Source organism: Periplaneta americana, chromosome 4, assembly GCF_040183065.1.
Source record: "Periplaneta americana isolate PAMFEO1 chromosome 4, P.americana_PAMFEO1_priV1, whole genome shotgun sequence".
NCBI classification, from domain to species: domain Eukaryota; kingdom Metazoa; phylum Arthropoda; class Insecta; order Blattodea; family Blattidae; genus Periplaneta; species Periplaneta americana.
The window spans coordinates 73,651,400-73,723,488 of record NC_091120.1 but is presented as its reverse complement, the minus strand read 5'-3'; the positions used below and the strand labels follow the sequence as shown (position 1 = coordinate 73,723,488).

General features: G+C 35.5%; 1 long non-coding RNA gene across 1 annotated transcript; it reads right to left on the bottom strand.

Annotated features, from left to right (window-relative positions):
- Positions 1 to 53,301: 53,301 nt before the first annotated feature.
- Positions 53,302 to 68,231, bottom strand: LOC138697938 (uncharacterized). The gene is made up of 3 exons (XR_011331631.1): positions 67,900 to 68,231; positions 63,097 to 63,274; positions 53,302 to 58,205 (listed from the first exon to the last, which is right to left on the bottom strand). It is a non-coding gene; the product is annotated as an uncharacterized lncRNA (long non-coding RNA).
- Between the last annotated feature and the right edge of the window lie 3,858 nt (positions 68,232 to 72,089).

Below are 72,089 nucleotides of genomic sequence, written 5' to 3'. Positions count from 1 at the left end.
TGCCGTTTATGTGAGTGAGTAGTAATAAGCCTAATTGTTTTGTTCTTGATGTAAATCCGCTTATATAATCTGTAAGGAAGGGACGAATCCTTTATCCACCCAAAGACTAGACTATTTTTCAGAAGTGGTGTAGAGCAATTTCACGAAGACAGAAAACTGTATGCTCGTTTTTATATCTGTGATATCCATTTTTCTGCGGTTTTGATTGTAAGAGCAGATAAATTTATTATTGCTGGTAAAGAGGTAGAACTTTCACGCAAGAACTGGCAACCAAAACCATATGCCATAACACATATTTTCCCAAACTTGTCTCAATATCTTAAAAAAAGAAAAGCAGAGAAGAGAAAATATCCAACCAAGAGGACATCAATTCTTTCTCATAACAATGTACCCTTACCAAATACCATCTGGCTATGACCAATTCCATTGACGCTAAATAATCCAGTAGTTGATACAACATCGTTAAATATCAGAGTAAAAAAGTAATTGGATGTGACACCCGAAAATCAGAAGAACATTTTAGCTAATCTTGCGCTTGTGTGCATTTATGTGCCATTACTCCATACCTGAATGCCCAAAATTATGTCTAGGTACATTGACCGTAATTCCTTCCAGCAAATGACCCCAGACCAGCATTTCAGCTGTTTAGTGTGAGTTTTTCAAAATCGATACTTTTTTAGAGTCAAAACTGTGATGGTTTCGAGGGAAGTGAAAATACAAAAGAATTCAGAAGGTGAATGAACGACCTTGCAGTTACGCTGAACTCAAAGACTCCCCCTTCTGCCCTGTACAAAGGTTCCTAGCATTATACGATTTTAGAAAATATATTACATGTAATTGTCAATACAAAGAACACGTTTGCCTAAGAAAGAACCCTTGAATTATTTAGAGTGACAATTTAGAGCACTCACGAAATATATTAATTCTTGTGGGATTGCAGATTTATATATATTCTGACAGAAAAAATTTAACAAGGATTCTCTAGAGCGACATTTTGGAATTAGAAAATGATTATCTCGTGATGTTTACCATAGACTTTCTACATCTGAACATTTTTCAATCTATGTGCCGGTTAAAAAAAGGGTTGTATTCAAGTGCTAATTATGAATGCCTAATTGAATTCAAGCACCTAGCTTCTACTTCATTAAATATTCATGTTTAATTATTAATTATTTTATTTTTAATAATAGCACATCAGTCGTAATTAGCGTAAAAGTTATTTTGGTAACAAAAGTACAGTATAATTCTACTTTGCATCTAGGCTAAATAATAATAATAATAATAATAATAATAATAATAATAATGGTTTATTTTAACTGGCAGGGTTAAGGCCATTCAGCCTTCTCTTCCACTCAACCAGTATGATACAAAATTACTACACTGCTATGAACAGAACATAATCTGGTTTACAATTTTATTACATTTGTTTATTACGTTTCCATATCATAAGAGGTTTCTAATTGAGCATATGAGAAAGTAACAGATCTCATGGAAAAGTCATTAATTTAATATTCTCCAATAAATAGCATACAACTAGTTAATATAGTGCTACTAAATTGTTTTAATTTTACAAAACACAAAATAACCTACGTATTTCAAAAGATCAAAGCTTACATTAGTATAGATATAAAATCGAAGCTTAATTTATGAGTTTAAATTGCACGTAATATTTCTTGTTTCTCTGAATTATGTATAAACCAGATACAACTGCAACTAATGACTAAATAGTAGATAAAAACTATTGGTTAAAATAAAGTGTCTCCTTCATTTTATTACATTCTTTCTTATGTATAAAAAACAATAATTTCACGTGAATGGATACTTTATAATGCCATAAAAATGTTCAGTTTTGCGAAGCTGTACTTTTTTGCGTATTTCTGGCTGAAGCCAGCACAATATTCCATTTTTCGGTTAATTATTATATTTACTATTCAGGGTTGTGTTGTATAACTCACAATTTATTAATGTAGTAATATTACATTTTTAAACAAGTAAAATATTGTAACAAAGTACTCTACAATACATTCTTACCTAATGGGTTATTTTTAAAAACCTTTTGCATTCGCTCAAATAGCAATCCTGAAACTGGTAATGGAAAACAGAGCTAGCGCCACTCGGCAACCAACCACTGAACTAGAGGAAGTAACGTCACTTTCTCTTCTACCCGTCTGCTATAATGTATAGACACGAAAAATGTTTTTCATGTGATTACTCTAAAACCCTGGGTGATGGAAAAGGTCTGTAAAAAGATTTGAAATCAGCATAAAAAATCACTTAGAATCACCCATTGTTTTAACAGACAAAAGTTTAAATTTTGTTGACTAGTGATTAGTTTTATCTGAAATTAAATTTGTCCAGCCTGACCTAAAAATCCCATAACCACCTTTTTCTCTGTTTTACTTATTCCCAGTTGGCAATTTTTTTTTGTGAAGTTTATTTATACACACTTTAACATCTGTGGTCATATCACGTGTGTAGAATCTTTGGCTATATCAGTAGGTCGTGTACTTTTGTTCTGACTCTGTTTTTATTGTTGTGTGTTATAGATGGCTTATGTTCATGTAACTGATTTAGATTTTGTTTTAATGTTTATGATATTGGTGATTAAGGAGATCATGAATCATGGTATGTAAATTTCCAATCCAGCATGTGCCTTCGTGACTGAGAGAAACCAGAAAAAACCTCAATCAGATTGGCTGACCAAGGGGTTTGAACCCAGGACCTTCCAAATACGAAGGCTCAAACACTACCATTTGTGCCAAGTCGCTCGGTTTTTTTATTGCTTATCCAATTTTTGTAATTTTATTGTTTGTTAGTTGCAATTATAACAATACAAGTTACACTACAGTAGACTACTAAGACATGCTATGTTGCACGTGTTGTTCAGTTGTGCAATTAAAAGTTCTCCAGAGAAAATTTTGTCACTAACTCTTTCACCCAGTATTCACACAATGTAAACAATGCGAAAATTTCCGGACACTGTACTGGAATGTGACGCTTTATAGATTGTAATAATGGTAAGGGCATGCCTTGCTCCAAAACATGACGGCTTTTCTTCCTAGAATTAGTAAACCTCATAAACTCCCATTTTCTCCTCAACTCTTATGCACGTGGCAGAAATAAAATATGACAATGACTTCAAGAATTGGCAACTGAGCTAAGTGTTTATTCTTTGCTCGTTCCTACAGTTAAGAGGTGAAGAATGTGAGGGAAGGCTGTCATGTTTTGGAGCAAATTTATAAGTGTAAAGGTGTCGTCTTTACATGCAATGAAGGCGTTTTGAGACCAACAAGGTAGAACTCCATGCCCGAGTTACCTCCCATACGCAGTGAGAAGAAAGTAACTAAAAGGGGATTGTAAATAGACATAATAATAAATAACACTATTTCATGATATGAATACTTCACTTGAGGTTGTTCCATGTTAATTTATCTACATAGGTCTATTTCTAAATAAAGTCAGTCCCTCTTTCTTTTTTGCATTGCATAATGACCTGTATTGTATAAAATTCCTAATAAGAAGTGTGTATTATGATAACTTGAAATTAAAATATTAAAGCTTTCGCTTATGGACATGCTTGTTCAGCTTCGTAGTCAACGTTGAAATCTCTGGTCATATCGCAACTCCAGTAATCGCATCTGCAGATCCATGATATATCCAGTGGTGTCATTCTAATTTTTTAACAATCGGTTCTCTCCGTTAATGACCGCAAATTTAAAAATATTAAATGACATAATAATAAACAGCTACAAATAAAGGAAAACTGCAATTCAACATGTTCTTGCATAATTTAAAAAGCTGACTCACGTCACAAAGAATGGGAGTAGATTTTTGACACTTCATCTGTGCGCTCAGTATAGGTCGCGCCAGGGATTTTGGCAGATGGATTTTCTTATTGTGAACTGGAGAGCGAGTTCCTCACTGCTGCAAGATCGGCTGTTATCTCTGTCGCAGTGGAATGGGTAGGACATAAGAGTAAACATGCACGCCCGAGTATTTGTGCACTCTGGACAGTCACCTCCAAAAACTAAACAAATATTACAGTAGTCTATATGCGTCTTTGCTATTCCCAAGAAACTTGTTCAATTAATTAAAATTTGTCTCAATGAAACTTACAGCAGAGTCTGTATAGGTCAGTTTCTATCTGATGCTTTTTCAATTCACTGCGGGCTAAAGCAAGGAGATGCACTATCACCTTTACTTTTTAACTTTGCTCTAGAATATGCCATTAGGAAAGTCCAGGATAACAGAGAGGGTTTGGAATTGAACGGGTTACATCAGCTTTTTGTCTATGCGGATGACGTGAATATGTTAGGAGAATATCCATAAACGACTAGGGAAAACACGGGAATTTTACTGGAAGCAAGTAAAGAGATAGGTTTTGAAGTAAATCCCGAAAAGACAAAGTATATGATTATGTCTCGTAACCAGAATATTGTACGAAATGGAAATATAATCTGCTATATATATGGAAATATATATATGTATATGCAAATATGTTAATCCTTAGTCAATAGATAAGACTGAGTTTTACGAAATACGAACATTAAGGGATGGAAAATGGGAGGCAGTAATGATCAAAGTAATTATACCGATTTATTTTTTTTTAACCAGCAGAAGTGCAGCCTTTAAATTTAAAACAAAGATCCACTCATAAAATTGGGTTAGACTATTCATTTCATCTCTCAGAATTGTTTCTAAAATGTATAAGGAAAGTAAAAAAATTCAATTTCATGTAGGCTACTCCCTCGAAATAACTTCAGTTTTTTTTCTTCCCCCCCCCCCCCGAGCAGAGAGGAGAGAGAAAGACGTCGACGATTTTAAAAATTCACTAAACTATATTTAACTAGAGATGTAAAATTTAAAATGAAGGTTACTCTCTACAATATTGGTTAAACATCCTTAGATTTTTTAAATACCATATCCTAAGGTACTGATGAAAAGGCAGAAGGGAGTGAGAAATCTCATGTCATCCGATCTCGATGAAAGTCGATATCTGGGGGTCTTTGCAATCACAGAATACGAATAAGGTATTATTTAGTCCGACTTTGTCCCTAAAGTGGTGGAGTGGGACAAAAATGGGTGAAAATTTAAATTAGATATCTTAGGGGTTTTCGAGACGAAAATTAGGAATAATACAATTTGTGCGAATTCAATATGGCAGTTTCAGTACTATGAATTATATTTAAAAAAATTAAACATCGGCTATCGCACAGGTAACACATGTACAGTATTTAAGGGGGTATGTAACACCTTTTGATAGTAGGCCTATACATTTAGTAAAATTCAAAGTGTAATTTCTACATATTCTGAATGAATGTTGTGCTGGAATTTAGTATAGTCATCAGCCAATACCTCTAGATTAATAAACAACATTTTAGAATCCATAAAATACAGTATTTATTGTGAATGGTAATTATATTTTTCAATTGGTGCAATTTGTGCAGGGAAAATTGGTTTGTCCGATATTTTGTACGATTTTGAATATTTTAAAATGCTTTCTTCTCTGTTCTATTCACAATGTGCGTGTGAAGAAATTATTGCCCTTGTAATATCCATTACAATCCTATTTATTATACTGTTATATAAATCTAACTTCTGCAGTATGCAATTTTACCCAATTAACCAAATTATATTTTGATTATTAAGAAGAATCGTAATTTTATTAACTTGAATTGTCGCACCACCAGTAGACGATCCCTAGATTATTACTGGACAAATCTTGTATATTGATCTGGTAAGGGTAGAATTATATATTATATATGCGCAATGGAATTCTTTTTCCTTTTAATTAAGAATTAATTTAATTTAGAAAATGTAGGAGACGTATTGTAAAATTATTGCGAACGGAAGTCATTTACATTTATTAAAGGTATTCTTTGAGTAGGAGTGTACTGTGGTGTGTTTCATAATAAGGATAATTGATATGAGCTGCTGTTATGAAAATATGAACAACTCAGAATGTTATCGCATGTCATTCTCGCAGCTTACACAAACAATATTGGCTCGCCTACTGGAAATGTCATCGAGATCATCTGCCAAAATCGGTGCCTCCGACTATAGCAGAGGGTTGCCTCACTACAGACACATCATATCACATACATTGTCCTACCTACTATACTATTATATGCACAAATACAGTATAATATACAGCATTATACTATATACACAAATTAAATAAAAACAATAGAAGCAGGAAATACATGCGTTTAGGTGTTCCTTATTCAGAAACGACTGATGTTTCCTGGAAATGCAGCAGCGTGGGTCAAGTGCTGTTCTATGCATGCACAGAATCTTTTTTACTTTCTCCCAACGTTCTTATCTCCAACACAATAACGGTAGATGAAGTGTAAGAAGTCCACACAACAACACCAACTAACTAGCTTTCAATAGCTGCTCACATTGACATATTGTTTGAATTAACCCAAGATACCCCAGCCAGAAATAGGAAGAAGTAGTGCTTGTTTGTTGTAGCCCTGTGCTCCACATAAGGACTTAAAGGAAATACTATACTATCCGAAGATGCATCTGCATACACACTTACACCACATACTGTTACATCAAGTTAATTTAACATGTTCAGCATATCACTGCCACTTCTAGCAACGCCATATTGAATCTTTGGTCCAGGGAAAATACAATATGTCATTGCAGAAAGTGACAGGATTGAGTCTTTCCATAAATGACGAGTACTTTTCGTGGACCAAAAATATAGTATGGCTTTCCTAAGAAGTAGGGGTGATGTACTAAGCATTTACCACTTTCGAAACATCAGTCAATGGAACCAATTTTACTTTTCTCACATATACCTCTACACCACTAATACAGGCTTGGTTTTAAGAATCGATGCATGTAAAGTGCAAGCTGGCACTTTGTACCATCTTCGCAATGATGTGCAAGCCTTGTGGTTTCTCACACTGAGGATTTAGTGGATCAGTTGCTGAACGCATGTTGTGTCCAATGAATCTCTTTGCCTGTTTGCCACTTTTGGGAAAAGAAGTTAAGGATGAAGAGGAAATTATCCTGCACACTTTGGTGGAGAAGAGAGTGATATCTTCATTAGACTGTCAATACTCCAAGTATCTAATTGTTTTATTTTCCTATCTTATTATTCATTTTTATCACAGATTTGTTCTTTGGACCCACATAATTATGAACTTACATCACTATTGATATAAAACTTTAAAAAATCCTCCCATATAATTAATTTTTGGCAGCCTAAGACAAAAATAGGTACAGTGATTCTAAAACAAGTTACAAATGAGTTTTTTACACTATTTTCTACACATTTACGGTTCCCTGTCCAACAATATGAAAGAAGAAAATAAGCATGGACTGGGGTGGTCCATGATACTATGCCAAAATTGAAGTTGTTCTGATCTTAGCTCTACATGCTTTGTTTTTGTCTCTTGACAGTCAAACTGCTGTTTTAAATTTTAAGTTAATGAAGTTATATCTAGAGATCGTTCCACTCTAATAATTTATGTCAATTTTATCAGGTATGAGTAAATGACTGGGTGTTTGAGAATAAGGTTCTTAGGAAAATATTTGGGGCTAAGAGGGATGAAGTTACAGAATGGAGAAAGTTACACAACGCAGAGCTGCACGCATTGTATTCTTCACCTAACATAATTAGGAACATTAAATCCAGACGCTTGAGATGGGCAGGGCATGTAGCACATATGGGCGAATCCAGAAATACATATAGAGTGTTAGTTGGGAGGCCGGCGGGAAAAAGACCTTTGGGGAGGCCGAGACATAGATGGGAAGATAATATTAAAATGGATTTGAGGGAGGTGGGATATGATGGTAGAGACTGGATTAATCTTGCTCAGGATAGGGATCAATGGCGGGCTTATGTGAGGGCAGCAATGAACCTCCGGGTTTCTTAAATGCCAATAAGTAAGTAAGTATGAGTAAATGACTATGTCTAATAGTTTGAGATCTTCCCCTATAAACTGGTTCCTTGGGAAGCCAATCTCTAAATTGTCGACAGCAAGATTACCACGTGGATTAGATATGCTCCAATGTGTACAGTTTCATCTCTTGGACAAAGACAAGCCCCTCCTATATAGTTACAGATTGGCCTAAGGGAGCATTCAAGGATTCCAGCCCTGAGAATAGATTTGTATGTTAAGAAACTTCCCAAACTATATGATAAATACCTGGATCTAAAAAAAAAAAAAAAAAGAGCTGGACAGCGAGGAAGTGATATAATAAAACAAAAAACATTAAAGAGATCTGGGCTAGTTGTTTGATACTGCTATGACACATGCAATGAAAGAGATTAGAAATGAGGAGGATCAGATATTTCTTGAAATGCAAAGAGAAGACGTATTTTGAAGTAGCATGGAAGGTGCTGATCTAAAAACAGTTGCAAAAGAAACCAAGAATGAATGAAGAGACCTCGGTATGAAGAAGTGAATTGTGTGTATACCTATCCACTTCACTTGCGTGATTCGGGTTCTGCATACTGCAGATAGATGGCAGGACTGTGACCCATTTTCAAGTTGCACACCACTTCAGCAGGCCGCGTTATGCATGATGTGTATCTGTGAAGCGTTATGTCGTGTATTAGAGTGAGTGTATGTGTAAGTGTTTAGAGTGAGTATATGTGTAAGTGTTCGTGTAAGTGTAGTGTAGGAAATGATGAGGACGATGATGAAGGTGAGGAAGAAAGAAGGGGGGAACCTGGTGCCAGCACGGAGCCTCCTCCTGTTGAATAGCACCAAGGGGACTGCCAGGCTTAACGTCCCCATCCGACAGACAAATCACTATCAACAGTGACATATACTTTCTTTTCATATGCACTGTGGAGAGATTTGGGATTTAACCCAGGTATATTGTAGGGCCGCGATAAGTAGCGAGCTGAGCTCCCTAGTCTGAGAATGACCCCTGATCACATATGCATGACATAATCGCGATAACAGAGACTCCTTGACAGCGTTCTACAATAGTACTACCATACAAAAAAACATTTGCTCTACAGATTAAGTGAATTTCCGCAAAAGATAACAAGACAACTCTCTATGGCTATAGTGGCAAACTTTTATTTATACTCATAAGCTCATTACTGAAACTAGTGTGTACTGCACAAATTCCTTATGACGTTATTAAACATTAAGCAATAAGTAAGTAAAATACAAATATATACATAGACTGGCCACCTTGAATATTTTAAAATGGCACTTTCTTACTGAAAGTACAAGAATGGAAAAGGAATGCGAAAGATAGAAACAAATGTTGGAGCACTGTAGGGGCAGTCAAGGTCTGCAATAGGCTGTGGTACCAATGTTGTTGTTGATATAATTATGGTTTATTTAACGACGCTCGCAACTGTAGAGGTTATATCAGCATCGCCGGTGCATCAGAATTTTGTCCAGCAAGAGTTCTTTTACATGCCAGTAAACCACTGACATGAGCCTGTCGCATTTAAACACACTTAAATGCCATCGACTCATTCGGAATCGAACCCGCAACCTCGAGCATAGAAGGCCAGCGCTATACCAATTGCGCTACCGAGGGCGACGTTGTTGTTGATGATGATGATGATGATGATGATGATGATGATGATGATGATGATGATGATGATGATAACTTAGTTCATTATTTATTCGAAGTCTTCAAATATAAATCTGCAGTTGGATGGTTCACTTTTGCAGATAATTTGACAGGTGTTATTTGTTTTTAAAACCATCTACAGTGTTCAGTATATAGCTAATTTACCAAATTATTTCAATGAAAAATTGCTTGTAAATCAACTCTGAAATTTCTGAAGTACGAGTAATTAGGTGTACTATCATTGTAAAATTTCCTTACAGGAAAAAATAAATAATCGACTTACAATTTATTTTTAAATAATGCGAATTATTGATGAAACAGCAATGAGCTGTAATGACAGTAGAAATAAAGTCTTAACTCTTTTTAATAGGAGTTGTTTCAATGTCATCTTGTCGCTCGCTAGCCATTTTCCGGATTCTTATGACATTTGCATTACTAACGCCGGTGTATTTAACAGCTCTGGACGTAGCCTGCCTTAGGGGAGTGATTAGCCTCTTGTTTCGAGCCTCTTCATCACAACATTCTATTATATTCTTTATAATCGTCCTCTCTCTACTGTGTATTACTTGGCCATGCCGTCGAGTTGATCTTAGTTGCTCCATTGCTAAATACAAACTGTGAGGAGGTAATGTTTTCGTACTGTTAATACTCAGTGTTATCTGAGGTCCGCAGAATGCACACAGAGGTGACGAGGTTGTCATCTCTTTTCCCCACTTCCCCGCTCTCAGAAGTCGCTACTTATCGCAGCCCTACAATACTGGTGCACAATTTAGTGATTATAAGTTGTGCACCACCATCTCTCCTAGTCCCGAGGTAGAAATTTTACATGAAAATTTCTGACCCTGTCGGGAATCGAACCCGGGCCAGCTAGTCCGGAGGCACTACCACAGAGCTAACTCGGTGGACATGAAGAAGTGCATTTATATCCAAGAAAGGTACAGCAACCGACCTTCCTTCTACCTCTTCATCATGTTAATCACCTAGTGAATCTGATAGCGAGAATGAATATCGACTGTCTGAATCATTATCTTCATTTTCAACATTATTACCTGCTTCAGTTGTTCCCTCCTCACCATTTAGTGTCCCTAAAAACATATTCGAGTCACCTAAAGTAGTCAGTGCCTTGGATAGAGTCAATCTTCCAGATTGTGCACCAGTATTTGTAGCTGGAGCCATTGCTGAGACACTAGATAACATTAGAGAGTGGAACAAGGCATCTATTGGTATTCAAAGTCCATATAATGATATCAAGCTTCTTACTCTCCATAAGAATTATCCCAACCAAACTGTAGATAAGAAAGCACAATTATAGGCTATTATGGCATTTTGCCAACATCTTTGGTTTCTCTCTGAGCATCTGGTTGCTTTTTTGATGACCAAGTGACCACAGAGAAAAATAAAAATCATCACAATCATCATCATCATCATCATCATCATCATCATCATCATCATCATCATCATCATCATCATCATCATCATTTCCTAAACAGGCTTTAGATAATGTGGTCTGTTGCGGACTCAATTCATTTAACCAGCAAAAAAGGAAAATATAGTAACAAACTTGCAGCCTCCACAGAAACCTGATACTCCTCAATGACTACAGACCATGGCTAAATTGGAAAACCTGAAATTGGAGAATCCTGTAACATTAAGAACCAGTTATTTATTTGAAGATTGAAATAGGAAGAGTCAAATCTCAATCTTTCCTGCACAGACTTCCTACAGAGTTGTTTTCAAGGAACTTCGTGATTGCTCCTCTTAGACGAAAGTAGTAAGTGACACGCCAGAACCAACTATCAACCTGTTCCAAAAGGACAATGAGACATTGACGAAGATGAATAGAAACAGTTTCTTCTATAACTTTTATCCAAACACCAATAAGAGTTTTCTACTCCTTCAAAAGCTGCTCTGACTTTTTTTCTTTTACTATGTTACACATTATAAACTTTTCAGCTCTGGAGCGACTTGTAAATGGTAATATTTTAATGAAATTTTTTGTGCTTGTTTTACACATTAATGCATGATATTAGCTTTGTGGGAATTTGAATTTTTGAAAGTTCGGTTTTTTGGACCACACTACCATGTCAAGGCACTGGAGGAATTTTTGTTAGCTACTAGCAAACACATGTCATTTTTAAGTGAAGAGTTCTCTTTTAGATCTCTTATGTCAGATTCTAGAATATGTTGTTGTTTTCTAATGCCAGGCATTTGACAATAAAGTCATTTGACCTCTTGCACTCCCATATTTTTCAAAGATATCATGACCAGCCACTGAAGCACAGAAGATTGACTGAGGGTATCGAATGTATTTTGCATGTTTAATCTTACTGTTTCTAGTTGGACTGTAAGAGATTCGGTATCAGGTACGTATCTCTGGCAGACTTAGTGTTCTCTCAGAAGATAAAATTTTCTTGGTAGGCGATCTATTGCAGACTGCATCCTGTTGTTCTCTCACCAGTGATAGCTTGGTTGATATATGATGTGAACTGACATGAACTTTTGTACTGTCACCCCTTGACAATCTTTCTGATGATAAACATTTCTTGCATGGAAAGATGAAGGACCCACCTCATGTAAAAGCCTCATACTCAGGATTGCCGAATTTGAGACAATCAAGGTGGAATCCACTTCTGACCGCGCACCTCTTAGCTTTACAAACCACTCACTATTGCTCGTGTAGTGTGGTCTCTCACCTCGCATGCATCGGATCTTAAAAAACAAGCCTTTTGAAGACTTGATTGCTGTGTGGATTTAGATTCAAACATGAGCACAGCTTAAATGATATTGACTACTAACGACCCAGCAACCATAAAGCATTCTGAATCGTTAGAGGCTGGAATTTTTTGTTGACTTCAAAGTGCAAAATGTGGGATTTTCAAATGGGAAAATCGGTGCTTCCAATTGAATTTTTCAGTATTTTCACATTGTTCGTTTTCGAGCTTGGAAATTGGTATGTTCGTTTTTATAAAGTCTTTACATTTTTTCCCAGATATTCGGAAGTTTTTTTTTTTTTTGCACACTGCAAAAACAAGTAGCAATAGAAGTCAGCACAAGAGATTGTTCATCTTCCTTGCGAAAATTAATTGCTGATGCATGTTTTACCGACTTCAAATCTTTCTCAACAGTATCTCTTCTTTCCCACGAGACCTCACAATTACAAAATTTACATATGACTGTACTTTTGTCTGTGCAATAAAACCCATGCCTTTTATACTGGAAAGCTCTGACCCTTGGAGCTATTTTATTATTAAGCATTCTTGTAGCCTCACTTGCACGGGGACACAATAATGTTATTTCGCCTATGTGTGATACTATAATAGTACATTATGCAACGAGCCTATAATGAAGGTAATTAAGAAGTGAGTATGGATATTTATGAAATGAGCGCAAGGAAGTTTCATAATTTTCATACGAGCTTCTTAATTACCATTATAGGCGAGTTTCATACGACTTTTTATGCTCGACCATATTTCTAACTTGATATTATCAATTTCCTTTGTATCTGACCTTGGCCAATGTCCCGTATGTTGTGAGATGTGCGCAGACGCGAAAGTATTGATTTTTTCCGAGGAACAGATGTTCACATTGACCTTTCTAGGCCATAAGAACCTACAGAGATAACATTAAAATTAAATTAGACATTGAAAAACGAGATGACAAATTGAATTTATTTGAATATTATTTACACTTAACGCTAATTATTATAGTAACAGAACATAACCTTCTGCGACAGTATTGGATTTCCAGCCTCCGTGACTTTTCGCTAATTCTCTTTCGATTGCATATCCGAGAATAATCGATACTTGCGGTTTTATAACAGTAGAAAGCTGACCTGTCATTGGCTGAACAGTTGTAACCTGAGTCGTCATTGGCTGAAAGACCTGACCTTTAATGAGTAGGTGTACTTTAATGACATACATTAAAGGTCTGCTACCAGGTGTATAATTACTACATTTCGGCATGGTCGAGCATAAACAAATAAAACAAACACACTCAACACGCTCCAAAATAATATGAACTAAGGATGCATTCAGCAGGCTCACAACGCTTACCATGCTTACAATACGATTCTCGCACATCGCTACATGTATCAGATATGATGTCAGGAGTGTGTTTAGACCAGGTATTTGAATTAAAACCTTCGTTGACCGTTGACTAAAACAGATTCAGTATCGAATGTGCAATACTAGCGACCATAAATATCGACCTTATCTGTGCAACAGCTATTGATTATCGATTGTAGTAAAAAAAAATTAAGAATTGAAAATTCGCGCACATAATTCGCTAATTGCTTAAAAAATCGCATTCCCGACTTGATACGTATTTCGCGATGTTTCACGAGTTCAAATCAGGCATAAATGAATTGAAGAATGTATATTTACTGTAATTAGATGTTGAGAAATATTTTTTTCCAAAATTCGAGAAATATTCCATTCCCTATGAATTGTCAATACTTTAAAAGAAGGAAATAATATATTTCATTCAAATGGAATAACATATTGTAGGAGAGAGGAAAACGAAGTAGGGTAAATCTTGTTAATGTTGTGATAAGAGTAATATCGTGATACTGTGTTTGATAGCTTATCATGGTTTTACAGAGCGAGAGAAGGACTGATTTTATGCAGCAACTTGTCCATGAACTTGTCCTTAATACATTGTCACAAAAAACAGATTTTTGTCTCGATAAGTAAAATTGTAATAAATTCTCATACCAACTATCACGATATTACTCATATCACGATATTACCAACCTTTACCCTATCTTATTAATGTGCCTAATAATGTATTTTGTAGTTGAAAATCTATTTATTTATTTAAATTATGTTTTTGAATAATGAATTATGGTTCATAATTGTGTATGCGATATTAGCACTCAAAGAGAAAGGGATATTGGTAGACGAGTGCCAAAGTAATTGCAGATCAGTTTCAAGCCTGCAAACATAGTAATATCGACAGGCCAGTTCTAAAGAGAAACAACTCAAAATTTAAAGTTTTTGAGAAAAATGAAGTTTAAAGCTTCAACCATACATAAAACATGATTAATTGAATTTGGATTAAGTTAAACGATCTTTTGATTCTTCACTGCAACATAAAGCTTCAAAATGCAGGTTTCTTTAAACTTTAAATTTTGAGTTGTTTCCCTTTCAAGCTGGGCCGTCAATTTTGTATTTCTGTTTTGACTGCCTGCACACTTGGATAAGAAACAATAATTTAATAATATGATATGATTATATTTAATGTCAAATTAAAAAACTAGATAATTTCGTGTTAAAATGTTAAATTAATATTCTTCCTTTTATGTCAAGAACCTAATTTGTTTTAACTACAAACATTTAAGAACAGGCTCTATGAACTAAGGCAAATTGAACAAGTGAATTCACTGGATAAATGCCCTATTCCCTACCAGTAAGAATCCAAGTCTCCTGAACTTGTTCACAGAGTATGTGGATATCCAGAATACCCAATCATTTGCGCTGGAAATGCCGACAAATCAGCCATTTTTATTACAGCACTTGCTATTTGCCGTACACATTTGTAAAGGGAATGAATGTAGCCTAAATCAGAATCAAATATTTTTAATTTTAAGGGCCATGGCCTAAATTGAGTTTTACTTTAAATGTTCCTATCCCAAGCATGTTGAAATGGAATAACAATAGTGGCCGACTAGTTGATTGCACTACTCTAGGATTCTGCTCTTGCATAGCTGAAAGAGCATCTACTTCAGGATGTAAACAGTTACTGTACCTGAGCACACAGAGAATTTGTAAAGACGAAACGTCACTCTCTGCACATGCACCAGCTCCTCCCCCTCGACTTTCACCTCCCACTCGGCGTACCTTCTGCTGGATTCCTTGAAGTGGTCGCTGCTCGAGGTCTGGGTGGCAGCATCTGACATCAACGGCTTTGCCGGCTTGCCAGTTGTATCATGTCGAGCTAAAAGGCAGTGTAATTCTGAACTGAAATCTTCGTAACACACTGATTGCTAACTATGAAGAGAATAAATAGGTACTGTCCAGCCGAATGGTTATGTCTCTTCCCTGTTTGTCTCACTCGTTTCTCTTGTCCTCTCTGTAAGGGCTAGTGGCTGAGCTGTTAGGTTCTTCTCTGCAAATATTTGCTGTACGGAATTGGAAGTTTATGTAAAATTATACAACTATTTAAAATAATTTAAAGAAAAGGTCCCCGTTAAGTAAGTAACTGTCATGTGATTTCCTCTGTTTTGACGACCGTGTGACATAACCACTTGGATGGACAGTAGCATAACAACATGTACGTCACCAAATTAAACTATTAACAATAAGTGAATCATAGAAATAAAATCTGAAAAGGAATCAAAAGATGAAGCACGTAGTAACGGCTACTCCTAATATAGGCATAACCTCTAAGAAAAATAAAGTCAGAGAACTGAAATAAAGAAGTTTAGACTTCTATTAAAAAATGAAATTAATTCATCCATATTATTTTATTTACAGATGGCTCCTAAATGTTATGTTTCTGTGTGTACCAACAATTACTAGAGTGCTTTAAGTGAGTGTGTTACATTACAGTTCTCAAATTTCCAACTAAAAAGATAAGTTATATGGCTGGAAGCTACTCGTATACTATGAAATATTTTCACGGCAACAAAGCATTAAACACTTTGAAGTAAACGATTTGTATCTAGTACATGTTTCTAGAGACAGAGAATGAAATGTGCAAGAATAGTCCTAAAACAGATGTCTCTTATAATTATTTCCAGGTTTACGGGAACAATTAGATAATCTTATTCCTCAACAAGAATGGACCCTGCTAACAAGTGGCAGAAGTACATTCAGAGGTTTGAGCAGCAACGAAAAATGCAAATGGACAAAATTAATTCGTTTGATGAACTGTGTTACACAGATACTTTAAAAAAGATAGCAGGTGGATCATTAATCTCAATGCAGTGTTTCTGTATTTTTTGTTGGTTAATTTTAATGGTGTGTCACAAATATATTGCTGTATTAAACTATATGAAAATTTATCAGTGAAATTGTGTGTAAATAATCAAAATGATATTCATTGCATCACAGAGTTGGTAAGTACACACATAAAATTAGAACTGTGGTCCCAATTATTGGAGAGCATTCTTCTGAAGTATGTAAATTATTTCATAATAATTATTACGGTATAATGATGTTTAGTGCTAACACTGACAGCATGTTGGCCACGTTTGTATGTTTACTTAAGTATAATGCTTTATTGGAGGAAGTATTCGAAAGACGCTTGTTATGTTTTTTGGAACAAATTTTAAACACATTAAATATAATGACAAAATATTTATGTGATGTATTATAAGTGCATCTTTGTTGTACAAACAGTCATCTTCCTCCTATAATGTTATTAGAAACTGTCCATTTTATACGCTAATAGAATACTGAAATCTTTTAACAAATGCAGTAAATCAATAATAATGAAGTAATTTTTTACTTTTTTGAACCCGTGTGCTAATAATCTTTTCTCATGCATTAATTTACTACTCTTTATCAAATGCTATTATTATTTGGCATCTGAATAAAATAAATAAGTGCAAGAACAAGCGCGATAAAGACACATTTGCTCTATATGGGTTAGGGAAAACTGCTGAGAAAACCTCAACATTGACATCCCTTAATTTGAGGATCAGCCAGCAAGCCTTGAGAAACTGCTATAGAAGCAGCACTTTCTCTATCAATACTGTCTTTACTTGTACAATACAATATGCTAACTGCGAGCACTGCAGCTGCAGTATTTGTTCTGTTGGATTGAATGGGGGACAATCACATCACACACGTGATCAGAAGTTAAGGTTGTTGCAACCATAAGGCAAATTTCTGCATGACGCAATCTGCAGTAGGTTCTGAAATGTAAACTATGATTACACCGTAAAAAAGGTCCGTTCAAAAGAATAGGGCAATAATGCAACAAAAAGTAGAACATTTCCTAAAAACAGTAAAAGACCAAATAATGCAAATAAATGTAAAATAAAAGTAGATTGTATTTGTCCACATTGAAGTGTAAGAAGTTTATATTGTATCCTGCATTATCTCTGATGTATAAGAAAAAATATGATATTTCATCAACTTCCGAGCCCTATTCATCACTCATCAACTCATCACTTTTTCCCACCTCACTTCTGACATTCCCATCACATCCACTCAGTTTCTTCTCATTGCTTCCTTCATGTTTTCTAACTTACTTGGTAACTGTGGAGTCTTCACATCCCGCGTTGTACTCTTCAATCTTCTTTTCTTCTCTTCACTGTATTGCCGCATGATTTGTCCTTCCCCAGTATCCCCCACCCGGACATCCGATTGGGGGGATAGTTTACGTCCGGAGTTTTTTACCAGGGAAAGACTCATCATGCCATTTTTTATCATATTCTTCTTGGGATGTAGATAAATGCGGTAGCTTCCCATTGCTATCCGCACACCACTCTCTCTTTCGCATCTTGAAAGATCCCAGGGGGCCCCAGCGTGGAGGTGAGGAGAGTGGATTTGACTAATTAGGCCCTCCAGACTTCACCGAAATTTACCACAAGGGTGAAATATCAGTTCCATTAGGGTTTTTGACCCAATCAGAGACTGGGAAATCCCAATTAGTCTTTGCCCCCCATTATTGAGTCTAAAGCATTACAAAGGTTATCAATGTGAAAAGATAACTAAGATACTTATCGAACATGACACCAAGAAAGTTGGTCTTCCAGCATGATTTAAAATTAAAGTTATGTCATTGAAATATAGATATGTAAAATTAACATTATTACTAAGAAATAAACATGAAGTTCTGTCTACATTAATAATAAGATTATTAGAACGACATTTTTAAATTCGCAAATACTAATCATTAATTTTTAGTTTGTGCAATACCTAGATGCAAAACAGGAACAAGATGAAGTTAAACTTCTATGAAAATTAAACAAACTAACACTTCAATATTATTAATTTATGCAGTGATAAGAGAAGTTGTAAAACAAATACAAAGGAAAAATCGTGAACTAAATAAAATTTTAAAAGTAATAATTATATGATTGATAGAATTCTGAAAAAAAAAAAAATGTTTTAACTTCAATCTTTATATTTTTGTGGAGTGGAGGGCACACAGGTATGCATGAGGTAATTTTCATTGTGATACTAAAGCCCCTTGAGTCTTGATGTCTCTGAGTGAAAATATGTCTACCAGAGTTCACATTTGACTTGAACGAAAAATTGCGGTGTGAAGATGTTATGCGCTATGCACTTATCTTTGGATTGATACTAAAGACAGGTAGGCCTACATATTGCAAGTCTGCATGATGGTCAGCACAGCACACAACTACTGCTCAAACAACACTTTCCACAGGCTATGGTTTGCAGAATTGCCCAGTGTTAGTATTCATTATTATTAATATTGTAAATTTGTGTATCTTACACTATTTAACAGAATGTTGGAAAAATATTACTCTCGCCTTTTTGTATTTGTTGTACACACAAGAAAAAGCGTAGTTAAAGTTACAGCAGTTTTCATTTCCAGGACTGATCCATTAAAGTTACACGAAAATGCACTACAAAGAGCAAACAGCTCATATCAACAAAATCGTAATAAAAAAGAAATGCTGTGCATTCTCATATGCACCGAGTACTTACTCTTATCGAAATTCTTTCATGGAGCGAGTCTTGATGGGAATCTATCTGTATGTAGGCAACAATAATTTCGCACGACTGTCTACAAGTAGCATATATACAGGGGCTCTTGTTTACTGCACATGCGCAATGTGTTGCAAGCAAAACATACAATAAGGGAGCTCCAAATTTTTTTCCGTATCTGTACATACTCGTAGATCTGTAGTTGATACTTTTGTACGTGGTTTGTAACAGCTGGTGTTATCTAAACCTCAAAAGACACAAAACTCTATATGGAAGAACATACTATTTTGTCATCATTAAAAGCTACATATTTCCACACATTCAAACATGCAAGCTATCAAAAAATCTCTACAACTAATTTCAAGAATTAAGGAGAATTGCCGATTCAAGATATTATGAAAATGCAATAATTTAACCATGAATATTTCTCAAAGCAAAAGCCTTATATTTCTAAAGGTAAATAATCTTAATCCCTTAGTTTCCTGCTACTGCAATACAGACCTGGAATATTGCTGGAGTATTAGTCCATGCTAATTCAATAATTATTTGACCTAATAAAGAAGATGAAAGCTGCAATGTCTTACCTTGTTGGCGAAACGTTTAGTCCACCATCATTAATTCTATTGGTTATCCACTTCATTATCTGGTATCCTGATGTAGCCAGATGTTTGACTGGGTTAGTTACAGGGTCCCACTCCATGGGCTGCATGTCATTCTCAGCATTGATGCCTTCCCACTGCATGGGCTCCTTTATTTTTAGAAAAAATTCAGAAATGTTGAATAATAAATGTTAAAATTTTAATCGACAATGGTGAAGTTTTAAGGTCTACAATGCCGTAAATTGGCTCACTTTAGAACAAAAATAAAGTGGGCGTCCCATGATGTAGATCAACACAATTAAATTAGTGTTATTCCTGAATGAGTGGATTCTATGAAACATTTAGAATTAACTTTTTTTTTAAATTTTCTGTCGCAGGTAGATTTCTCTGTAAACCTACAATACTGCAAGAAACTTCGATAATCGAATCAGTGAATTACATGCAGATTCCTGGAATTGTTTTGAAAGTTCTGAAAGACTTGTAAAAACCGCCTAGAGATAATTTGTAGAAACAAAAGTAGCCCTAAATAAGGGTTCGAAAGATCGGCCTACTAATCAATTCATAAAGAATAATAAGTAAACAAGACAATTTTGTGACACTTGGAAAGAAAAAGAAAAAACATTAAGATAAGAAAACGTAGGAAATCATTTACAATAAAAATTTTGTTGGGTACAAATGATTACTAATTATAGCTAAGGATGATTTAACACGTGAGATCCTATGGCATCAATTGTTACATCAGAAATTTTATATTGTTTAAGTTGATTTAAAGTTTCACGTGGGATCGTGCCACGGGCACCGAACATGAGCCCAAAAACTATGTGTAATGTGGTATTGTGCTCCAAGATGCTGACAACAAGGCTCATATATGACTTGTTTTTCACGACACACCTCTTGTGGCTGTTGCTCATGCATCTCAAAACGGATTATGGGATCAAGAATGACACCCTTATCCTTCTGCCGATCAATTATGATGATATCAGCCCGTCTAGTAGAGCCATCAGAAGAGACGCAACCAACCTCCTCATAAACCTCATAGGAAGCATTCTGACGGATTGAAGCTGCAATGAGAGAACGAACCGTATTATGTCTGTTGATTTAGAGCAATTCTCCATGATGGCAGAAACCCAAGACATGAGGAAGTGTTTCTTGCTCGTTGCATCTTCTGCAACGGGTTGAGTCAAGAGTTCTACCAGGGACAGTACGTACAGGTATTGTATTACAGTTCATCTTAATGGCTTGCGTCCACTGACTGCTCGAAAGCCCCTTTTTGGTTGAGATCCACGAATTACCTTTCTTCCAGTGAGAATAGAAAACAACTCCCAAACCTTTACTTTTCAATTTGCTCCAGTGATGAAAAGAATCTTCACGCAATGCTTTTCTTAGTTTTTGTGAAGAAATACGTTCAGAGCAATCGAAGGTAATTGGTAATTGAAATGTTCAATTTCGTTTGGAAGATTTCGAGTGGCTGCTACATGAGGGTTGTCAACGTGTAAAAGTCTTTGACAAATATTTAAGTGCTGAAGGTAAGCTTCCCACTGGGCTTTAAATACTCCTAAACCTCACAATCTTCTTGGTGCACACAACATAGCATCCGGGGTGTCAGTAGGAATGTTAATTATTTCCTTAACAGCGCTGCGAATTAATTTGTCAATATCAGATAGAAATTTCACTTTAAGATCTTTTAAAGGAGTACATTGGAAGGGGTAAACCAACTGAGGCCAGATATATTGATTTAATATATTTATCTTTTGGTCAGGCATGAGTAAGGGTGAAGTGACCAGCTGATTAAGATTTTTTGTCAGTTTTTCAATTAGTTGCGCCGCATTAAATTTTATTTCATCATTAAAAGTAATGCCAAGATATCTTATAACTTCATCCAATTTAATGCAAGATATTTCTTGTCCATCGATCAAGGTGAGGGAATCAGAGCAGAGATATCCTTTACGTAGGTGTATAACATTACTTTTATGCGGGTTTACTTCAAGACCAATTCTAGCTAAGGAATTCATAGTCAGCGATGTTGAATATTGAGCGGCAGATTTATTTTTACACAATAATACTAGATCATCCGCAAATGCAAGAATGAAAAGATTATTTAATTGAGGCGATATATTGTATCCATATTCTCCAGAGATATTACTTTCGCTTAATTCCTTCATCACGAAGTCAATGGCAACATTGAATAGAATTGGTGAGAGTGGAGCCCCCTGTGCAACTCCTTGCTTGATCATTATAGGGGCTGTCTTTGTAGTTTTATTAATAGTGATAGTAGTAGAATTTCCTATTAAAAGCGATGTTATAAGCGTCTTGAGTTTTGGAGGTATAGGCATAGCATTGAGGGTTTGTTCAATGTGTTGATGAGAGACATGATCAAACGCCTTAGAGATGTCCAGAAAAACTACACAACAATCCTTTTTATTAATTTTTGAATCCTTAAGGCATCCATTAACAATAGAGGAATTTAGGAAAACACCTGGACCAGACATAAAACCTCGTTGGTTAAGATTTAAATCAAGATAAGATCGTAACTTGATCTTAACACAGCTAGTGATAAGTAGGGAGCACATTTTTATCTGCTAAACATTTTTAATATATTTATTTTTATGTGCAAAAAATACGAAAATATTTGCTAAAAAAATATATTTCTTTTAATATGACAAAAATATCTTACTTAGCTTGAAAAAATTGTTACTAGGTACTCACCAATCACACTTGAGTATCAGTTGATAGTAGCTGGCCGAGAATTGCAGTGGACAACAAAGGTCATCTCCAAATTCTCCATCACAAATGCATGCCGATTATCTCTGAACAATGACTTATACTGTGAAAACGATCTTTCCACAACACAGGATGTCAGGCATGAATATTTAAAAGGAGGAATGTCACTATCACATACAGTATACCATCAATTTCACCTACAGGCACACCCTCCAATACTTGAGTAATTTCACACATTTTTTTATATCCACTGTTTTTTCCCAAACACATTCTGGAATTTGTCACTTAGTAGGCTTACTTGTACTTCTGAACCTGGTAGCGAGTCTAGTTTAATCCATGGATGTTTCAAATTTTTTATGGTATCACACAAAAAGCTTAAATTTGCTGATAGGAAAACCAAATAGTTTTTTAAACAACCATTTTTCAGTAAACCTTGAAGGATATCAATTGACGAAGCATCGTTTTTGTCCAGTTCATTCACAACAGACGCAAAACTTTCAAAATTGTTTGCATAATATACAACGGCACTTAGCCATGTACCCCAGCATGTGACACAGGCAAAGGAGGAAGTGTAAGATCTGGATACTTCTGTTTGAACACATCAATTTTTGAGGGTGATTTAACAAATACCTTTTTTTTCCATATGACACTAATTTATCTACTTTGGGGTACAGAGACACATAGTTTCATACAGTGTAGAGCATGGACCACACATGTTACATTTATCATTTTTGGAAAGCTCACTATAAAGCCTTCAGCTGCTTTTTTCATATACACTGCACCATCTGTAAGTAGGAGTAACACATTGTCATACACTTCACCCCATTTGGCCATAGTAAATGCATAGCTTCGTTAAATAATCTAGCCACTGTGACATGGTTTGCTGTAGGCATTTCTTTACACGCTAACAAAAACGAATGTTCACAAGCAGTTTTGTCATTCTTTAACACAACAACAACAACAACAACAACGTTTCCTACTTTTCTACCACTTGAATTGGTTGTTTCGTCAATGCTCACCCACAGTTTTTCACTTTCACACACTGACCGAATTTTCTGTGAAGTTTTCTTGTAACATTTTGGGAGGTAATGTTTCCTTAATGTCAATTCCTCAGAAGGTTCGATGTTGATGTATTTAGTCAGGATATTTTTAAGTTCCACATTATTTAATTTATGGAGTGGAATATCGGCTGCAACAAATGCTCTGCATAAACCTAAATAATATTGGGAACACTTTGACGGTCCTACGTTGGAAGAAGCTGGTCCACCTATTAGCACTTGTCTTGAATGCACACATGAAGCAGCGGCAATGTACTTGTTTCCAGACAAATGTTGAATTACCAGAGAGCGCTGATCTGCATTTGCTGATTTATCATATGGTTGGTAAAATAACACTTTTCTGTCGGTAGTAAAAATGTTTTTAAATTCATTTACGTATTGCTGAAGACACGATCTTAAACTCGATTTGATTTTAGGCATCTCAAGGGACTAATAGACACATGTCTTAACATAAACGTTTCTAGCTACTGACTGACAATGTCGGAGAAAAGCTTCCTATAGTGAAGCCACTACACCTACACTACGCAGCTTATGCTTATGGTCCAATAACAGGGAATCACAACAAGATGTATTGCCTCACTTGATAGCCATGGGTGACAGGCGAGAGATTTGTTTAAATAAAATAATGTTTATACCCGAGCTCTTATCTGTTGTGTTTGTGTTTCACAAAGCCAGCTCTTATCTGTTGTGTTTGTGTTTCACAAACAAAGCGGGGAATGAAGTCATCTTCAGCAACAATAAACATTCCTAATTATATGTTGCAAGATCTCTCCTTCTTGTCCATGTTAATTTATTCTCTAATAATAATATTGATATGCTGCCTAGCAATTCTAAAACTTGAGGTGATACTATTACAAAAATGAATCAAGGATATGCCACACAGAGCATAGAAACACGAAGCAAGAATTCTTAAAAAGATAACATACTTTTGAGTGATATAATTAATTTAGTTTTAAAATATTTGAAAGTTCTTGTAAAAAAATTATTTAAGTAAAAAAAACTCCAAGATTAATGTGTTTATAATAGATTTCCTGAAAATATGTATTTACATAATTTTTTTGTGAAAATATGTGTTTTTTTGTGAAATAAAATTCGGGTTTTAAACTTGAAACTTCACATTCGGGATTTTTAACTTTGTTAATTGTGTTTTATCACACGCAAAAAAATATAGAAGTTATATTTAATTAGGCTACATAGGAATCTGCTCCTTAGTGATAACCGGTATAGATGGGGTAGGGAAAGGGACTCGTGTGCTGGGAATGTGAGTTTGATTACACTCCAGTTGATACATTATATGTGCATGTATCTTTTCTCTCCATGCTCTTGGAGGCAATGTCGACAATGCAGTACACACAATGCAGCTTTCCACATTCGAATGTGGAAAGATAAAATGTATGCACTTTTTTTTCCTTTCTGGCAACTTGTAAGTCTGTTATTTAATGAGATCACTCAGTGTCAAATGAAATGGTGAAATGGAGATGATATTAAGGCAAAATTAATCGATGATGAGCTACAGGACCCAAACAAGTGATCAGATCAAGTCAGATACAAGCAATTATGGGATTCAATATATTTCAATTTCTGTCAACACTGAGAGCGCTTCGATAATAGGAGCAGCAAAAAAGAAAGATGAATTCATGTCAAGCAATTTTTCATTCGTACAATATATTCCTGTTAAATTACAGATATATTAAGATTTTCGTAACAGTTACTTGAATCTGAATTAGATTTAAGGCACTCTGGCACGCCCTATTTACCTACCAATGTTGAAGTGTATGTTTTCTCAGGATTTGCTTGGAGTAGAACTATGAAATTTTGTGGATTTGTTCTTGGGACACTTGTGAGCAATTTAACATGGACTTTTCAAATTATGTCATATACAGTCTGATCCATTTGGATATGGATAATATTAATTTATCATTATAAAACTATTATGATGGTAGGAAAAATTTCTTCCTGGTTATATTATGATTAAAAGATGGGAGTTTCCATATATGACAATCAACAATGCATAATCTGAAAGGACAAATGAAAATCGTAGATGATTAAAATGGCTACTAAGAATCAACAGGAGGCACAATGTGTTCTTTGGTATGCTAAATTTGAGTGTGTTAAAAGAGGTCAAAGGGAATTTCGATTTGAGTATGGTGTGCATAATATACCTAAATATGATTCCATAATGTTGTTGTATCGAATATTTGTAAAAAGAGGTTCTGTGTTAAAAAAACATGCAAGAGATCGCAGGCGAAACCCAATAAGAGAACCAGCTATCTCTTGGCTTGGTCTCCAAATTCCACAGATCTAACCCCTCTTGACTTCTTCGTGTGGGGTTTTGTTAAAGACATTGTCTATTCACAGAAACCCAGGAACATTGATGATCTGAGAGTAAAAATTACTCAAGCTTTTCAACAAATCACCCCTCTTATGTTACAACGGACATGGGCTGAATTACATCACCGTTATGAGTTGTGCAGGGTGTGCAATGGGGGTCATGTTGAGCTCTGAGGAATCTCCCATCTTTCAGTGTTGTGTGCACAAAGTTTCAACAAATAAAGTTCAGTAGTAAATGTTTTACGGTTGTTTTATTTTAACCACACCCAAACGAATCACCTTGTAATATACTGATTAATTATTTTCTCTCTTCAGGCATCTTGTCAACAACATTTTTCATCATATTTTTTAGCTATAACTCATATAAAAAATTGAAAATCACAAAAAGCTCGTGTTAAATTACTGACGTAATCTCAAAATCTGAACTAATTTTTACCAGTACAACCTGAAAAAAAAGTACAATTTATAGAAAAAAACACAACTTACGGGAAATGGCCGCTGAAGTTTCTCAATACATTCCTGGTCCATATGATAGATTGTCAGCTTCCTCTTCCAGATCATCCACTAGTTTTCTTTATGCAGATCTTCTGTGCTGTCTAGTCTTCATTTCAATGTCCCTTGCATACTAATCACCAGCTCCAAGTCTTTCTTTGTCCATCTTGTACATGCCTTTCACTGCACAGAGTCCGATGGTTTTCAACAAGCTCTGTAATACTTTACATCTACACGTTGCCATCAATGAATGTAATCACAGTATCATACACTCGAAAGTGAAGTGCACTGATTGAAACAAACACTGTCTCTTTGGTAGTTGTGCCCATATGATAGTGTTGACACACTCATTTGGATTCTGTATCTGATCGTGGAGGCATTTTTCAAAAGCTCAGTATTTGTAAGATCTTTGAATATTGACTTGTATATGTATGTATATATTTGTCGGTGGGGCGGCACTTCACAGGATATTGACTTGATTTCTTCTACTATTGCACAAGGTAAACTGTTTTTGTGACTGAAAGGTTGGCCAGATTCTTTGGCTTTTGGTATTTACACCAAGAGTCACCACCTTTAGGACATAGTTCATGATTTGGACTTTTGTCACTCGAAGACATGTGAAATAAAATACACCACACTGCAGTTTTCATTGCCTCAACACTATGGATGTTCTGCCTTATAGCCAAAACCATAGTAATTTTGTATTTGAGACAAGAGGCACCAGTAAAGCATTCAAAGTGGGCGTACCCCTTGAAGAGAGACACACTATATTTGATCCTTCTGCATGATGAAACCATTTCGATTTCGGTAGAGCAGTGCGATTTCCAGAGCAGTGGATGGATAGAGAGGATGGCGTTTGGTTTCTGGAAGATGGCATCAGCAGTCATGAAACCGGAAGAAGAAGAAGAAGAAGAAGAAAGAAAGAAAGAAATAAAGAAAACGATCGGACAGACCCTCACAGAAACAACAGGAAAGGACTTCTGGACTATGCTCTTATGAAATGTGGAAGGGTTAAAAACATAGGCAGGTACTGAACTTAGCACTGGATAACCTGCTGGAGACACACGACATAAATCAGAGGTCTGCATCGAATGTTTTTGCTCGAGCGCCAAGAAGTTCATAGCATAATCCGATAGGTAGTGCACATGCATGATGGGTAAAATTGTCGCAAGCGATAAATCCTCGAACAGTATAAGCCGAGCATTATACATTCATTCTTATTACAGTGATGAACTGTGTAGTAACATCATAGATGTTTATCATTTCAAAACTTTGCAATGTTTAACTAACCTCTCCATAGTACAACTACAAAACTTGCTTTAAAATGTAATATAAATGTTGTAGGTAAACTTTTTTTTTTCTACACAGGAGTGATTTTGCTTTTGCCACATCTAATAGATGTTATTGGATGTAAATGTAATTATTATAAACGGATAATGCAAGAACCGTATCAAGTTTTCTAGTAATAATAATAATCTCTAATAATTAGTGTATCAATCTTTGCGTCTGTAACAGTTGTGCAGCATGAGTATTCGTTTTATTATATTTTCTGTGACGTTATCTCTGTACTAATAGTGTTATTAATCTACTGCTATATCAATAATATTTTTTAAAACGTTTCTACATTGTCGCAGTATATAGGTGGAACACTATGTATGGACCTATCATATTATATATATGTGGTAAATCATATAGTGAATAATTCTTAATTAGCAATAATAACTGTATATCAAAGTTTTTCATACTATTTTATTTATAACTTTGTGTTACTGTTTTGGTACGTTCCATTAGACCATTCCATTAAAAGTTTATCATAAACGCAGAACATAAAGACTTATTTTTACCGTGTGAGCAAAACATATGCATATCTTATCCGTCGCCTTCCATACAAGATAAGACATGTTGGTGAGATGACCTTGTACTGTGCTTCTATTTATTACGAGCATATCACGACCGATCTTATCTCACTCGAGGGTGCAACATTCGACCGAGTGAAAGTGAGTGATTTAACTCCAATGCAGCACTCTTGACGTAAACATACTCACAGAAACCTTCACCACAGGACCTGCCGAAATATCAGGTTACTATAGCATACATGCCTTGGCTACACAAGGAACAGGAAGACCCAAGGGCAGTGTATCATGTTATTATAAACCAAACATTGGTAGAATAGTAAATACACACACAAGAAAACCTGATCTTCCTAGAGACGAGTTTATATATAGCAGGAATGTATTGCAGGTCCCAAGAAGACCCAGCAAACATCATAGCAAAATTACTAACCGCAATATCACAAATGCGCCATGACAAGCCTGTGCTGATAGTGGGCGATTTAAACTGCAGACTTGACCAACTGAAACTCAAAACAAAAGAAGTCTTGAAATGCCTAGAAGAAGAAGGTTTCATACTTATAAACGAGGCAAAAACGAAAATCTACTTTGCACCAAATGGATGTAGCACAATCGACCTCGTTTTCTACCGAGGAAACATCAGTCATGGAAAGCAGACAGGGAAGTGGAAATCTGGAACAACCCCACTCAGGAAACACCTTCCCATTACCACGGAATTCCCCTTCAATGAAGACAGGGGATACAACAGGAAAGACGAGCAAAAGACCACCAACTCGAGAAAAATAGACCCGCAAAAGCTTTCTACCAAAAGGATGGAAACAGCCGAAACTCTAATACAAGATGGTAACATAAACGAGGCAGTAGAAATATTAATAAACGTCATCAAAGAAGTAATTGTGTCATCAAACATCAAACAGGGGAAGATGTGGTTCAACCACGATTGCTACCAGAAGTGCAAGAGAGTACTAGAACTTCTCCACGCCATGAAGACAAGTCAAACATCTGAACACATGAAAGAATATTCCAAGGTTCGAAAGGAATACAAGAATATGATCAAGCCGAGAAAAAATGAATACTTAAAAAAAGAGAGAGGAAGAAAAGAAGCCGAGGAGCCAAAGGTGGACCCCATTGAAACAAAAAGATACTGAATACGATACCAATGGAAAAATGGGAAGAGCACTTTGAAAGCATCCTCAACAGAACTGGACGAATTCCACCCCTAACAAGAGCCTTAAACAAGTCGAGTAAAGAGTATAATAGAATCTCAGAAGAGATAGTAACAAAAACGATAACAGCCTTAAAGAAACGCAAGGCTGCCGGCCTTGACAAATTATTCAATGAGCACATACAGGACACCAGCATGTTAATGACGAATCTATGGTCAAAAATCTTCAACAAATGCCTAGAAATGGGAAACATCTCCGACCAGTGGAAGATCTCGCAAATAAAGTTGTTGTACAAGGGAAAAGGACCCACCGATAGTGTTGACTCATATCGAGGCATTGCCCTAGAGAACACCATCTTCAAGTTCTTCACAAAGATTCTAACGGAAAGACTGACAGAACAAATCGGCCATCAAATTCCAGACCAGCAACTCGGCTTCCACAAAGGCAGGTCGACTTTACACGCAATCAGGAACCTTATAGACGACATAACAAGTGCCATAAGGAGACCAAAACGAAAACTATACGCTGTGTTCGTAGCTTACAAGAAGGCATTCAATTTTGTCGACAGAAAAATCCTTGTAAGGAAACTCGAAAAATTCACAGGAAATGACGAACCCAGTATGATCCTAATCAGAAATATTCTGACAGAAAACAAAGTTCATATAAGTGATTCTATAACAACATCAAGAGAAATAACTCAGATGAACGGTGTTCTACATGGGGACCCCCTCAGCCCTCTCCTGTTCAACATACTCACATCTGATATCGCCAAAGCACTGCAAGAAACGCCAGCCTCACTGTACATGTACCTATGCCGACAACATGATACTAGGATCAAGAGATAAAAACGAACTACAAGTGGCACTGGACACCCTGAGTGAATGGGCACACATCAACAGCCTGGAAGTCAACGAAACAAAGACCGTGCAGATGGTGTTCAGAAAAAGAGGGCAAATAGCAGGAAGTGAATCTATTATACTCAATGGGAAAAAATTGCAGATTGTGAACAGCTTCAAATACCTTGGGGAAACTTTCCAGACAAGCGGAACATGCTTCAACATACATGCAAAGGAAAGGGCAACAACAGCAACGAAAGCTATTTACGAGGTAAGACAGCTACAGAAACTGTCGCTGGATACTGCAATGACTTTTTTCAGAGCAAAAATATCCCCGATTCTCAATACAGCATAAATCTAATTTGACCATATTCATCCAAAAAAGCTCTGGAAAACTTGGAAGCAGTTAAAGCCAGATTTCTAAAGACAGCTCTGGAAATATCAATATATACACCATCACGACTAGCTTATGACCTTGCCCGGGAAACCTTCTTCATCGAGGATGTTCGAACACAACTACTCCTGCCATCTTCAGAACGAGCAGAAGAGCTCCTACTCGAACGAAGAAAGAAAAGAGAAGAGATCTCACAGGAGTTCTTCGCAAGGATGCCATGATATATAGAAATTGGACAGGACCAAACTGCGAGCTGCACAGTGCCCTGATAAGACTAACAGTCCACGGATTCCACCACAAGCTATGCACAATGCCAAGATTCCAAGAGCCAACAGAACAGTGTGTGTGCAATCTGTGCTAGAAACATAGTAGCCGCTACCATTTCACTGTATGTCCCAACAGTACAAGGTCTCTGAAAGACTACAGCAAAGAATAACCGCACAATAACTATACAATCTGCACATTTGTGCGCATTCCACGTTACTACTATAAAAATTCTAAAGAAATCCCTGCATAAGCGGGCTATTCAAATATGTAACAGTTCAAATCTGTGAAATGTCAAAAACCAGACAGGCATGCCCATATAACGTTTTGTTTAAACGATTATTAAAACTATTTAGAATGGGAAAACACACATATCATTCAAAAGAGGAGTTTCAAGAACATGAATCCATAAAATAAAAAAAAAAAATTGAAAATTTCACCATTTTCAGCTGTCTGGAGCAATGACGTTATATAATGGGCCGGAGTGCCTTAATAATAACTATAAACCTAATGTAATACATTATACTAGTGTTTCTCAAACTTTTTCCATTGCAATTCTACAAACTTGGAATTCTGAAGACTTAGTCCATTTTTATTTTGCTTTTTATTATTATTATTATTATTATTATTAAATTATGGTTTATTTAACGACGCTCGCAAATGCCGAGGTTATATCAGCATCGCTAGTGTGCTGGAATTTTGTCCCGCAGGAGTTCTTTTACATGCCAGTAAATCTGACATGAGCGTGTCGCATTTAAGCACACTTAAATGCCATCGACCTGGACCGGGATCGAACCCACAACCTCGAGCACAGAAGGCCAGCGCTATACTGACTGCGCTACCCAGGTCTACTTTATTATTATTATTATTATTATTATTATTATTATTATTATTATTATTATTATGCATAATTGGTTCAACACAAAAAATTATCTTAATAGGTTACACAATCCACGCTATTGAAATTGGTTTGGAGTGATTTATTAAGGATAGTATCCAAGTTTGATTTAGAAACATGTTAAAGGAATATGCTCCACTGACTAAAATTATCGTATTTTATTATTTAGATACAAGTTCAATTCAGAAACATGTTGAAGGATTTATTCTTGTAAAAGAACGGATGCTGCCTGGACCAAATAATTATATTTTTATGTAATTACTTCATAAAGTTTGTTCTAGCATGGTCAAAATATTGATTTGCAAAGAAAGGAACTTAGAACCTTTCTCTGTATCTCTAACATCAAGTTGATATTTAGGCCTATAGTACGGGACTGGTACACTCGTATTTAGCCTATTCATGAAAATAAGTTTCTTTGCTCTCCTGAAAACTAGCAAATTTTGACTTAGTTCCTTTCTAAAGTGTGCTATTCATTTGTAATATTAATACATTTCTCACTTTCATTTGATCATGAATTAACGCAACGCAAATCTGATAACAGTCTCATGTGTGGTATGAGAGGATTTTCAAGTTTCATTATTGTTAGAATTATTATTTTCTGTATTTTATGTAAATATTAAGATATACATGTACACTAAATGAAAATGCAAGTTTTTGACAATATATGTGCATTATTAACATAGTTTCAATTCTACAGTTAAACCCACTTCAATAAATGTGTAGCAGCAGCAGCAGCAGCAGCAGCAGCAGCAGTAGTAGTAGTAGTAATAATGTAATTTGTTTTCATAGACAAATAAACACAGAATCCAGATATGAAACTGATAAATGTTATATTTCTTTTTAGATCTTTAATAGTATTAATAAAAATGAAATATAATAATTAATATATATACTGTAATATTACGATTATATCATAATAATTATTATTGGTGATGTTTCATATTTTTATTGATTCGTATTTTCGTGACTTTTGTACATATTTTTCAGTATTCTCCAAATTTAAAATACCATTTAAATACAATTTATGATTCACAGAATTCCGAACTTTCAGAAGTGCTGCATTATACTATTTCTGTTGTATTTATTGGTAAGGAAGGATGGCCATAAAAAAAGTTTAATGTATCAAAACCACAAAACTTCATTGTCCACAGTAATTTTTTAATTGCTTCGCACGTTCGGTAGTGTTTTTAAATGTGCCTGTCCAATTGAGGCGTAATTATCAGCCCACAATATGCACATTTATCCCTAGAATCGCCATTGACGCTACAAAACGTAAATTTTTTTTATTCCCTACTTATTGTTGCAGTTTTCAAGCAAGAAACATAGAATAACTTAAAAAGCTCACCTCAGTGGGAAGAGGTTCATCCTGGTTGTCCCATGGGTATCGAACCGAGCTCCTCAATACATATACTCTCCATAAAACGCTATCTTTGCTTGCTTTAATTGAAATTAAAAATCATGATGGCGGTTCAATATGTCATCTGCATTGTTGAAGACTGCATTGTTATGTGTTGAGCAATGAAAGCGAATTCCATAGAGAATGAAAAAATGGATCAAGCATTAGTGAGTAGAAGCTGTAGTCACAGTCTAGTATATATATAGTCACGAAGCTATACTAGACTGTGCTGTAGTACAGTCGCTGTAGATAAGAAAATTGATAGTACTTTGGTTAAGAACTTTCGATCTTATTTTAAAATGTAGTCAACCAACTGCAAGGAAATTTAAATATTGTCGTTTTCATATTTCATATTTAAAACGTATTTTTAAGTTTTCTGACGAAATTGATATAACATACATTTTATGAAGCAGTTATGTATTACATTACTGTTAGGCTGCTTGATTTTTATCCACAGTAATCTCACTAGATAATGTCCGACTTTGTGTCAAGAAGAGATTAAAAAAATTCAATATTACTACTCAAGTTGGGCTCATAGAATAATAACACAATACCTATTTGGCACTGAGATACTTAAATTCAGAAATCTTGCAGTAATATTATACACACTATTCGAAAGAGACTTGAAATTCTCACAAAGACAACAGAAATCCATACAAAATATTAATATTTTTTATCACAGATCATGAACTATGTATTCCATTTTAAAAATAAATAGACCAAAGTATGCAAATAATTATATTTAGTCTCATAATTTGTCCACATCTGTAGTTATGTATAATTGTGAGGGCAGGCTAGAGCAAACAACTCCACTTTGAATTTTGTTTTTAGAAATACACGGAGGTACAAATTGAACAGTATTTAAAAATCTGAATCTGCTGTCAGTGGTACCATCAAATGTTTAACATTCACACATGTTTAATATTCATATATATATATATATATATATTGATATAATGTAACTTTAAATTTCCATAATAAATAGACGATAAAAATCAATTATGGTTATTACACAACTTCTAATCTAGTTTAAACCTATGAAGGTAAGCTTGTTTTCCCGTGCTCTGTAACAAGGCTGTGAACTCTGGTGATATGAAGATTTTGAGTTAATCGTTGTTCTATTGTTGGAAAGAATATTTTGCATGTGGCACCTTTTTGTGTGTTTTTCCATTGACTCTACCACTTTTCAAGACATTCTTTCCCCAGCTCAGTGACAACTGATGTTACAGGTTTCCTGTTATAGATTATAGCTAGTTCACTATTTTTGGCTGCTTCTTTGGCAAGTCTGTCTGCCAATTCATTGCCTTCTATACCAATATGTGCCTTTACCCATCCAAAGTGAATTGTCCAGTTGAGATCCTTAAGTTGGCGAATCTTCTTTCGAATTACTTCTATTATTGGGCTATGTATAACAATGTTTTTCAGTGAGGCAAGCGTCACTTTGCTATCAGCGTGAATGGCTGCTCTTTTGTTGTTGTTAGTACAGTTGAGGAGAGATTGTAGTTGTTCCAGGGACATCAAAATGGCTATAGCCTCGGCTTGATTGTTTGAGCAATTTTGATGTAGTCTGTACTTAAATTTCTTTGTCAGAGTTCTATTTACACATATTGTTACTCCTGCACAACTTTGCCTTCGATTTTGCTGCCGTCCCTGAAGATATCTACCTGATATGATGTTGAGCCATTTATTTCATATATTTTCGTCCGTTGTGCTGGGTGTGGCCAGTCAAGGGGTAGTGGGAGATCATAATTAGATCTTCTCTCTATGTGGTGTATTTCTTTGTAGAGCTGCACTTTTTCTTCTATTACCATTCACTCCTATCGGTGGCACACCGACCATCACACAGGAGGCTTCAAAGAGATAGTTCTATAGGCCTTAGGCATCTTTATATTAATTATAAGCCTTTGTACCCTCTGCAACTTCCGGAGGTTTTATATATAGAATCTCGGTATGTGAGTGTGTGTCAGAGATCCTATGATGAATGATAAGAGCGAAGAAAATGGAATTTTTCTTTTTCGTCGCTTTTATCATCCTATCTTTGCTTTTATCATTACTCCAGTATGCACACCTCAATGACAATGCATGCTTCTTTTATCATTTATTGTCGCTCCAACATGTACGTTGAGATCTATTGTTTGTCTGAGCTTAAACCAAATGCGTGATATAGTATACTAGCATGGATAAATTGAACCGAAATATCGAGAAACCCCACATGTCTAGAAAACTAAACTTTTCGTTGAGAGACATCAAACTCTTCCTATTCCTTATTAAATTAAAAATATTTTCATTACCTTACTTTAAATGTATAGAATCTTTATAACTTACAAATAACTCATGTGCTTGTGAGGACCTCGGAAAAATCATGTATTTATCTCCAAGAAAAAAGCGGGTTATATCCCACTTCTGAAAACCAAATTTGTCGTGCTCTCCTTGTCTATTATTCCACAAGGATGGCAGGTGGGTTCGAGTTGAGAATTATTTACGTTCATCACCTCATTATTCTACTATGTAGCACTATCAGGATTCTGACACCACTATTGTACAACAGTAGGACTACAAGAAACTTCATACAGGATTCCTACTTGGAAATAACTTGTGGTTATTCGTAAATTATTAGAAATTTGCACTTCTAGTAACTGAAGTCTAGTTCACAACAAAACAAGGTTTATTAAGACTGTAAGTTGGAAGAACCTTAAAGGATACATACAGTTACAATATTGTTGGCTTGTTGCCTCTACGTATTGGTGATGGGTCTTCCTCTTCTGATGCCATGGTGCCATCAGACGCAAAGTCTAAATTTCTTCCTTGCAGAAGGATAAAGCCTTCTTGTCGACTTCATGATGTCTTGCTAGCAATGGTTCAACTACTGACTGTCTAACTCGGGGTGACACAAAACTTAGCTGTGAACGAACACATGCAAATTGATGACAGTGTTACGAAACCGGCAAAGATGACGTTAAGCCAGTCTTGCTCTAATAAAAGGTCTCAGAAATCTTTCTGGCAATAGTGTGCAAATGGACACTTTGAAAGGACAACTGTCTTAAGAGTTACAAACAAGACTTGATCATGCGATGACGTATGTTAATGTGTCTTTACTCTAGCCAAATTTCATATTGGAGAAAATGGCAAGTTGTAGCCGATTTAAGTGAACACCATATTTTAACGTTTTGGTGGCTACTTCATTCACACACAACCCTCAGAATGTCTGGAGGACCACACATGCTGTTGGTCGACGGGTCCACTGGACCTAGCTGGGAGATCTTGTTGACCATCAGCTTTCCCTCCTTAAGCCACTGAAGGACGATTTTAGTGCCATAGCAGGTCAGCACTAGGAACAGGAAAGTAGAAAGAGGAGGAAGGAAAGGGAAATGAACCCCTAGGCCTCGAATGCTCTAATGCCATCGGGGTCGAAGAAAGTAAGAGTTCAGTCAGAGGACTGGATAGGAAAGGATAAAAAGGAAATTAGGTATTAACGAGCAAATGTACAAATATAAATACGTGCAAATGTAGAAATAAGGTTATTTCCCTATGCCCATTTCTAATGCTTGCTAGAGAATTAGCTAGGGTTGCCATATTTAAAAAGTGACGATCCGGGACACTTTCATCTTTAAATGTGCGAAATGAAAAGGGCCAAAAATACACTGACTAATTATTCCTTGCAGTAAACATAAAATAACGCATTATTTTCACCTCATAATTGTCTATTTTGCTAATTTTTTAAAATAAAAAGGCATGGGAAAATCACATTAAGCAGAACATAGAAGCTCCGCCGACCACCCCTTCCACTTTTCCCCTACTTGATAATATCTTTGAAAAATATTGGTGTCCAAGAGGTCAAATGACTTTATTGTCAAACGCCTAGCATTAGAAAACAACTTTTCCCCTACTAGCTCACCAGACACTCTATTGTTGGTGACTGGTAAATCCGGCCCTGTAACGAATTTCACTCACTCCACTTCTAACAGTCCGTACGCTGTCAAATAACACTGACAAACAGAGGTAGAGGGTAGAGAAGAGACTGCCCTGCTACTGCTACTATTGATAAAGAAAACATATTACTCACCGGGAATCATAATGGTGTTGCTTCAATTATATTAGCCTCAGAAACCGTTTTAGCTGTATTTGATAACAGCCATCCCATTAACTGAACACATTAACCTGTCAAATATTTTATTTACTATTACATATTACTTGTTTATTTTCTGTTACGAAAAAAGGGCACTGTTTAAAAAAAACAGCACTATGTGAACGGTTGGATACACTTAGATAAATCACACGAGAAATGCTGAAATTCAAACATTAACCAAAATGACATTTTGCAAGAAAGGGACGAATTCATATTGCATATTTCTGACAACAAAATCAGAAGGAAAATAAGATTGAAAAGATTTCTAAGACCCTTGGTAAATTACTACTACATTAGTTCACCGAAATTAACTACTTCATCAAACATTTTTGACGGATGGTAATTAAAACATTATTGGAAACTTGGACTGCAGTGTCCTAAATGTAATATATCAAACAGCAAATACACATTAAAGCGATCTGAGGGTATTCTGAAAACAACTATAACTACATCTAAATAGTAAATAGCAGTTCACTATATATAGTTTAATTAGTAATGGGAAAACATTATGTCAATCCAGTCGCAGTCCTTCCAACAGCCGTAAATGAATTAACATACTCCTTTAATAAATTGTGAGTTAATCACACTCATAATAATAATGTACAATAATGTAAACCAACCTGGAAAAATGATCATGGACCTCCTAAATACTACAACCGCAGAACTTGTCTACAGAAAAGAAGATCCCCCTACTTTCATACATTATTCTGATTCTGGTACAAATCCAGACTTATTACTAGTAACATCAGATATCCATCACGAAACCAAGAAAAAAATAATTGAAGACCCTGGATCTGGCCATAGAGTCATCATTGCGTCTATCCACCTCCACCAAAACCGAAGAAAAGAACCCAACAATAACAAAACAACATGGAACTTTAAGAAAGCGAATTGGAAACTATTTACAACAGAACTAGACGAACACCTCAAGCTCAACACACCACTAATGGAAAATACAAACTCAGATAGATTGAACAAATATTTCTGTGAATTTATTCTTAAAATTGCAAAAAAGCACATTCCACGAGGCAAACCAAAAAAATACACCCCATTGTGGACAGAAAACCTGAATTTATTGAAACAAGATAGAGATAAAGCAAGAACCAAAGCAGAACATAGCAAAACACCAGAAGATACTCAATATTGGAGGAAGAAGACTGCCATTCTTAAAAAAGCAATCATAACAGCAAAAAAGAACAGTTTTAATAAACTTATTGAAAACATTAATTACAGAACCGATAGCGCTAAAACATATAAATTTCTGAAGAATATTTCCAATACACAGGAAAATACTAGCCAACCTATTATTCATAATAACAAAACGCTAACAGATAGTAGAGATATAGCAAACGCATTTAATAAATACTACTCAAACTCTCACAGATTACGTCCCAATATCAAAAAAACTGACAAATTTATCAAAAGAGAATTACATAAAAATAATAAAAACAATATTACTAGTACAAAACCTGAAATATTTCATCAAAATTTTACTTCCAAAGAATTAACTATAGCTATACAAAATTTAAAAACCAAGAAATCTCCTCGCCCCAACAACATTCATTCCGAATTGTTTAAACATCTGGGGGAAAAAGCCAAGTCTGTACTTTTATCCATTTCCAATTTATCATGGAACACCTCAATTCCTGCAGCTTGGAAAACAACAATCATTGTACCAATTCACAAAAAAGGGAAACCTACTCATGATGTTAATAGTTATCGACCAATATCACTATTAAGCATGATAGCAAAAACCATGGAGTCCATGATCTCCAACAGATTAACTTGGTATTTAGAATCCCATAATCTTTTATCACCAAGACAAGCTGGTTTTCGACAACTACACTCTACCAATGAATAAGTCATACGCCTCAGTCAAGAAATAAAAGACAGTTTTAACAAGAAAGAAGATACCTTGGCAATATTTATTGACTTTCAGTTAGCATATGACTCTGTTTGGAGAAATAAATTATTACTAAAACTCCAGAAATTAGGTATCTCCAGCAATATGTTCAGATGGATATCAGAATTCCTTAGTCAAAGATTCATTGCCACTAAATTCAATAACTCACTTTCTAGTTACAGACAAACATATCGAGGTCTACCACAGGGCACTGTCCTCAGCACAACTTTATTCAATATTTATATAAATGACTTACCCTCCCTATTAGAGGAATCAAACATGAAAACAGCACTATTTGCAGATGATATAGTTTTGTGGACTTCCGGATCTTACAGACATAGTCAAAATTCTGCTCTTAAAGCTCTAAATCAACTACATGAATGGAATACATCTAATTTGATGACACTCAATTTATGCAAAACTAACTCCCAAATATTTTCACTTGGTAAAAAATGGCCAACACCTTCCTAGGACTTATGAATCCAAATATCTTGGAGTTATTTTCGATAGTAAGTTAACATGGAGCAACCACTTGAAATACATTTCTGAAAAAGCTCGTAAAAGATTCTCCCTTCTAAAAAGACTAGCAGGAAAGAAATGGGGATGCTCTAGGAATACTTTGAACACCACATACAAAATGTTTATACAGCCAGTGCTGACATACTGCGGAGACATTTTAATTACTTCACCTTTCATAAACGAAATAGAATATGTTCAAAACCAAGCTCTCAGACTCATTACTGGTGGAATCAAAACAACGCCAATAGATTCTATGAGATTCCTGACTAATATTAATAGCATCAAAATGACAATAGAAGAAAAAGCACTGATTCAATATGAAAAACTTATCAGATTACCAGGAAACAATTGGCATACAATACAGTCCTCTCTGTAGATTGAAAACTCAAAAAAGTTTCATATCCATTGTTCAAGAATTAAAACAGAAAATCAATATCCCGAATTTAAAAGAAAACTTACAGATTAAACCAAACCCTTTAACTCTATTAAATATAGAATATAATCTAAATTTAACAGAAGAAATACTGAAATCAGAAGTAAACATTGAAATACTGAAACAATTGTCTTTAGAGACAATTAATATTAGGTACCCTCCACAAAACTGGCTTCATTTATACACTGACGGATCCTTGATCTCCAGAGAACAAGGTGCCGGTGCAGGTGTTACATGCTATCTCTTCTCACTTTATAGATCTCTTGAGTATGGAACAACAAGTTTTGATGGAGAAATCATTGCAATAAGTGAAAGTCTCAGGAATCTTCTATGCCACATCAATAAATTTAAGAATGCAGTTATATTGTCAGACTCCAAAGCAGCTATTCTATCAATCGTCTCTAAACACACACCTTCCTCTCAAACAGCAGAAATAACTAAAATGCTCTCTCAATTAATATCACTCAATAAGAGAATTGTATTCCAATGGATACCATCCCACTGTGGAATCCTGGGAAACGAGAATGTGGATGCTTTAGCAAAGAAGGGCAGCACTGCTACTTACAGACCTGTTACTAAATCTACGTATTACTCTGTGAAAAGATTTATTAAATCTACATACTTAGACTTCAACAAACAAAATTTGATCACACAATCTCAAGGGAAGAAATGGAACTCTCTGCATCATAATCCACAGTTAATTCCCGATTTACCACGAAAATCATCTGTAGCTGCATTTAGATTGGCAACAGACCATGATTGTTTGGCCAGACACCTGCATAGAATTGGAATATATCAGTCCCCTAACTGCCCACTGTGCAACTCAAACCAAGAAATGGATTCGGAACACCTCAAAATCTGTGCTTCATTGGCTGGCCATGATAATATCTTTGAACAATATTGGAGTGCAAGAGGTCAAATGACTTTATTATCAAACGCCTGGCATTAGAAAACAACAACAACAACTTTAGCCAAATAGATTCGTACAACGTACATTAACACTCAGTGGAAATATGTGTGCATACATGCAGCTTCTCATGGCGAAGCAGCACTAGAGTGCTTAGACAGCTTATCTTATGGTGTCTCAGGTTGAGATTTCCTATCATCTTCTCTGATAATTGACTTTGAAACAACTTGTCATTCTAGCTGCAAAAAACAGCTAATGGTTCTGAATACAACTGAATTAAATAAATTTCTTGCCTGTTCTCTTTGTCCAAGAGTCATGATTTTGAAAGGTGCTGCTGCGTCCAAAGACTCTCTATGCATCATAATCCCATTTTCTTGAATAAATCGAAGCCATTTCACATTTTTCCACATAAACTTTTCGCCGTTACCATTCTTCTTCTTCTTCTTCTTCATTTGCAAGGCATCTTTGAAGAAATCAGAACACTGGTAAAAATTTGCTTCATTTTTATCACTTTAATTGGTTTCTTTCTCCCTGTTCCTCTGACAAGTTGCATCCCATCATGTGGATGATCGATGGACATTCCACTTATTTTCTTTTTTCTGTCCGAGCTTGATCTGATTTTAAAATCTATATTTTCTCATTTATTTCAGTTCAATATTGCTTACAATAGGTATACTATCACTTACCTCATGATGAAGAATTGGCAAGACGCATAGAACAGAGTGCTGTTCATTCATTCATTTATTTTATTCCATAGATCTTACACGAGCAATGAAGCTTTAAGATATGGAACAAGTCAAAATTTTACAATATTACAATTACAATTTCTGCTAATGGCTTCATTGCCAAATGCAAGGCACTAGACAACAACAATTACAATTTTTACAAATTTTTATAGTTTTACAATTTAGTAATTTTCTACAATTTTTACAAGTCCTTTGCGAAATCTTAATTCACAACTCACAAAAATTTTACTACTATTTAGAAGTGCCAACACAACATACTTATGAGCTCTAATTTAGAAATTACAATTCAATGCCACCAAACTGTGCTTAAGGAAATAAGTTTACATATTTCCTTTTACCCAAACCAAATTATTACATTAAAGTTCTGTGTCCTTTTACACACGTGGATTTAACAATTTCTAATAGAGATATCTCTTGTTTCCCTTTACCCAACTAAAGAACGCGCTTTCAGGATTATAACAGTATATATAACTCATTTTGGCCAAATTTTGACATATTCCCCTTTACCTGAAGACCACAGGTTTTATCCATTACTAGCGCCTAAGTTTAATTTTAAATTGTAGCCCTTTTCTTTGTAATGTGTTGTTTGTGAAGAAGTTAACTTCACTCCAATTTATTTATCGACATCCTGCGAGTCTGCACACAACTGATATTAACGTCCTAGCACTTGTTTATCACTTATAGTGCATTTATTTGTTGTAGGGAGAATCTGTGAATGTACCAACTTGAAAATTTGTTAAAGCTTCATTTTTAAATTACAGAGATGTCTATAAATGAATGAATGTATGGATTTTATTGCTGTGCTAATGTTGTCAAGGAGAGAGTGATTTAAAACCTTTTAATTCACTGCTGTGAATGAAGTAATTGTTTAGGCTGCTAAGGACGGTGAAATAAAGACCAGGTTAGATACAAGTAATGGATAAAATCAACTAAAATTTGTCCAAGTTATTACTTCCATGTGAATAGATACTGTACCAGAATATTCAAATAAACAATTCATTTCTTTATATAAAAGATAACAGCTTAGAGGGGGCATAGAGCTAAAGCTCCATGCCTTCATGACCTTGGCACTATAACGAAGTTGTGTGGTTGGCACCATGCTCCAACCGCCTTTTATCCCCAGGAAGGATCTGTTACTCAGTTTGATAGGAGGTTGAGTACATCTTGGGGCCATTCTGAAAGTTTTGGCAATGAGCACTCACGACCCAATTGAGTCTGTAGCAATTCCCAACTGAATACTAGACATTATATTCGTTTTTCCGTACTGAAATTATTTTTTATTGTACACAAAACCAACCCTCTGTTACAATAAAATATACTGTGTACTAATCACTACATTGAGCACCAATATACCTGGGTTAAATCCCAAATCTTTCTGCAGTGCATATGAAGAGATGGCATATGTCACTGTTGATAGTGATCCATCCATTGGATTGGGACGTTGAGCCTGGCGGCCCTCTTGGTGTTATTCGACAGAAATAGGCTACAAGCCAGCACCATGTTTCCCCTTCTCCCTTCCTTACCCATTCTCTACAACACACTTACACGAACACTTACACACACACTCACCTAAAAACACGACATAACTCTTCACAGATACACATCATGCATAATGTGGTCTGCTGAAGTGGTGTGCAACTTGAAAAAAAATGGGTCACAGTCCTGCCATCTATCCGCAGTATGTGGAACCCGAATCACGTTAAGTGAAGAGGGTAGGCATTAGACACACACGTACACACAATGTATACAACATTTTCAGAAAATGTATGTGTATCTAATGCCTACCCTCTTCACTTAATGTGGTTCGGGTTCCACATACTGCAGATAGATGGCAGGACTGTGACCCATTTTCAAATTGCAGACCACTTCGGTGGGCCACGTTGTGCATGATGTGTATCTGTGAAGAGTTATGTTGTGTAATAGGGTGAGTGTATGTGTAAGTGTAGTGTAGGGTATGGGTGATGATGTGATGATGATGGTGAGGAAAGGAGAAGGGGAAACCCAGTGCCAGCACATAGCCCACTCCTATCGAATAGCACCAAGGGGACCGCCAGTCTTAACATCCCCATCCTACGGATGAATTACAATCAACAGTGACATATGCACTGCGGAGAGATTTGGGATTTAACCCAGGTATATTGGTGCACAATTTAGTGATTAGAAATTGCGCACCACCATCTCTCCTAGACCCGAGGGTGAAATTTTACATGAAAACTTAGAAGAAAATGTAAACTACTTTTTATTAATGTTTCTTTATTCGTTTGTTCATGTTCATATTTCATTTTTACACTGCATGTAAAATTATTTAAACTGGAATGTTTACCTAATTACACTAGCATTCTACCAGCCATTCTTTATTAATATTATGCATCTGTGCACTGAGGGATACTTCCAGCTCACTTCTTTGGTTAAGGGGTTAGGTACAGCTTATAGCAATAAAATTTTGGAAATATCCAACATGTTTTTCCTCCATTACTGTATCTTGTACAATAATGAAAATTAGTATATGTAAAGCACTGTTCTTCTGCTATATGAAAAAATACTTTTACGATTTAAAAAAAAGCATTTACATTTTTTTCTTCAAAATTCAAGATGGTGGCAGTTCACTGCACAATGATGAAGCGTTTCCCTCATAACTCAAAAACTATCCAACATTCTGTGATGTTTTGTATGTATTTATGCATGTCATATCTACAATATGATGCAGAATCACTTCTCTACCTTTGATAGATTGTGTGATAAAAAATAAATTCATTTAAAATATGGTTAAATATCAGTATTTTCTTCTAACACAAAATAAAAAAATATTATTTATTAAGGAATGTAGTTGAAAGAGCATGATTTATGAAAAAAATGCTTCATCACTGTACAGTGAACTGTCACCATTTTGAATTTTGAAGAAAAAAAAAATAATTTTTTTAAATCGTAAAAATATTTTTTTTTCATATAGCAGAAGGACAGTGTTTTACATATACCAATTTCATTATTGTACAAGATACAGTAATGGAGGAAAAAAAAATTAATATTTCCGCGTGCGCACGCGCACACGCACACGCACACACACACACACACACAAAATAGCTGAGCATTGTCCCAAATCAAGGGCATCTACCATGGTGATACAAATTGTTACTAAATATATTTTACTGGTCTTAAAAATGACTAATAATTTTTGACAGAAGGCGTGAAAGTGAAGGCCAACATGGGTTAATAAACTAAGGATGCATAACTTCAACAAAAATAAAAAGAACTGGGAAGAATCGTCAAGATTTACGGATGCAAGGTGAGCAACTGGAAACACAGTTGAGACTGTACTGTAGGAGAACAGCAAACTAAAAAGATATGTCCAGAAGTCTGCTCAGACTATTGTAGAAGTACCAACACCTTTTTCGCTCATTATCAGGCATCTTCACAGACTTTGAGGGCTACAATCTCCCCAGATAGGAGAATTTCGATCATGTTATAGGAAACTACATGGACTCCGTAACTGAAGTGGACACCACCATCATTGAACTGTGATTGTAACCTCTGAGAAGTGCATAATTTTGAAATGCACATCAATACCTATGACTTGCTGACTACTAGAAATGGGGTACAGATCCCTTTCCTTTGATAATGCAAGTCATCTCTTACTGCTGTCAATGAGAATGCCCATGAGTGCTGTTGTGTGTAAAACTAGTCTATTCAAAGCCAATATTTCATTCAGAAAATGTCTGGGGCCAAACATGGCAATTATTTATTTCATCTCATGCAAGAAGAAAATAAAAATGGAGTCAATTTCGTGTTGACTGCCTTTTTTTTTCCATTATTTATTTCAAATAAATATCTATTAATTTCTTTGCTAAAATGATTGTAATTCACGTGCATCATTCTAAGATAAACTGATTTGTGAATACTGAATATGAACAAAATCCGTCAAATAGTTTATACTTTATAAGACTTCTCTGGTGCCGATAATATTAATAATGATCTAATTAAATTTGCTTGCAACTAATTAAAGTAGGCTTACCGCACATTAAATCTATTAAACACATCTTAAAATTCGGTCATATACCTAACTGAAAAAAAGACACAGAAATAAATATAACAACTACAGAGGAATCAGCATTTTGTATATAATATGTTGTATTATAAAACATATGCGACAATAATAAAATAAACTAGTTCGAAATAATAATAGATATTAATATACAGTAGAACCACTATTATCCGTGGCAATAAAAGGGATGGAATGAACGGTTAATCGAAAACATCAGATAATCCGTACCACAAAATATTTTCGTAAATTAAGTGAACAATACTTGAACTTTAGGAATTTCCTCCGTGGTCTTGTGTTTAACACGCCAGGTACTGAATCAGAAGTTCATTAATTTAAGTTCAGTTGTCAATGACGTGTTTTTAAGGGGCAATGAAAGTCCTTGTAATGGCTTTCAGCGGAAAGATGGGAATACTAGAGGTCTCATGTTATAGATTTACATACTTTATACACACTTTATCCTTGATACTTATTAAATCGAGCACAGTTGTAACATCAGTTTCGTATTCTGATGTGAGATGAGCCAGTCTCTCTTTCCCCAAACCACTAAAGTATTTGCATTTTTTTTTTCGACATTTAGTACAAACACGTTTTCTTTTGACACAAAATACATTTTGTCTTGAAATTGTACAGTACGGCAACTTAACAGTAGACCAAACTGTGTAAATGTAAAGACTTGTAATAACACTCTAGATAAAATACGTACTAATATAATGTACAGTAGTACTTCATATGTAGCAAAAAAAGAAAAAGAAAAAAGGAGAGAGAAAAAGACAGCTGGATAATCCACCAATCGGTTAATAGGAAGACGGATAATCGAGGTTCTACTGTACTACTTTAGAAGTTCAAGACGAATTCTGAAAATGCAGAGTTTATGCAGAATGCATATTCACAATCAAGTAATTAAAATCAGAGTTTAACATAACATGTATGGTTTTTATGAATTTTAAAGAAGCTTTTGATAATTTCAATAAAACCACATTATGGATTATAATAAAACAAAAAGGTATAACGCAACATTTAATAATAGCGATGATAATAATAATAATAATAATAATAATAATAATAATAATAATAATAAATTTGTAAAAATTTAATTGATGACAGATTAAAAAGAGTGAGAAAGAAGAAAAGATGTACAGACCGATTATTTAATCCTGACAGCTCGAAGACGCGAAAGAGGGGAAGTAATACGAGTAGTGGGGAGAGCTCTGGAGTAGATATAAGAGTAAGCGGTCAGTAAAGGAATGCAGTACAGCTTAATTGTACTAGAAACATACCGCTCTACCGCAAGCGACTGACTAACCCAAACACCCCTTGGCATTACTAAATGGACTCGCCTGACCCAGGCACACACTGCTGGTGACTGTCAGGACTAAATAAAGGTGTGATTTTCACCACCATAAGAGCCATACAAGGAAGACATTATAAATACATTTATCGTATTTTCTCGAATACTTCAAATCCTCGCATAAGCTGCACACCCCACTTTTGAAAGGCAAAAAATATAAATAAAACAAACAAAATTACAAAAATGAAACTTCGGAAAAAATGTATTCACGACAAATTAAAACACAGATACAATTCAGTTAATAAATAAATAAGTACATAACTAAAATGCTCTTTCAATTAATATCACTCAATAAAAGAATTGTATTCCAATGGATACCATCCCATTGTGGAATCCTGGGAAACGAGAATGCGGATGCTTTAGCAAAGAAGAGCAGCACTGCTACTTACAGACCTGTTACTAAATCTACGTATTACTCTGTGAAAAGATTTATTAAATCTACATACTTAGACTTCAACAAACAAAATTTGATAACACAATCCCAAGGGAAAAAATGGAACTCTCTGCATCAAAATCCACAGTTAATTCCCGATTTACCACGAAAATCGTCTGTAGCTGCATTTAGATTGGCAACAGTCCATGATTGTTTGGCCAAACACCTGCACAGAATTGGAATATATCAGTCCCCTAACTGTCCATTGTGCAACTTAAACCAAGAAATGGATTCGGAACACCTTAAAATCTGTGCTTCAGTGGCTGGTCATGATAATATCTTTGAAAAATATTGGAGTGCAAGAGGTCAAATGACTTTATTGTCAAACACCTGGCATTAGAAAACAACAACAACATTTTATACTGGAATAAGACGCATCTTATGCACATACACTGCACACATTGGCCTTTTACATGATATCCTAGAACATTATTAGCATGCATTACGATTTCCATGTTCCTCCACATCTTTGATCATTTTAAGATTTTTGCTATAAGTAAAGGATCACAATCTCATACTTTAGTGGTACTGATTTTCTTCTTAATTCAGCTATCCACTTTTCAGTGGTTGCTTCTAATTCCTGTCCACCATAAGGATCTATCATTCCACCGTCCATCTTCTAAGTCGAATTTAATCATAACTTTTTCCACACTACCACACCAACTTAAACGAGTCCTTCCTCTTTTCCTTCTGTCCTTGTGGGGGACCAATGAATTATCTGTCTGGACCATCTCTCCTCCTCCATTCTTTGTACATGTCCATATCACTGCAGTATCCGTTTTTCATTCCTGTTTACTACAATTTCTTCCATCTTTGCTCTAATAAAATCATTTCTTACATGCTGCAACCGAGACACTCTCATACTTCGACGTAACCCATCCATCTCAGTGCTCTCTAACTTTTTCCTCCATCTGTCATTCCATGTCCAACACTCTGACCCATATATAAGGACACTCTCTACCGCTGTTTTCAAGATACATTTTTAGTTGCTTTTGTCATTTCTCTGTTCCAAAGGATACCATTCAAGGATCTAGTTATTTTTCTCTTTTCTAGTTATTGTCCTTTTCACAAGTACCAGAACTATCTATAATTGATCCTGAATATTTAAACTGGCTGACATTCTTAATTGTTACACCATTTACAACCAAGTCGTCTCCTTTCCCTCCAACAACAATATATTCTGTCTTCATAAAATTCACTTTCAATCCGTGTAGACTATATTCACTTACAAGCTTGCGGAACATATCCTCAATATCTTACTGATCTTGTCCTACGATTACCTGGTCGTAGGCAAATAGCAAGGTATGCAACATATGGCTATTAATATTTATGCCCATACCTCTGCGTGAGTCATTCCATTTCTTCGAGGCATTCTCTAGGAAGATTTTAAATAAAGGTGGTAACATTCCACGCCTTTGCCTCAACTCATTTGTAGTACAAAATTCTGTTGATAGATTTTCCCCCATTTTGACACATGCTATACACTTATACATTCTCCTTATGAGGTCTATGAGACAAGTTGGGACTTCAGTTTTTTGTAGGGCAGTCCAAAGTCGATTAACTGGTACTGTGTCGTATGCCTTTTCTAGATCAATGAAGATAAAATGTATCTCTTTTTCTTTGGTTAACATTCTTTCCATCATCTGTCTAATTGTAAATATATGGTCTACACAGGCTTTGTCTGTTGTAAATCCAGCTTGCTCTTCGGATATCTTATTTTGTATTAAAGACTCCAATCGTATCTTGATTATTTTACTGAGTATCCTACTCACTGATGCCAAGACATTGTTACCTCGATAATTCATTGGGTTCCTCTTTGTATATTGTACTTATATATGATAAGGTCCATTCTGGTGGAATAGTATCACCCTCTATGATCTGGTTGAAGAGTTTGGTTAAGATGGTACTGATTTTGAGAATTGAAAATATAAGACGCACAAACTATACATTTATCACACTTGAACTTGATTCTGATACATGTACTGCTAATTCAAATGCCAATTAACAATGTTAACATGTTAACAATATTGACATACTCACGTGGAAAGTTAGTGGTATGTACTATCACCTTAGGAGTTGCGCAGGAGGAAAACTGGGCAATGTTGCCAACTTTACTTAGAATAAGCCACGTACCCGTATTTTTTACTTGTATATTTCGGAAAGAAAAGTGCGTGGGGTATTCGAGAAATTACATTTAATTATGTGTGCGGCACAATAAAAAGATAACTTAAGAATACTGGAAAGGAAACTAGACTAAAACTGTATGAACTAATGGCAGTTAAAGTGAAGTTTAGAATTATGGACATTAAGCAAGAATAAGGAGAGAAAAATTGAGGCCGAAGAAATGAGATTTTTAAGAAATGTTGCTGGATATACTCTACTAGACAAGAACAGGAACAAGGATATCAGGAGAGAACTCAATATCTGCAAATCAACAAAAAAAATATACACCAATTCAAAAATGCTGGAAGGAATATGGAGGTCAGATACAGGAAGACCACATTATGAAATTAACATTAAATTATAAGGATATAAGATATGTTGGCAGACAGAAGAAGAGGTGGGTACAACAATTCTAATTCATGAAATTTGGAACTGGCCTTGCAAGGCTTAATCCCTGAAAATGATGATGACGACGAGGATGATGACGATAATTAAATTATTTTCACACATTCAGCAATATCGCAGAAATTATGAAAGGTATAAAATATATACCCTTACTCTTTTTTATTCTTTATCTTATTAGAAACCATGTATTGTAGGTCCCTATCATCACGGCATGGTGCGTCCTCAGGTTGCGGATAGAGGAGAAGGCCTCCAGATATGGAGGGTAGCTGCGAATATATTGAATAAGCAGTCGTGGACAGCCGATAAGGGGTGGTCCTCCAGCTTGGGGGTTGGGCGAAGGGCTAACAACCCATCACCGTAAAAAACAGCTTGTTACGAATCTCTACAATAAGCCTTGGAATAGGACTGATTCTCTGGCACGACCACAGCAAAGGAATAAGGTTTTGAGATTTGGCACTTGGAACGTAACTAGTCTTTATAGAACAGGAGGGGTAACATTAGTAGCAAAAGAACTCGCTAGATATAGAATAGACTTCGTGGGAGTACAAGAGGTTAGGTTAGATGGGAATGGCATATCACAAATAGGAGATTACTTGTTGTATTATGGGGAAGGAAACAATAATCACCAATTAGGAACAGGATTCTTTGTTCATAAAAGAATAAAATCAGCAGTAAAAAAGGTCGAATTTATCAGTGACAGGTTATCATATTTAGTACTTAAGGGTAGATGGTGCGACATCATAGTTATAAATGCTCACGCCCTTACAGAAGAAAAAGACGACCATATAAAGGATAGCTTCTATGAGGAATTGGAACATACTTTTGATCAGTTACCTAGATATCACATGAAAATTTTATTGGGGAATTTCAACGCTAAACTAGGACGGGAGGATATTTTTAGACCAACTATTGGAAAAGAGAGCCTACACGCAATTAGTAGTGACAATGGAGTTAGATTAGTAAACTTTGCCACATCGAAAAATGTAATTGTCAAAAGTACAACAGTCCCCCACAAGCATATACATAAATATACTTGGACTTCTCCAGATGGATTGACACACAACCAAATAGATCACATCTTGATAGATAAACGGAGACATACTAGTAAGTAGATATTCGAACTTTCAGGGGTGCAGACTGTAATTCTGATCATTATTTGGTGATGGGAGAATTAAGAGAAAGATTATCAGTAGCCAAGCGAGTAGAGCAACAAGTTAATATTACTAAATTCAATATTTTGAAATTAAAGGACGAGGAAGCTAAGCAAAATTATCAGGTCGAAATTTCGAATAGGTTTGCCACTTTAGAAAGTTCCGACGAAGTTGAGAAAGAATTAGATGTTAATAGCGTGTGGGAAAATATCAGAGATAGTATCAAAATTGCAGCTGAGCAGAGTATAGGTTATTATGAAACTAAGAAAAAGAAACTGTGGTTTGATGAAGATTGTTGCATGGTAGTAGAAAGAAGAAAACAGGCAAAATTGAAATTCTTACAGGATCCAGTTGAGGAGAATAGAGATAATTATTTCAATGAAAGACGGGGAAGCAAGTCATACACTTAGGAATAAAAAGAGAGATTACTTGAAGGAAAAACTGAATGAGGTAGAAACAAATAGTAAGAATAAAAACATTCGAGATTTATATAAGGGTATAAAGGAATTTAGATATTTTCTATGGGGAACTTGAAAGAACCTATGATCAGATACAAAAACATGATGTGAAAATGGTGCTGGGAGACTTCAATGCGAAAATTGGTAAAGAGAACTCACTACGACCAGTAATAGGAAAATATAGTAAACATAACATGACAACAGAAAATGGGATGAGATTGGTAGATTTTGCAGCCGCAAGAAGTATGGTAATAAGCAGCACTTGCTTTGATCATAGAGAAATACATAAGGAAACTTGGATATCCCCAGACGGAAATACTAGAAATCAGATCGACCACATAATTATGGACAAGAGACATGCAACAGATATAATTGATGTTAGAAGCTACAGAGGAGCACAGTGCGGATCCAATCATTTTTTAGTAAGAGTAGCTTACCAACAGAAGTTAATGTCAAGAACAAATAACATAAAGGATAAAATTAATCCATATAACATGGGAAAGTTAGAGGAAGAAGGAATTAAGGATAAGATTAGTAAGAAAATAACTGATAATATAAAAGAAAAGAGTGGAAATGACATCGAAGAAAAATGGAAGAATTTGAAAGACTCATTGCAATCTGTTGCAAAAGAGATCTTAGGTTGGAAACAGATGGAAGTAAAAAATGAGTGGTTTGATGAGGATTGTAAGCAAGCTATAGAAGAAAGAAATCTAGAACGCATAAAAATGTTACAAAGGACCACTAGGGCAACATCAGAAGACTATTCACTGAAGAGGAATATGGCAAAGAAAATATGCAGAAAGAAAAAGAGACAATATGAACTAGATAAATTGACAGAAATACAACACCATTATGAAGCTAAAAACACAAGGAAATTTTATAAGGAAATAAAACACAACCAACTAGATCACATCTTGATAGATAAACGGAGACATACTAGTATAGTAGATATTCGAACTTTCAGGGGTGCAGACTGTAATTCTGACCATTATTTGGTGATTGGAGAATTAAGAGAAAGATTATCAGTAGCCAAGCGAGTAGAGCAACAAGTTAATATCTAAATTCAATATTTTGAAATTAAAGATTGGTTTTAACAGCATAGTTAATACTATAAAAGACAAGGAGGGAAACATTTTGGTAGGTCAAAAGCCGACATTAGATAGATGGGTGGAACATTTCAAGGAAACTCTTAATAAGGAGAGAAATAGAAATGATGAAAAGAGCTGGATAAGTTTGGAAGATGATGAAAATGATGAAGAAACTCAACCACCAACTAAAGAAGAAATTGGAGTGACGACAAAATGCTTGAAAAACAAAAAGTCACCTGGGTGTGATAGTATCCCAGCAGAAATGTTTAAGTATGGTGGGCAAGGAGTTATAGAAAGCCTACATGAGTTGATTTCTGAAGTGTGGGTAAAAGAAGAAATGCCACGTGAGTGGTCTAAAGCTATTCTGTGCCCAATATACAAAAAGGGCAAAAAGGGGGATAAGTTTGACTGTTCCAAGTACAGGGGGATTGCACTGCTCCCAGTAGCTTATAAAATTCTGTCAATAGAGATCTATGATAGATTAATGAAATGGCCTGAAAAGATTATTGGAGAATACCAAAGTGGATTTAGACCTGGTAAATCAACAATTGACCACATCTTTTATCTTAGAATGGTTTTGGAGAAATTTTATGAAAATGATATAGATCCACATCATCTATATATTGATTTTAGACAAGCATATGATACCATAATAAGAGAAGAAGTCTTGGAAGCAATGCACTGGCTGGGAATACCTAAAAAGTTAATACGGTTAATAAAAATGACCTGGAAGAGTACTACATGTCAAGTGAAAATAGGGAGAGATTTATTGGAAGAGTTTTAAGTGTATAATGGTTTACGACAAGGTGATCCACTCTCCCCAGTCATATTTAACTTGGCTCTCGAAAAAGCAATTAGAGCCATCAAAACAAACCCTGGAGGTACGATATACAATCGCTTAACCCAACATCTAGCATATGCAGATGATGTGGCCATAATTGCAAGAACAAAGGCAGCACTATCAGGGTCACTACAAGAATTTGAGGAAGAAGCGAGAAAGCTTGGTTTGGAAATAAATGAAAGAAAAACCAAGTATATGAAAACATCCAGAAGAGAGGTACAGAAGCAGGACAATGAGGTCTTTCAGCAGCATAATTTTGAAAATTGTACAAGTTTTAAATATTTAGGTACAATGATTACAAACAATAATGATATATCCTCAGAAATAAAGACAAGAATAATGGTCGGTAATAGGTGCCTGTTTGGGCTTGGAAAACTATTTAAACTCGGTTCATTATCCAGATCTGCAAAGAAAATAATTTATAAAACTATTCTAAGACCAGTAGTTACATATGCTATCGAAGCTTGGGTTTTAACAATAAATAATGAAAATATGCTAGCAGTTTGGGAAAGAAAAGTCCTGAGAAAGATATATGGTCCCCATTTTGAAAATGGTCAGTTCAGAAGTAGAACAAATAAAGAACTAATTGAACTGTATGGAGAACCGAGTATAGTTTCCTTCATTAAGAAAGGCAGACTTAGATGGTTGGGACATCTTGAACGTATGCCAGAAGGCCGACTACCTAAACGGGCATTATATGGATACCCAGGAGGATTAAGGAAGAGAGGAAGACCAAGGTTGAGGTGGCTTCAGGATGTGGAGGATGATCTGCGGAGAGTTGGATGCAAGAGATGGAGACAATGGGCTCAAGATAGAGATGAATGGTTTCTACTGATTAAGGAAGTCCAGGCCCTTCATGGGCTGTAGTGCTAATAATGAATGAATGAATAAAGGAATTTAAGAACGGATATCAGCCAAGGGTAAACGTGATCAAGGATGAGAATGGTGACTTGCTTGCAGACTCTCCATCAATCCTAAACAGATGAAAAAACTATTTTGCGCAACTACTAAATGTACATAAGCCAAATAGAAATGATCGGGACGAAATTGAAATACAAACTGCTGAGCCATTTATACCCGAACCCACGTTTTCAGAAGTCGAAATTGCGATAGAAGATCTGAAAAAGTACAAGTCTCCAGGTATCGATCAAATTCCAGCAGAATTAATACAAGAGGGTGGAAGTGCATTATATAGCGAAATTTATAAACTTGTACTTGCTATTTGGGAAAAGGAAATTGTACCAGAACAATGGAAGGAGTCCATAATTGTACCTATTTTTAAAAAGGGGGACAAAACCAACTGTGGTAACTTTCGAGGAATATCACTTTTGTTGACGTCGTACAAAATTTTGTCCAATATTCTTTTGAGAAGATCAACTCCGTACGTAGATGAAATTATTGGGGATCATCAGTGCGGTTTTCGGCGTAATAGATCGACTATTGATCAGATTTTTTGTATTCGACAGATAATGGAGAAAAAAAGGGAGTATAAGGGTACAGTACATCAGTTATTCATAGATTTCAAAAAGGCATATGACTTGGTTAAGAGGGAAGTATTATATGATATTCTTATTGAATTTGGTATTCCCAAGAAACTAGTTCGATTAATTAAAATGTGTCTCAGTGAAACATACAGCAGAGTCCGTATAGGTCAGTTTCTATCTGATGTTTTTCCAATTCAATGCGGGCTAAAGCAGGGAGATGCACTATCACCTTTACTTTTTAACTTTAGAATATGCCATTAGGAAAGTTCAGGATAACAGGCAGGGTTTGGAATTGAATGGGTTACATCAGCTGCTTGTCTATGCGGATAACGTTTATATGTTAGGAGAAAATACACAAACGATTAGGGAAAACACGGAAATTTTACTTGAAGCAAGTAAAGCGATCAGTTTGGAAGTAAATCCCGAAAAGACAAAGTATATGATTTTGTCTCGTGACCAGAATATTGTACGAAATGGAAATATAAAAATTGGAGATTTATCCTTCGAAGAGGTGGAAAAATTCAAATATCTTGGAGCAACAGTAACAAATATAAATGACACTCGGGAGGAAATTAAACGCAGAATAAATATGGGAAATGCATGTTATTATTCGGTTGAGAAGCTCTTATCATCCAGTCTGCTGTCCAAAAATCTGAAAGTTAGAATTTATAAAACAGTTATATTACCGGTTGTTCTGTATGGTTGTGAAACTTGGACTCTCACTCTGAGAGAGGAACATAGGTTAAGGGTGTTTAAGAATAAGGTGCTTAGGAAAATATTTGGGGCTAAGCGGGATGAAGTTACAGGAGAATGGAGAAAGTTACACAACGCAGAACTACACGCATTGTATTCTTCACCTGACATAATTAGGAACATTAAATCCAGACGTTTGAGATGGGCAGGGAATGTAGCACGTAACTTATGGGCGAATCCAGAAATGCATATAGAGTGTTAGTTGGGAGACCGGAGGGAAAAAGACCTTTAGGGAGGCGGAGACGTAGATGGGAGGATAATATTACAATGGATTTGAGGGAGGTGGGATATGATGACAGAGACTGGATTAATCTTGCACAGGATAGGGACCGATGGCGGGCTTATGTGAGGGCGGCAATGAACCTTCGGGTTCCTTAAAAGCCATTTGTAAGTAAGTAAGTAATCTTATTAGGAACAAAAACATTTATTAGGACAATTGTTGTAGAACCGACCTGAGACAAGTTACAGAGAAGAAAAGAGATAAGTGTCTTACGTCATACATCTTGAAATGGCGACTTCACACAGGCTCTCTGCCACAGATTCAGACAAAACACCTCTCACTCATAAGCTGTACATGCTCAGTAGTCATGCTGTTCCTTCATTTAAAATTTTACGGACTAGGATATATGAACTTATACCCCTCCACTATACTGGGTGTAAAAAAATATATGCTACAAGGCTCGGTGGTAGGTAGGTGCATACTACGTGATCATATTTTGTTAATAAACTCATGTCCGGAAACACTTTGTTTACATGCTAGCGTCTCTGAAATGTGGAAGAGAATATAGGCAGTACAGATCACAAAAACTAGGAAAGAAGTACAGTAAAAAAGACAATTGAAATTGAAATTGCACCCATGTCCAGAGACCCATGCCCAATAGCCTGGCCCCCTCGCTCACCTGACCTGACACCATTGGATTTCTTTGTACATGAAAACCCTGGTGTACGAGACTCCCATGGAGACACAACAAGATCTTGTGGCACGAATTCAGGTAGCAGCTGGAGTCATCCGAGATATGCCAAGAATATTTCCAAGAATTCGTCATGACATAACCAGGCAATGCACAAAATGTATCGAAGTTGGTGGCAACCATTTGGAGCATCTTCTGTGGTTGATTAAAATAATGTTTACTTACACTATTTCAATTGTCTTTTCAACTTCTTTCCTAGTTTTTGTGATCCGTACTGCCTATGTCTTCCTCCACATTTCAGAGATGCTAGCATGTAAACAAAGTGTTTCTGGACATGGGTTTATTTAACAAAATATGATCACATGGTACTCATCTACCTACTACCGAGGCTTGTAACTTTTTTTTTACATCCTGTATATGTTGTTAAAAACTTGCTACACTACATTCATTTAATACAGTTGGTATTAGCATTGTGCATTACAGGCGCTATGTTTGGTTCAAGTTTGTCAAGTACAACAAAGTTCGATATTTGCCAATGTTTGCTCTGCAGGAGGAGGCTGTCGTGTTTGTTCCATCTTGTTAAAAAAATATTCTCTGTTCTCCCCTCCCACCCATTCATGTTTTAACCGCTTAAGCATTTTAGCACAGATCTTGCGATTAACTTTTCATATGAAATAAGGCAAAAATTTTTAATATCTTGTTGTCTCTCTCATGTTCAAACATTGCAGACACTAACTGGTACAACTTCCACAAACTGAAGCACCACAAAAGCAGCATGATTGTCGCACGTGATTTGAGAACAATGCTCAACTATGATATGATTCCAATTTTAAATCTTGTTCACATTTTTGTAAATAATTCATAAATAACACCTGAACCACATTACTGCGAATGGGTATCTAGCATTCAAACACTAAAACAAAAATTATATCAACACATTAACTGTTCATATATGATTAATTAAACAGTGACTATATATACACAATTCTCCCACCATTCAGATCTAACAAATATTTAAATATATTAAGCTCTTCATCAAACTATTCCCTTATTTACCTATCACAGCAGGCCATAATATATCTTCAGAAATTTGTCTTGTATTTCTTTAGCTCCACCTTGATGTGATGAACATTCGTCAGCTGCGCACGAGCATTTGGTGTTAATAATTTTTGGAAACAGTGAGAGCCAACTGCAGAAGTGAGGAACCAGCCACCAAATTGGGAAATGAAGACAGGATCTCTCGATTCAACTCCTCCAAAGATCGATTCCATCCCGCAGAGAAAGACTGAACAAGTGCCAATGCTTTTTCTGGAAAGAAGATATAAACTTTTAACCTTTCAGAACATTTTGCAAAATATACAGTCATTAGGACTGGCTATGTTTACTAAATTTTGAGCTCTCAAGTTCCAGTCATCACTCATCAGGAAAAATGAGAGAATTCAGAAATAGGTGGCATACCTCTTGTTGTATAGGTCTATGCTTTGTGTCACCAAATCCTATCATCGGAATTTCAATTCTCTCATTTTCTGTTAACAATTGAAGGGTACACAGGAATAACGATCAAGGTCCATTTGAGAAAGTTTCGAGAAAACGAATTTTAAAGTTTTAGTACTTATATGTGTATTTAATAGGAATTGATGTGGTGGAATGTAAAGAACGATTATTTCTTATTAATTATACAATGCCATTTTGTTCTAAATTTGGATGGCAACAATGGAAAATGCAATATAAACAAACAATGTGTAAACTTCCAAAATAAGAACGATCAAGATCCAAATACGAAACTTCGAGATACATGGGATACAGTGTGCATTATAGTGATACACCACTTCTACCTCAGACATTTAATTTGCTTTTGATCGTTTTATATATAATTTCAAAATATAATTCTCGTTTTCCTTTCATTGGTCTTGTACTGCAGGACTGCAGAACTGCATCTTTATTTGAAAGTCATTGAATGTTGCAGTTTTCAAATCTAATAATCCTTGGAGCTACAGCTCACAAAGGGCCCAGACCGACCAGCCAGTTGCTGGCCTCACGTTCACATGCCGAAACAGAGGTGGACGATCATCCGATCAGAATGGAGGTACCGTGTGGTTAGCACGATGATCCCCCAGCCATTATAGCTCGCTTTCACAACTGGATTTCGCTATCTATCGTAGCTCCCCAAGTGCATCATGATGCTGGGTGGGCACCGGTCCCATACACTGGCCGAAATTTCATGAGAAAATTTCTTTCCCCATGAGGACTCAAACCAGCACGCATTCCATAATGCGAGTCTTAGGCAGAACGTCTGAGACCACGACGTCACAGTGCGGGACTTGAAATATGTTATCATATAAAGCAGTTGAAGATTTTCAACTCTTTTGCATTGTTCTTCTTCTGATTTCTTTCCAGTGGCTTGAAATATAATTAAAATAATGTTAGAAAATGACTATTATAGACTAATTTGGATGTTTAATAGCATTTTAAATTAAAATGCGATAAATAAAATTAAAGATAAAATAATTTTGACAAATAAAATAGAAACTCACTATATAGCTTTCATATCGTCCGCTTGATGATAATCAGGAACACATTTTTAGTACGGTATCTTATTTTACATTGTAGATTGCATGGACCTCTAGGCGAAAGGGCTTTCTTTTTGCAGTAGCTATTCAGAAATTCTCCCCATCCATAAAATACTTCCTTTTTTTTTATTGAGTTATGTTACGACGCTGTATCAACATCTCAGGTAATGTAGCGTCTGAATGAAATGAAGGTGATAATGCCAGTGAAATGAGTCCAGGGCCCAGCATTTGCTTATATTGGGTTGAGGGAAAACCCCGGAAAAAATCTCAACCAGGTAACTTTCCCCGACCAGGATTCGAACCCAGAACACCTGATTTTGCGGCCAGACATGCTGACCGTTACTCCACAGCCATGGACTAAAATACTTCTTCTATCTTGCAGTAAACTATGAAGAATGGTTCAGGTTCCTTCCTAGGATTAGCAATCTCATGTCACTAATCCCCGTTTCAGTTTAGTTGATAGGCTTTCCCCTCTACTCACACTCTTTACCATCTGCGAAGGGGAAGATGCTACTGTCTATCTTACTAATGTTCGACTAATTGACTTTGAACATAGTGAAAATTCTTATTATTGAAAATCTTTACCGGTAATCTATACTAAGCGTTTGTATTTCATTTTACTGTTGTTTATATCAACTGGCACATTAAAAAGCTACTGACAGCAGAAGATAAATGTTTTCTCCACCGCTAGTTGCTACTCTACAGCATGCACAAAGGAACAATCTGGGCTGTGTTACTCCCCCCTGACTTCATAATACAAACTAACATCCCTTAATTTAATTTATTATTAATTGTAAGAACGGTATTAAAATATACTCAACCATGTAATTGTCAAACTCTGTGTCACTTATGTACTTTAATATTTTATTTTCTTGGGGGGGGGGGGGGGGTGCAGATATAAGAGGTAACAGCGACCGGTCTGTTACTGACGGACTCAAGAAAAGTAGAAGGGAAAGAAATGCCTTCGCATCCTCTCAACTTGTATGAAATGTCGTTTAGTCATCAGAAAACTCATATCTTATCTTCGGGTTTATAAATTCTACATTTATTATTGCACTTGAGGTACGAATGGCCTCTTTTTGGAAATGTTGCCAACAAACAAAATTTCTTCACTATATGCACTAAGAAATGGAAAAATCGAATCACAATAAAATTTGTTATTCTGTCATCAGCAGGATTCACAGAACATATTGAATTCACGCATAGTCAGGCAAAATTTCAAAACAGGAATACCACAACATTAAGCATACTTCATCATGCGCTTTGTTCGAAACCATTTCATCATGTGTACAAAATACAGATTTCCAGTAGAAAGTGTATGGACTTAGCACGAAAAGACTATAGTTGCCTGGAGTAATATGCTTCACTTGTAGAAAGTTTAGGAATTGAAAGATTCTTCCGGTAATCCATAGAAATTGCTTCCTTAATCATAGACTTTCTGGATTTGAAAGGTATCCAAACATTCAGAACACTTTACCTCATACAAAGTATCTCTTTTCCTCTTATGTAGTTCATTTTGAGTCGCTGTTGTTTTTGCCTATTCAAATTGTGTATCTGAGTTGCATCTTTATCGTTGTTTATTTCTAATTCAAGTTGAGATATATTGGTTCTAAATTTATCGCAAATACATGCGTCACTTCTGAAATACCCAAAACTTATGCTGTACTAATTTAAAAAAATCAATTAATATTTCTTGTAGGACCTCATAGTATTTACAATGATAAGTCCTGTCAGGTGAGCATTCTATGTAGCACAGGAAGCCATTAGATTTCATTCGCTCATTAATCTACTCCTTTCTATAAGTAAAATATTCTGAGAACATCTCAATCCTCTACACTTAAACAAGCGTCTTCTATAATTTATTTGACTCATGATCTGTATTCTTTTCGATGAGTTAGAAGTACATCAAAAAATATTATTTTCTTTGTACTAGCATTCTGCATAGCTATAATCTCTGTTATTTCTGATATCTCCATTTCACTTATGACTTAATTTTAAGACAACATCTGGAACAACTAACATAAGCCTGAAAGAATGTCCATGAAGCAAGCTGCAAATAAGACCTTGTTTACTTTAGTGCAAAAAATAATCATTGCATTCTTACTCAACAGTGGAAAAGTAATGAAATTGTCGTCAGTGGCGCAGCCAACGGGTGGGCCTGGGCCCAAAAAAATTTGTGAATTTTTAATTTTTTTTTTTTACAGAAAACACTCAACATCAAAAATAAACCATGGATCCAGAGCAATAATTAAGATAAGTCAAAAATGCGTTCAATGACACCTTATTTTATTTGGTTTATTTAGACCATGTTCTTGCTCTTGCAAATTCATTATCGGAAGCACCTCAGTCTTCAAAAATGGATATTAGTAAATGTTCGTCCCTCATTAAGGCAATGATAGAAAACTTTTCAAAGCTCCGAAACGAAAGAAAAATTCGAAGAATTTTATTCTAGTGCTGTTTGTATGACAGAAGTTTTCGGAATCAGTGTCTCTGCACAAGAAAAAAGAAATCATTGATCACCTCAAATGCCACAGGCTCATGTCAGTAGATTTACTGGCATGTAAAAGAACTCCTGCGGGACAAAATTCCGGCACACCGGCGATGCTGATATAACCTCTGCAGTTGTGAGTGTCGTTAAATAAACCATACCTAATTAAATTAAATTGATCACCTCAGTCTCTGGTAAGAGATTATTTCGTTACTGATGATGGTGACGCTACGCTGAAGAGTTCCGATTCAGAACAACAAGATAAGATTTTGCTGAGAGCAAGTTTATATAATATACTTGATAATGTCATATCAGAAATGAAAAGATGGTTTGAAGAAAATTCTGTTCTCTGCGAAGCAGTATCAATTTGTGATCCAAAGTCTTCTGATTTCATGAACTTCAAGACGCTGCCAGAACTGGCTGACTTGTATGGATCTTCAAATTGTGTGTTAAACATAAACATGGAACTTCTAGAGAAACAGTGTTCCCTGTGAATATTAAATCAAAACATATGTGTGACCTATATTCTAAACTACAGAACATAAGCATGGGTTTGGCATTCCAGGAACTACTCCAAGTTTTACAAATTATAGGCCCACTGATCTGTCCCATCACAACTGCATCCGCAGAAAGGAATTTTTCTGCATCATGACAAATAAAAACTTACACCAGGACAGCCATGTCAAGCACAAGGCTTTGTAATCTAGCAATTTTATCCATCGAGAGGAAGAAAAGTTGGAATTTGTTAAAGGACCCATCATCAGTGGTCAACAGATTCGTGCTAGGAAATCTCGACAGCTCCAGATCAACTTATGAAGAGTTTGTATGACTCGCATGATTGTTTATCATAATTTTGCATGTTATTAAATAAGACTTCCGAGAATGAGTTTCAAAAGAGTTGACGACAGTGCCACTGTCAGGTACTTTATAAGATCCTGTCTTGTAAACGCAGTATCAATCTAAGATAATAGCTCGACCATTACCTTTCTGATTATACAAGCAGAGCCACAATAATTTTGGTGTCAGAATTGATCATAACAAAACTGATGACCGGTAGAACCAGCCATAACAACATGTTGGAAGTATCTAATATCTATAGTGGCAGTAACAAAATTAAATGATATCCAACAAAGATACTCACTTTCATGATTTTTCAGTTCATCTGCTTGTCCCTTGTCAACCAGCACTTCACCTTCCTTCACAAACTTCAATATGTCACCAAAGTGAGGTGACAAGGTTTCTTCCACATATTCTGCACTGCGAGTATTGAACTGTTCATGGAAGCTTTCTGCCTCTTTAGAATTGTCCCGAGTGCGTTCCTTAATGCAAACATCAATATTTTACTTTATTTGTTTGTTTATCAACTGTCCGAAGACAGGTCTGAACCTCATTAGTGACAGCAATAAAGGTGCGTACACACATAGGGAACGAACAATGAACAAGTGATGAAGCGAACTTTCACTGTTTGGAGCAACATACAAATAATCAGCAAATGGTCAGGGAACATTCGTGTTTGCTGGTTATTCGCAATAATGGTAGACGATTTATTATAGTAAGTGCAGCAGTTATTATGGGCTGTCTAACAAAAAATAAAGTTGAAAAATAAAGGGTGATTGTGACAGATTCCACTGTACAAAAGTCGCAATTGGTATAGAATACAAGCATTGACTTGTTTAATTACTTACATTAAATTCAGTGGGATAGTTTTAAAACTTTTGTCGAATTTCAGCAACAGACTTTGAAATGTTACTATGCAAAATAGGCTAACACTTTGCAAGAAAGACAGACTGGTGAGAAGCAATACCTGTTCATGAAAGATTAGCACTAACACTTCAATATCTGGCAACAGAGGATTCGTATAAAAGTTTTATGTATTTATTCAAAGTTTCCAAACAGCTGAGTTCCATGATTTTTCCAAAAATTTCCTGGTCCCGACATAATTCAATAAGGTTGATGCGGGACTGTATTTAAAATTTTTGCCACCTCAGACAACTAAAGAAATGTTGCCCCCTCGACATAAATAACTTATTATGAAAATTAGTCAAAATTAAAACAGAGAATCGAATAATCAATACTCAAATGGAATTAATTAGTAAAAAAGGGAAACTAATACAAAAGAAATAAAATTAAATATAACTTTAAATGTCAGTATTGTATTACAGTACATTCAGCGATCATCGCCCTGCTTTTTGTTGGATCTGAAATCTTCTAGAGGGGCCTATTATTTCACTCCTTGACTGGTGAAATAGTCTCTAGTTACTTCATTTATTGCTCAGAATGCTGGATCTAATTTTACTTATTTCATTTCCATACTCATCAGTCATTATTTTAATTACATGGGTGCTGATCAATACTGCCATTCATTTCACTTTCATTATCGTACTTATTGTTAGTTTAGAAGATGTATCACATAACAGTGACGATGTACTCACATCAGTTTTTGAAAGAATATCTCAGTTTCATTTTGAACAACTCGATTTTGTGTGTCTTACTACATAAGCACTTTTTATTTCTTTTCTAATTATTTTAAGTTTTCTATATTCAGCCTCAATTCTTTTCGTATCCGAACTTAATAATACTAATAACTTAAAACTTCACAATTTAACAACTGCAGACAGTCATTTTAAACCTGTAACTTGTGTACTAGTTCATTTCAACTGATAATAATATTAATAATAATAATGATAATGATAATAATAATAACAAAAATAAAATTTCAGGTATTTAATCAATAAGTTACCAATTTTTGCATAGAACAAGTATTATTTTGCTGCCATGTAAAATTAAGTACGGTAACTTACAAGCTTTAATTATGTGACGCACATGTGAAATAAAGCTTGACTGGTATATTATAATCAGACAACCTTACTACCTTTTATTAATTAGTTAATTAATTACATCCTGTTCGCATATAGTATAAAATACCTATTGTTCGGATATATAAAAATTAATGTAAAATGTTTGTCATAAATGCACATGTGTATAAAATTTCTCAAATTTTCACAGCTTGAGTATGGTACTAATCCCAAAAATTTGCCATCCAGTGCCATGGCTCATGTTGGTCCATGCGTAAATATGGCCCTTTGTTTATGACATCTTCTTCAATCCATTCCAGTTTTGATATACTAGTACTGGTTTGTGAAATTAGGTATATTAACCATTGTGGTCTGCTGCTACAACAAACTATGAAAAAGTGACAAATCCCATCCACAGCGAATACCAATTTCTTTTGATGTACTGACAAGCAATGAATCACATACGAAGCAAAACAAATGACTGGTTTACCTTCGCTGTACCGTCCACATGTTCCGAATTCAGTCAGCAAATGCATTTGTTCATTGTTCGGTCGGTATATGGGCTTAAAACTAGTGTTGTGGGATTTAATCGATTAATCTAATCGATTAATTGATCAATCTCTGTTGTAAGATTAATCAATCAAAAATATTTAATCGATATTCCTCTCTCGGAAATTGCTTACTTAAAAAGCACAATAATATTGTTATTTTTTTATTGCAAAGCAGGTAGCGTAGGGAAAATTTTTTGCACAAACACTTCAGAAAGAGATGGAAATATGAGGACAGTGACCTAGTCTACCTCTACTGAAAGTTGAAACACAATGCGAAACCCTTATTAAGTTTTATGGTTTTCCAAGAAAACTTCCACCTTGTTGTCAGCTCATCTTCCTAGCATATGACATACATACTTTTCTGGGCTTCGTCTCCCTCATCCATTTCAAAATAGCCATGTCTGTACTGTGTGCAAGTGAGAGCGTAACTACCTTCTTCTCTTTTTAAAATCTGGTAATTCGATTACAACAGGGGCCAGTCTTCTATTTCGACTGCTGTACTTTTACAGTTGCAGTTTCTGTACTGGGTTGGTATATGAAGGTTGTGTGTTTAGTTTGATAAAGAAAAAAAAAAAAAATCAGTTTTCTGTGGTTTGTGAAAAGTGTAAACTCCATTATGTCATATGAGAATTTGAGAGGTAAACTTGGTGAAATGTTAGGATTTAAATTAAACGATCATGGAGAAGTGCTGGACAGAAAAAAAGTTTTTTCGTGTTTAGTGATGCAGGAAACATTGTTACTAAACATAGAGCGGCACTTAATTCGGAGCATGTGAATGCACTCACATGTTTAAAATCATGGATGAAGCAGTATTAACTAGGTGAATCTTCATACTTTTTGTTATTTATGCTTGTCTCAAAAATTCCTGGAGAAATTGACACAATAAATTATAAGCCTCATAATAAATATGTTAATAAGTAATTAAAATAGTTGTTCTGTAATTTATAACAATACAATATATACAGATATACAACATTTAATACTTATGCTAATCACCTAACACAAGTTAAATTTAACAATAATTGAGTGGCTCAGTACCAGACTTGCCTAAACCACAATTACACTGAAAAGAGTTATTCAAGTCTAAATTTGGACGTCATTTTTTTTTAAATAATCACATGTCAAAAGAAAATTATTTCTCTTTTACCGTAATCTAGTCCATGTAAAAAAGTAAGTTGAAAAATATCATTAACCCAGAAATGTGTTAACTGTAAAACGAATGATAGGCAAGTTCAGCCCTAAAACAAATTATATTTCAAGCCCAAACAGGCAATGTTAGGCAAGTTTTGCCCTCGTAAAAAAAATTTGAAACCCAAGTAAGTGGGATATGCAAGTTAGATTCAAAAGTATAAGACATTAAAATCATTGCAGGTCAGTGGTATGATGACCGATTTATTGGACTAATTAACAAAGTTACGAACTATAAATCTTTGGAACACAAAGAAAAATATGGAACTCTTTATTCATTATCCCCGTCAGTTGCTTCCATGTCTGGATTGTTGAAACCTTCTCCTTCTACTTTCAGATTTCGGTAATAATGGTGGTAAATTGGAGGGATATATTTGAGTAGTGACATTAATCTTTCTTCTTCTCTTTCGTGATTGGCCGACCTCTGGGATGCAGGAGGTTCAATTTCTGAGAAAAGTTTCGCAATGGGCGCCCTCAGATCCCTTTCCGTGCTATATCGACCACATCAAAATCTATGCAGTCAGACACACTGTATGTTTTGTAGAAAAGTTTCTTGGGTTCATCTTTACGAAACTGTAACCATCGAATCTTGAGCCATTCCACTTTTTGTTTATTTTCTGATATCTTTCTGTTTGTTATTTCATTTTCTAAAGTATCTCAACTATAGAATAGTTCGCTAGTCATACGATGACCTGAAATTTTGGATTTCTTTTCTTCGCATCAGCTATTACTCTTTCCCACTTTTCAGGAACATATACTTCTTTGTGATAGCATTTAGACCTCTTGATGACTCCAAAGTCTATGTCACAGATATCAAAACTGTGGCCAGGAATGAAACATTTTTGATTGAGCACTTCAAAGGGTTGGCTGGTTTTGCAATGCATAAGATAAGAAGAGAGATGTTTTAATATTACGATTCTGCCCTCCACAGCTGTCACTACAGATTGTAAGAACTTTGGTTGTCTGTGGGAGAAAATTGCTGATATGATTGAGAAGGCATACCATTCCGAACTCCATAGTCATCAAAAATGACAAAATAAAATGGTACATGTGGTGACATAAGCTGTAAATTTTAGCCAAACAACAACAATTATTCGTACTTAGCACTAAGCTTGCCTAACCAACCTCATCAAGGGATTTTAATAGATTTGATTTCGTAAAACACTACCTTTAATTGTTTCATACGCATGCAAATACAGCTAAACTTGCTTACATTATAAAATATTAATTGAAAATATAAACGAAAATATCCACCAAAAATAGTGCCCAACCCTCTGCATTTCTTATGGGTTTTGAAAAAATGTAAGAGACACACTTGCCTAAGCGTCACATTATATAAACTTTGCAAAAAATACAATTAAAAATAAGAAATCATCCATTAAAAATATACTTATTACAAAAATAACTTACCTGATGAAGTCAGATCACCATCATTGGGTTGATAATCTTTGTCAGCATCACTGTTATCTTCAAACATGTTGTGAATGAACTCCAGGTCTGACTCTTCATATGCCAGGTTTGTTTGTTTGTTGCTTAGGCAACTATGTCGCACAACTTGCGTCTAGAGTCTAACCTATCAAAAGCTTCCACTTAGTAAATAGTTAGAATTTCATTCGCCAGGTGGCAGTGGTGTTACAGTTTTCGTATTAATAGAATCTTTTTATGCTAGATGGCAGCAACACTAAAGCCGAAAAATAGAGATGTGTATTGTTTTATTAAGTCTTGCTGCTTTACACTCTATTCCCTACTCTATTCAGTAAATATGTTAAAGGTTAAAAAAATAATTGACAAAAAATATTAATTTACAAGCTGTCCGACAGGGAATATGATTATTGTAGATCTACTAATTGAAACCAAGTAATTGCAAACAGAAAGAAAAACCATAATTCTGATGACAAAATGTAGGCCTATTCCGATTTCCTGAAACATAATGATTTAACATAATATACCATTTTATGAGGTCAAACATTGGTCTGAAAATGTCGATTCCTCAACATATTCTCAAATACTTCAAAACAAAATCTCATCTAGCTCTGATAGAAATTAAAAATCAGAAGAATTCAACACAAGGCAGTAATACCAAGCCGAAAAGTTATGTTTCCAATAATATTGTGTGTGTGTGTGTGTGTGTGTGTGTGTGTGTGTGTGTGTGTCTAATGCTCTGGATTTAACAATGAAGTCATCATCCTTCTTGCTTCCCAATATTTTGATGGAAGGTCCACAAATGTCCTAAGAGTTTCACAATTAGCCAGGTGCTTCATCTCCATGTCCTCTTCTCTGGTGCACAGTAAGCATTTAGGTGAATTCAGTACTCCAATACGATGGAGGTGTTTACTGAGGCAATCATGACCAGTAATCAATCTAAACATGGCCACGGCAGATTTTCGAGGTAGATCAGGAATTAGTTTTGGATCTTTGAATGATTCTTTCCATTTTGAATTTTGATGTTTTGCCTGTTCGCCAGGGGCGCCTTTCGAAGAGGGGCTGCGGAGCTGCAGCACCCCCAGACATTTGTGGCTCTTGTCTCGTTTTATGTTGTGAAATACATTTATTATACAATCTCTATTTAGCGGCTCGAATTTTTTTAAAATTTCGCTCTCATTGACATGTACTCAATTGTTTGTGACGTCACTTCCTCCCCTAGTGCTGCCAGAGACAAGGACTATGGGTGAAGCCACTTCCTCCCCTGGAGCTGCCAGTCTCGTCTCGGATGCTTTGCGCGTTAGTTTTACCCCTCCCCCTGCTGCCCCTTCCCACGAATCCAGAGTTTTCAGGCGCTGCAACATTTGCAGCAGCTTGTCAGTAGCGCGCAGTTTTAAATACATTTTCTTCAATGTTGTGAGTATAACAAGTGCAACAATGTTTAATTCTGTACAATATTTACAGTCTATTCAGTTAAGTACCTTAAAAATTCAGGAGAAATGTGAAATTAAGTGCCCATCAGTTGAATCTCATAATGGAAAGAGCCGCTAAACAAAATAGCCTACTAAGCTCGCATATTTTTTGCTAATGTATCCAGTATCCCTGCTTTCTTCTCTCGATCTCCACACAGTCTGTACTAGATTAATGTGTTTCAAAGACAATTCCATCAGCTGGGGCAATAAGATGGAGTTTTAAAATAAGAACAGTAAATGTTGTTCATGAGAAGGAGCCATTGCTAGAGTGTTTTCAAATCATAATGGAATTTGAAACATCTAACAACATCACAATAAATGAGGCAAGCACGGAACAGTGCACAGTTGAGCAGCGAGATCTGTGAAAATGAAAACCCTAAAAAGCGTCGTAAGGTCGAAGGGATTCAGACAAGGGTTGCGGCAGACAAGGAAGTGTATAACCTCATTATCACACAAGCTAACACCCGATTCCAGTTCATAGATCATCTGATATTATCTTCTCTTCTATGTCAAGAAAAATTTGAATGCTACAAAAGCTCATTTCCTGAAAATGACCTAAATGTATGTGTGAAGCTTTTTCCAATGTTCGATAAAGACAAACTAAAAACGGAACTCACTGTGTTGTATCAGAGACAAGAATTCAGAAATCTCAGTGACGCAGTCAAGCTCTTGCAGTTTCTTCTATCTGAGAACTTGCAGGTCTCATTTTCACAAGTTGTGTGAAACTACTACGCATAGCTATCGCCATACCAATGACAACTTCCGAACCAGAACGTTGCTTTTCGTGTTTGAAGAGAGTAAACTCCTATCTTAGAAATATGATGAGAGAAGTGACCGCATTAGCTCTGTTTTCCATTGTAAAGATTATGTTAAACAACATACCGGATTTTAATAAGAAGATGATTCAAAAGTTTGCAACCTATAAGACAAGGTGCATGGAACTAATCTTTAAATAAAATAAATTGCTTGGTTTATTTTTGTACGCAGCCCCCCTTAATTCAATACCCACGAGCCGCCACTGCTGTTCGCTGTAACTTATTCTTTTTATGACTCGCTTTATTGATTCATATGGGAACTTGAAATTTGTTTTTAAGTTGATTTTAGTTCCTTTCTTTGCTAACATATCAGCTTTCTCATTACCGTTCAGTCCACAGTGGGCCAGGATCCATTGGAAGACCACTTTTTTTATTTAGCATTTGAATTTGTTTTACCATGCAATGAATTTATTTTACTTTTTCCATTTTAGGGGATGTAGTTGAGCTGATGGACTGGATTGCAGCTTTGGAGTCAGACAGGATGACTATGTTTTTGCACTGGTTTAGCCAAACAAATACATTTTGAAGTGATGTATAAATGGCTTCAACTTCGCCATCAGAATTTGTTGTGTACTTGCCAACATTTTTATAAAGAGAAAAGTATTGGCAAGTAGCTCCTGCTCCAGCTCCTTCATTTTGATCCATGAGAGACCCATCAGTGTAAATGTACAACTAGTTCTTTTGTGGATATTTTCTATTAATTGTTTGTAGGGGAATGGCTTTTGCTATTTCTGGATTTATATCTTTTTTGTTGAAGACTTCATCAAGATCAAGGCAGCAATCTACTTTGAAGTTATTAAGTGGATTATATCGAGACATCAAGTTTTCCTTTTCACTTGGTATTTCTAGAATTTGCTTAAGCTTTTCTACTTCTTGTATGTATCCATTTTGGGTCCTCAATGTAAATTTAGAATCTTTGTATTTACTCCATTTATCCCAATTTGGAAGCCTTCTTAATATTTCATAGGTTAAAAGGGCTTGTGTTTCAAGATCTGTTACAACTGGTTTATTAGATGTGATTATTTGCATGGCTTCAATTGGAGTAGTTTTAATTGCACCAATGATGAGACGTAAAGCTTGGTTTTGAGTGCGTTCTAATATCTGTTTATTTGTGGTTGATGAGGTTATTAGTGCTTCACCACAGTACATTAAGATAGGCTTTATGTATGTGTTGTAGGTTGTGTTGAGTGTACTCCTTGAGCTACTCCATTTCGTTCCTGCCAGTCTTTTTAGTAATTTAAAATGATTTGTTGCCTTTGTGCTGATCTGTTCAATGTGATTTCTCTATGTGAGCTTATTGTCGAAATGTATACCCAGGTATTTTGCATTTTCAGATCTTTGTAACTTATCATCTCTATAGTTTAGATTTATTTTCACTGGTTTCTTTCTTAATGAGAAGAGTTGAAAGTTTGTTTTTTCTGTGTTCACTGACATCATATTATTTGAACACCAGGTTTCAAGTGCCACTAACAATATTGTACAATGCAATACAGTCTCATAGCAACACTTTATTGGAGAGGAACAATATTTCAAGATATAAATCTCATAAATTAGATTCTACTTGTGTAAAAGTAGGATCCCATTATGTAAAATTTATCCTTCAACAATTTGATGAATTCTGGAAATAAACAGCTAATGAACAACTTTCTAAAACAAAAAATACAACAATTAAAGGATATAATTAGCCACCCTACCCATTATCTCCTGGCTTAGTTGCTTTATAGGTGGTGACTTGATATCACTTGTGACCTGTCTTCGGACAGTTGACTAAACAACAACAAAACAAGGGATCAAGATGTAAAAACAAGGGATATAATTATGCGTTTACTGAAATCAGACATTTTCCCTAGGACTGGTATTTAATTTTAATATTACGATAAATTACTATCTT